Source organism: Heterodontus francisci, chromosome 23 (assembly GCF_036365525.1).
Source record: "Heterodontus francisci isolate sHetFra1 chromosome 23, sHetFra1.hap1, whole genome shotgun sequence".
Lineage (NCBI taxonomy): Eukaryota > Metazoa > Chordata > Chondrichthyes > Heterodontiformes > Heterodontidae > Heterodontus > Heterodontus francisci.
In genome coordinates this window covers 78,652,417-78,724,505 of record NC_090393.1, presented here as the reverse complement: position 1 = coordinate 78,724,505, position 72,089 = coordinate 78,652,417, and positions in this window count along the sequence as shown.

The following is a 72,089-nucleotide window of genomic DNA, read 5'->3' as shown; positions in this document are numbered from 1 at the left end:
CCCTCTCAGAACCTCTCTGACACTTTCTATCACTCTCTGACTCTCTCAGACACTCTCTGTCACTTTCTATCACTCTCTGACACTGTTTGACACTCTCTGACACTTTCAGAAACTCTCAGACAATTTATATCACTCGCTGACACTCTCTGACACTCTCGGAGACTCTCTGACACTCTCTATCTCTCTCTGACACTCTCTGAAACTCTCTATCACTCTCTGACACACACTGACACTCTCTGACACTCTCTTTTACTCTCTGACACTCTCTGACACTCTCTAACACACTCTGACACTCTCTGACACTCTCTGACACACTCAGACACTCTCCATCACTCTATGACACTCTCTATCACTCTCTGACACTCTCTATCACTCTCTGACTCTCTCTGACACTCCCTGACACTCTCTGTCGCTCTCGGACACTCTCAGACACTTTCCATCACTCTCTGACCCTCTCAGACCCTCTCTGAAACTCTCTTTCACACTCTAGCACTCTCTGACACACTCTCTCACTCTCTGACACACTCTGACACTCTCTATCACTCTTTGACAATCTCTGACACTCTCTGATACACACTGACACTCTCACACGCTATCACGCTCTGACACTCTCAATCACTCTCTGACACTCACTGACACTCTCTGACACTCTCAGACACTCTCAGACAGTCTCAGACAATCTCAATCACTCACTGAAACTCTCTACCACGCTTTGACTCTCTCTATCTCTCTCTATCACTCTCTGGCACTCTCTGACACTCCCGGATACACTCTGACACTCCATGACTCTCTCTGACACTCTCTTTCACTCTCTGACACTCTCTGACAATCTCAGACACACTCAGACACTCTCTGACACTCTCTGTCATTCTCTGACACTCTCTGACACATTCAGACACTCTCAGACACTCACTACCACTCTCTACCACACTCTGACACTCTCTGATACAAAATGACACACCCTGACACTCTCTGACACATTCTGTCACTCTCTGACACTCTGTGACAATCTCAGACACAATCAGAAACTCTCAGAAACTCTCAGACACTCTCTGTCACTCTCTGACACTCTCTGACATTTTCAGACACTATCAGACACACTCAGACACTCTCTGGCTCATTCTGGCGCTCTCTATCACTCTCTGGCACTCTCTATCACTCTCTCACACTCTTGACACTCTCTGACAATCTCTGAATGTTTATATCACTCTCTGACACACTCTATCACTGTCTGACACTGCCTGACACTCTCAGACTCTCCCTGACACTCTCAGACTCTCTCTGACACTCTCTGAAACTCTCTGTCACTCTCTGACACTCTCAGACACTCTCAGACACTCTCTGACACTCTCTGACACTCTCTGACGCTCTCAGACACTCTCTCTCATTCTCTCTCGCTCTCTATCACTCTCTGACACTCTCTATCACTTTCTGACACGCCCTGACACACACTTACACTCTCAGGCACTCTCTGAAAGTCTGTATCACTCTCTGAAACTCTCTGAAACTGGCAGACACTCTCTGACACATTCTATCAATTACTGACAATCTCAGACACTCTCAGACATTTTCAGACTCTCTCTGACACACCTTATCACTCTCCGACACTCTCTGAAACTCTCTGATACACTCTGACACTCTCAGACACTCTCTGACACTCTCTATCACACTCTGACACTCTCTGAAACTCTCTGATACACTCTGACACTCTCAGACACTCTCTGACACTCTGCACCACTGTCTGACACTCTCTGACACTCTCTATCACTCTCTGACACTCTCTGACACTCTCTGATACAATCTGACGCTCTCAGACAGTCTCTGACACTTCTATCACTCGCAGACACACTCTGACTCTCTCTATCACACTCTGACAATCTCTGACACTCTCTGATACACTCTGAAACTCTCAGACACTCTCTGACACTCTCTATCACTCTCTGACACTCTCTGATACACTGTGACACTCTCAGACACTCTCTGACACTCTGTATCACTCTCTGACACTCTCTGACACTCTCTATCACTCTCTGACACTCTCTATCACTCTCTGACACTCTATGACAGTCTCTGATACACTCTGAAACTCTCAGACACTCTCTGACACTTATATAACTCTCTGACACACTCTGAAACTCTCTATCACTCTCTGACAATCTCTCACACTCTGACACTCTCAGACACTCTCAGACAGTCTCAGACACTCTTTATCACTCTCTGAAACACTCTACCGCATTGACACTCTCTATCTCTCACTATCACTCTCTATCACTCTCTGACACTCTCTGACACTTTCCGACACTCTCTGGCAATCTCTACCACTCTCTATCACTCACTGACACTTTCTGATACACTCTGACACTCCCTGACACTCTCTGACACTCTCCATCACTCTCTGACACTCTCAGACACTCTCAGACACACTCTATCACCCTCTGACGCACTCTATCACTTTCTGACACTGCCTGACACTCACTGACACTCTCAGGCACTCACTGAAAGTCTCTATCACTCTCTGAAACTCTCTGACACTCGCAGACACTCTCTGACGCTTTATAACACTTTCTGACACTCTCAGACACTCTCAGACATTTTCAGACACTCTCTGGCACTCTCTGTCACTCTCTGACACTCTCTAACACTCTCTGATATACTCTGTCACTCTCTATCACTCTCAGACACTCTCTATCACTCTCAGTCTCTCTCAGACACTCCCTGACACTCTCAGACACTCTCAGACACACTCTATCACCCTCTGATGCACTCTATCACTCTCTGAAACTCACTGAAACTCTCTGACACACTCTGTCGCTCTCTGTAACTCTCTGACACTCTCTACCACTCTATACCACTCTCGACAACTCTCTGTCACTCTCTGACACTCTCTGACACTCTCTATCACTCTCTGACACTCTCTGAAACTTTCAGACACTCTCTGACACGCTCAGACCCTCTCAGACACTCTTGACACTTTCTATCACTGTATGACACTCTCAGACACTCTCTGTCACTTTCTCTCACTCTCTGACAATGTTTGACACTCTCTGACATTCTCTGACACTCTCAGACACCCTCTGACACTTTCTATCACTCTCTGACACTCTCAGAAACTCTCAGACAGTCTCAGACAATTTATATCACTCTCTGACATTGCCTGACACTCTCTGACACTCTCAGACACTCTCCTTCACTCTCTATCCCTCTATGACACTTTCTGACACTCTCAGACACTCTGTGACACTCTCAGACACTCTCTGACACTCTCAGACACAGTTTGACACTCTCTCACATTCTGAGACACTCTCTGACACAGTCTGACACTCTCAGACACTCTCTGACACTCTTTATCACTCTCTGACACTCTCCAACACTCTCTATAACACTCTGACACTCTCTGACACTCTCAGACACATTCTATCTCTCTTTGACACTCTCTGACACTCTCAGAGACTCTCAGGCAGTCTCAGACGCTCTCCATTACTCTCTGCCACTGTTTGACACTCTCTGACACTGTCAGACACTCCCTGACACGCTCAGACACTTTCTATCACTCTCTGACAGTGTCTGACTTGCTCTGACACTCTCTGACACTCTCACACACTCTCTGACACACTCTGACACTCTCAGGCACAATCAGACACTCTCTATCACTCTCCATCAATCTCCGACACTCTCTCATACTCTCTAACACTCTCTGAAACACTCAGGCACTCTCTGGGACTCTCTGACACTCTCTATCACTTTCTGACACTCTCTGACTCTGTCTGACTCTCTCTGACATTCTCAGACACTCTCAGACACTCTCAGACACTCTCTGACACACTCTGACACTCTCTGACACTCTCAGACACTCTCTTTCGCTCTCTATCACTCTGTGACACTCCCTATCACTCCCTGACACTCTCAGATTCTGTCTGACAATCTCTTTCACTCTCCATCACTCTCTGACACTCTCTGACACTCTCAGACACTCTCTGACACTCACTGACACCTCAGACATCTCTACCACTCTCTATCACTCTCTGATACTCTCTATCGCTCTCCGACACTCTCTGAAACTCTCTGATACACTCTGACACTCTCAGACACTCTCTGACACTCTGCACCACTCTCTGACACTCTCTGACACTCTCTGACACTCTCTATCACTCTCTGACACTCTCTGATACACTCTGACACTCTCAGACAGTCTCTGACACTTCTATCACTCGCTGACACACTCTGACTCTCTCTATCACACTCTGACAATCTCTGACACTCTCTGATACACTCTGAAACTCTCAGACACTCTCTGACACTCTCTATCACTCTCTGACACTCTCTGAAACTCTGTGTCACTCTCTGACACTCTCTGACACTCTCGATCACTCTCTGACACTCTCTGACACTCTCTGATACACTCTGACACTCTCAGACACTCTCTGACACTTATATAACTCTCTGACACACTCTGAAACTCTCTATCACTCTCTGGCAATCTCTCACACTCTCAGACACTCTCAGACAGTCTCAGACACTCTTTATCACTCTCTGAAACACTCTACCACGCATTGACACTCGCTATCTCTCTCTATCACTCTCTATCACTCTCTGACACTCTCTGACACTTTCCGACACTCTCAGGCAATCTCTACCACTTTCTATCACTCACTGACACTCTCTGATACACTCTGACACTCCCTGACAATCTCTGACACTCTCCATCACTCTCTGACACTCTCTGACAATCTCAGACACAATCTGACACTCTCTATGACTCTCTGACACTCTCTGACACTTTCAGACACTCTCAGACACACTCATACAATCTCTGGCACTCTCTGGCACTCTCTATCGCTCTCTGGCACTCTCTATCACTCTCTGACACTCTCTGACACACTCTGACACTTTCAGACACTCTCAGACACACTCATACAATCTCTGGCACTCTCTGGCACTCTCTATCGCTCTCTGGCACTCTCTATCACTCTCTATCAATCTCTGACACTCTATATCACTTTCTGACACTGCCTGACACAGACTGACACTCTCAGGCACTCTCTGAAACTCTCTATCACTCTCTGGAACTCTCAGACACTCGCAAACACTCTCTGACACTTTCTATCACTTTCTGACACTCTCAGACACTCTCAGACATTTTCAGACACTCTCTGGCACTCTCTGTCACTCTCTGACACTCTCAGATTCTGTCTGACAATCTCTTTCACTCTCCATCACTCTCTGACACTCTCTGACACTCTCTGACACTCTCTGACACTCTCAGACACTGTCTGACACTCTCTGACACTCTCTGACACCTCAGACATCTCTACCACTCTCTATCACTCTCTGATACTCTCTATCACTCTCTGACACTCTCTGATACACTCTGAAACTCTCACATACTCTCTGACACTCTCTATCACTCTCCAACACTCTCTGAAACTCTCTGATACACTCTGACACTCTCAGATTGTCTCTGACACTCTGCATCACTCTCTGACACTCTCTGACACTCTCTATCACTCTCTATCACTCTCTGCAACTCTCTGACACTCTCTGATACACTCTAACACTCTCAGACAGTCTCTGACACTTCTATCACTCTCTGACACCCTCTGACACTTTCTATCACTCTCTGACACTCTCAGAAACTCTCAGACAGTCTCAGACAATTTATATCACTCTCTGACACTGCCTGACACTCTCTGACACTCTCAGACACTCTCTTTCACTCTCTATCCATCTATGACACTCTCTGACACTTTCAGACACTCTGTGACACTCTCAGACACTCTCTGACACTCTCAGACACAGTTTGACACTCTCTCACATTCTGAGACACTGTCTGACACAGTCTGACACTCTCAGACACAGTCTGACACTCTCTATCACTCTCTGACACTCTCCATCACTCTCTATAACTCTCTGACACTCTCTGACACTCTCTGAAACTCTCGGACACTTTTTATCACTCTCCGACACACTCTGACACTTTCTGACACTTTCTATCACTCTCTGACACTCTCAGACACATTCTATCTCTCTTTGACACTCTCTGACACTCTCAGAGACTCTCAGGCAGTCTCAGACGCTCTCCATTACTCTCTGCCACTGTTTGACACTCTCTGACACTGTCAGACACTCCCTGACACGCTCAGACACTTTCTATCACTCTCTGACACTGTCTGACTTTCTCTGACACTCTCTGACTCTCTCACACCCTCTCTGACACACTCTGACACTCTCAGGCACAATCAGACACTCTCTATCACTCTCCATCACTCTCCGACACTCTCTCATACTCTCTAACACTCTCTGAAACACTCAGGCACTCTCTGGGACTCTCTGACGCTCTCTATCACTTTCTGACACTCTCTGACTCTGTCTGACTCTCTCTGACATTCTCAGACACTCTCAGACACTCTCAGACACTCTCTGACACACTCTGACACTCTCTGACACTCTCAGACACTCTCTTTCGCTCTCTATCACCCTATGACACTCCCTATCACTCCCTGACACTCTCAGATTCTGTCTGACAATCTATTTCACTCTCCATCACTCTCTGACACTCACTGACACCTCAGACATCTCTACCACTCTCTATCACTCTCTGATACTCTCTATCGCTCTCCGACACTCTCTGAAACTCTCTGATACACTCTGACACTCTCAGACACTCTCTGACACTCTGCACCACTGTCTGACACTCTCTGACACTCTCTATCACTCTCTGACACTCTCTGACACTCTCTGATACACTCTGACGCTCTCAAACAGTCTCTGACACTTCTATCACTCGCTGACACACTCTGACTCTCTCTATCACACTCTGACAATCTCTGACACTCTCTGATACACTCTGAAACTCTCAGACACTCTCTGACACTCTCTATCACTCTCTGACACTCTCTGATACACTGTGACACTCTCAGACACTCTCTGACACTCTGTATCACTCTCTGACACTCTCTGACACTCTCTATCACTCTCTGACACTCTATGACAGTCTCTGATACACTCTGAAACTCTCAGACACTCTCTGACACTTATATAACTCTCTGACACACTCTGAAACTCTCTATCACTCTCTGACAATCTCTCACACTCTGACACTCTCAGACAGTCTCAGACAGTCTCAGACACTCTTTATCACTCTCTGAAACACTCTACCACGCATTGACACTCTCTATCTCTCACTATCACTCTCTATCACTCTCTGACACTCTGCACCACTGTCTGACACTCTCTGACACTCTCTATCACTCTCTGACACTCTCTGACACTCTCTGATACACTCTGACGCTCTCAGACAGTCTCTGACACTTCTATCACTCGCTGACACACTCTGACTCTCTCTATCACACTCTGACAATCTCTGACACTCTCTGATACACTCTGAAACTCTCAGACACTCTCTGACACTCTCTATCACTCTCTGACACTCTCTGATACACTGTGACACTCTCAGACACTCTCTGACACTCTGTATCACTCTCTGACACTCTCTGACACTCTCTATCACTCTCTGACTCTCTATGACAGTCTCTGATACACTCTGAAACTCTCAGACACTCTCTGACACTTATATAACTCTCTGACACACTCTGAAACTCTCTATCACTCTCTGACAATCTCTCACACTCTGACACGCTCAGACACTCTCAGACAGTCTCAGACACTCTTTATCACTCTCTGAAACACTCTACCACGCATTGACACTCTCTGTCTCTCACTATCACTCTCTGACACTCTCTGACACTTTCCGACACTCTCAGGCAATCTCTACCACTCTCTATCACTCACTGACACTTTCTGATACACTCTGACACTCCCTGACACTCTCTGACACTCTCCATCACTCTCTGACACTCTCAGACACTCTCAGACACACTCTATCACCCTCTGACGCACTCTATCACTTTCTGACACTGCCTGACACTCACTGACACTCTCAGGCACTCACTGAAAGTCTCTATCACTCTCTGAAACTCTCTGACACTCGCAGACACTCTCTGACGCTTTATATCACTTTCTGACACTCTCAGACACTCTCAGACATTTTCAGACACTCTCTGGCACTCTCTGTCACTCTCTGACACTCTCTAACACTCTCTGATATACTCTGTCACTCTCTATCACTCTCAGACACTCTCTATCACTCTCAGTCTCTCTCAGACACTCCCTGACACTCTCAGACACTCTCAGACACACTCTATCACCCTCTGATGCACTCTATCACTCTCTGAAACTCACTGAAACTCTCTGACACACTCTGTCGCTCTCTGTAACTCTCTGACACTCTCTACCACTCTATACCACTCTCGACAACTCTCTGTCACTCTCTGACACTCTCTGACACTCTCTATCACTCTCTGACACTCTCTGAAACTTTCAGACACTCTCTGACACGCTCAGACCCTCTCAGACACTCTTGACACTTTCTATCACTGTATGACACTCTCAGACACTCTCTGTCACTTTCTCTCACTCTCTGACAATGTTTGACACTCTCTGACATTCTCTGACACTCTCAGACACCCTCTGACACTTTCTATCACTCTCTGACACTCTCAGAAACTCTCAGACAGTCTCAGACAATTTATATCACTCTCTGACATTGCCTGACACTCTCTGACACTCTCAGACACTCTCCTTCACTCTCTATCCCTCTATGACACTTTCTGACACTCTCAGACACTCTGTGACACTCTCAGACACTCTCTGACACTCTCAGACACAGTTTGACACTCTCTCACATTCTGAGACACTCTCTGACACAGTCTGACACTCTCAGACACTCTCTGACACTCTTTATCACTCTCTGACACTCTCCAACACTCTCTATAACACTCTGACACTCTCAGACACTCTCAGACACATTCTATCTCTCTTTGACACTCTCTGACACTCTCAGAGACTCTCAGGCAGTCTCAGACGCTCTCCATTACTCTCTGCCACTGTTTGACACTCTCTGACACTGTCAGACACTCCCTGACACGCTCAGACACTTTCTATCACTCTCTGACAGTGTCTGACTTGCTCTGACACTCTCTGACACTCTCACACCCTCTCTGACACACTCTGACACTCTCAGGCACAATCAGACACTCTCTATCACTCTCCATCACTCTCCGACACTCTCTCATACTCTCTAACACTCTCTGAAACACTCAGGCACTCTCTGGGACTCTCTGACGCTCTCTATCACTTTCTGACACTCTCTGACTCTGTCTGACTCTCTCTGACATTCTCAGACACTCTCAGACACTCTCAGACACTCTCTGCCACACTCTGACACTCTCTGACACTCTCAGACACTCTCTTTCGCTCTCTATCACTCTGTGACACTCCCTATCACTCCCTGACACTCTCAGATTCTGTCTGACAATCTCTTTCACTCTCCATCACTCTCTGACACTCTCTGACACTCTCAGACACTCTCTGACACTCACTGACACCTCAGACATCTCTACCACTCTCTATCACTCTCTGATACTCTCTATCGCTCTCCGACATTCTCTGAAACTCTCTGATACACTCTGACACTCTCAGACACTCTCTGACACTCTGCACCACTCTCTGACACTCTCTGACACTCTCTATCACTCTCTGACACTCTCTGATACACTCTGACACTCTCAGACAGTCTCTGACACTTCTATCACTCGCTGACACACTCTGACTCTCTCTATCACACTCTGACAATCTCTGACACTCTCTGATACACTCTGAAACTCTCAGACACTCTCTGACACTCTCTATCACTCTCTGACACTCTCTGAAACTCTGTGTCACTCTCTGACACTCTCTGACACTCTCTATCACTCTCTGACACTCTCTGATACACTCTGACACTCTCAGACACTCTCTGACACTTATATAACTCTCTGACACACTCTGAAACTCTCTATCACTCTCTGGCAATCTCTCACACTCTCAGACACTGTCAGACAGTCTCAGACACTCTTTATCACTCTCTGAAACACTCTACCACGCATTGACACTCGCTATCTCTCTCTATCACTCTCTATCACTCTCTGACACTCTCTGACACTTTCCGACACTCTCAGGCAATCTCTACCACTTTCTATCACTCACTGACACTCTCTGATACACTCTGACACTCCCTGACAATCTCTGACACTCTCCATCACTCTCTGACACTCTCTGACAATCTCAGACACAATCTGACACTCTCTATGACTCTCTGACACTCTCTGACACTTTCAGACACTCTCAGACACACTCATACAATCTCTGGCACTCTCTGGCACTCTCTATCGCTCTCTGGCACTCTCTATCACTCTCTGACACTCTCTGACACTCTCTGACACACTCTGACACTTTCAGACACTCTCAGACACACTCATACAATCTCTGGCACTCTCTGGCACTCTCTATCGCTCTCTGGCACTCTCTATCACTCTCTATCAATCTCTGACACTCTATATCACTTTCTGACACTGCCTGACACAGACTGACACTCTCAGGCACTCTCTGAAACTCTCTATCACTCTCTGAAACTCTCAGACACTCGCAAACACTCTCTGACACTTTCTATCACTTTCTGACACTCTCAGACACTCTCAGACACACTCTGTCAACCTCTGACTCACTCTATCACTCTCTTAAACTCACTGACACTCTCTGACACTCTCTTTCACTCTCTGACACTCTCTGACAATCTCAGACACACTCAAACACTCTTTGACAGTCTCTATCACTCTCTGACATTCTCTGACACATCCAGACACTCTCAGACAATCTCTGCCACTCTCTACCACTCTCTGACACTTTCTATCACTCTCTGACACTCTCTGACAATCTCAGACACAATCAGAAACTCTCAGACACTCGTTGTCACTCTCTGAGACTGTCTGACACTTTCAGACTCTCTCATACACACTCAGACAATCTCTGGCACTCTCTGGCACTCTCTCTCACTCTCTGACACTCTCTGACACTCTCTGAATGTTTATATCACTCTCTGACACACTCTATCACTGTCTGACACTCCCTGACACTCTCAGACTCTCTCTGACTCTCTCTATCACTCTCTGACTCTCTCTGACACTCTAGGACACTCTCAGACACTCTCTGACACTCTCTGACGCTCTCAGACACTCTCTATCACTCTCAGACACTCTCAGACACTCTCAGACATTTTCAGACACTCTCTGGCACTCTCTGTCACTCTCTGACACTCTCTAACACTCTCTGATACACTCTGTCACTCTCTATCACTCTCAGACACTCTCTATCACTCTCAGTCTCTCTCAGACACTCCCTGACACTCTCAGACACTCTCAGACACACTCTATCACCCTCTGACGCACTCTATCACTCTCTGAAACTCACTGAAACTCTCTGACACACTCTGTCACTCTCTGTAACTCTCTGACACTCTCTACCACTCTATAACACACTCTACAACTCTCTGTCACTCTCTGACACTCTCTGACACTCTCTATCACTCTCTGACACTCTCTGACACTTTCAGACACTCTCTGACACGCTCAGACCCTCTCAGACACTCTTGACACTTTCTATCACTGTATCGCACTCTCAGACACTCTCTGTCACTTTCTCTCACTCTCTGACACTGTTTGACACTCTCTGACATTCTCTGACACTCTCAGACACCCTCTGACACTTTCTATCACTCTCTGACACTCTCAGAAACTCTCAGACAGTCTCAGACAATTTATATCACTCTCTGACACTGCCTGACACTCTCTGACACTCTCAGACACTCTCCTTCACTCTCTATCCCTCTATGACACTCTCTGACACTCTCAGACACTCTGTGACACTCTCAGACACTCTCTGACACTCTCAGACACAGTTTGACACTCTCTCACATTCTGAGACACTCTCTGACACAGTCTGACACTCTCAGACACTCTCTGACACTCTCTATCACTCTGTATAACTCTCTGACACTCTGTGACACTCTCAGACACATTCTATCTCTCTTTGACACTCTCTGACACTCTCAGAGACTCTCAGGTAGTCTCAGACGCTCTCCATTACTCTCTGCCACTGTTTGACACTCTCTGACACTGTCAGACACTCCCTGACACGCTCAGACACTTTCTATCACTCTCTGACACTGTCTGACTTGCTCTGACACTCTCTGACACTCTCACACCCTCTCTGACACACTCTGACACTCTCAGGCACAATCAGACACTCTCTATCACTCTCCATCACTCTCCGACACTCTCTCAAACGCTCTAACACTCTCTGAAACACTCAGGCACTCTCTGGGACTCTCTGACACTCTCTATCACTTTCTGACACTCTCTGACTCTGTCTGACTCTCTCTGACATTCTCAGACACTCTCAGACACTCTCAGACACTCTCTGACACACTCTGACACTCTCTGACACTCTCAGACACTCTCTTTCGCTCTCTATCACTCTGTGACACTCCCTATCACTCCCTGACACTCTCAGATTCTGTCTGACAATCTCTTTCACTCTCCATCACTCTCTGACACTCTCTGACACTCTCAGACACTCTCTGACACTCACTGACACCTCCGACATCTCTACCACTCTCTATCACTCTCTGATACTCTCTATCGCTCTCCGACACTCTCTGACACTCTCAGACACTCTCTGACACTCTGCACCACTCTCTGACACTCTCTATCACTCTCTGACACTCTCTGACACTCTCTGATACACTCTGACACTCTCAGACAGTCTCTGACACTTCTATCACTCGCTGACACACTCTGACTCTCTCTATCACACTCTGACAATCTCGGACACTCTCTGATACACTCTGAAACTCTCAGACACTCTCTGACACTCTCTATCACTCTCTGACACTCTCTGAAACTCTGCATCACTCCCTGACACTCTCTGACACTCTCTATCACTCTCTGACACTCTCTGACACCCTCTGATACACTCTGACTATCTCAGACACTCTCTGACACTTATATAACTCTCTGACACACTCTGAAACTCTCTATCACTCTCTGACAATCTCTCACACTCTCAGACACTCTCAGACAGTCTCAGACACTCTTTATCACTCTCTGAAACACTCTACCACGCATTGACACTCTCTATCTCTCTCTATCACTCTCTATCACTCTCTGACACTCTCTGACACTTTCCGACACTCTCAGGCAATCTCTACCACTCTCCATCACTCACTGACACTTTCTGATACACTCTGACACTCCCTGACACTCTCTGACACTCTCCATCACTCTCTGACACTCTCTGACAATCTCAGACACAATCTGACACTCTCTATGACTCTCTGACACTTTCAGACAATCTCAGACACACTCAAACAATCTCTGGCACTCTCTATCGCTCTCTGGCACTCTCTATCACTCTCTGACACTCTCTGACACTTTCAGACTGTCCATGTCACTCTCAGACTCTCTCTGACTCTCTCTATCACTCTCTATCACTCTCTGACACTCTATATCACTTTCTGACACTGCCTGACACACACTGACACTCTCTGAAACTCTCTGAAACTCTCTATCACTCTCTGAAACTCTCTGACACTCGCAGACACTCTCTGACACTTTTTATCACTTTCAGACACTCTCAGACACTCTCAGACACTCTCAGACACTCTCAGACACTCTCTGGCACTCTCTATCACTCTCTGACACTCTCTATCACACTCTGACACTTTCTGTCACTCTCTGTCACTCTCTGTCACTCTCTATCACTCTCTGACACTCTCTGACACTCTCAGACCCTCTCAGAACCTCTCTGACACTTTCTATCACTCTCTGACTCTCTCAGACACTCTCTGTCACTTTCTAACACTCTCTGACACTGTTTGACACTCTCTGACACTCTCAGAAACTCTCAGACACTTTATATCACTCGCTGACACTCTCTGACACTCTCGGAGACTCTCAGATAGTCTCAGACACTTTCGATCACTTTCTGACACTGTCTGACAATCTCTGACACTCTCAGACAAAATCTTTCACTCTCTATCCCTCTATGACACTCCATATCACTCCCTAACACTGTCAGATACTCTATGGCACTCTCAGACTCTCTCAGACACTATCTATCACTCTTTCAAACTCTCCGACAATCTCTATCACACTCTATCACTCTCTGGCACAATCTGAATCTCTCTCTGACACTCTCTGACACTCTCTATCACTCTATGACACTCTCTGACACTTTCCGACACTCTCAGACACACTCTCCCACTTTCTATCACTCTCTGACACTCTCTGAGACTCTCTGATACACTCTGACACTCCCTGACACTCTCTGACACTCTCTGACACTCTCTGACAATCTCAGACACTCCCTGACACTTTCTATGACTCTCTGACACTCTCTGACACTTTAGACACTCTCAGACACACTCATACACTCTCTGGCGCTCTCTGGCACTCTCTATCACTCTCTGGCACTCTCTATCACTCTCTGACACTCTCTGACACTCTCAGATTCTCCCTGACGCTCTCAGACTCTCTCTGACTCTCTCTATCACTCTCTGATACTCTCTGACACTCTCAGACACTCTCAGACACTCTCTGACACTCTCAGACGCTCTCTGACACACTCTGACTCTGTCTGACTCTCTCTGACATTCTCAGACACTCTCAGACAGTCTCAGACACTCTCTGACACACTCTGACACTCTCTGACACTGTCAGACACTCTCTTTCGCTCTCTATTACTCGATGACACTCACTATCACTCCCTGACACTCTCAGATTCTGTCTGACAATCTCTTTCACTCTCCATCTCTCTCTGACACTCTCTGATACTCTCAGACATTCTCTGACACTCTCTGACACCTCAGACATCTCTACAACTCTCTATCACTCTCTGATACTCTCTATCACTCTCAGACACTCTCTGACACTCACTATCACTCTCCAACACTCTCTGAAAGTCTCTGATACACTCTGACACTCTCAGACACTCTCTGACACTCTGCATCACTCTCTGACACTCTCTGACACTCTCTATCACTCTCTGACACTCTCTATCACTCTCTGACACTCTCTGACACTCTCTGATACACTCTGACACTTCTATGACTCTCTGACACTCTCTATCACTCTCTGACAATCTCTGAAACTCTCTGATACACTCTGAAACTCTCAGACACTCTGACACTCTCTATCACTCTCTGACACTCTCTGAAAATCTCTGATACACTCTGACACACTCAGACACTCTCTGATACTCTGTATCACTCTCTGACACTCTCTGACACTCTATATCACTCTCTGACACTCTATATCACTTTCTGACACAGCCTGACACACACTGACACTCTCAGGCACTCTCTGAAACTCTCTATCACTCTCTGAAACTCTCTGACACTTGCAGACACTCTCTGACACTTTTTATCACTTTCTGGCACTCTCTATCACTCTCTGACACTCTCTATCACACTCTGACACTTTCTGTCACTCACTGACACTCTCTGTCACTCTCTTTCACTCCCAGGCACTCTCTATCACTCTCTGACACTCTCTGACACTCTCTGACACTCTCTGTCACTCTCTGACAAGCTCTACCACTCTCTACCACTCTCTGTCACTCTCTGTCACTCCCTGACTCTCTCTGACTCTCTCAGATACTCGCTGACGCTCTCAGACACTCTCAGACACTTTCTGTCACTCTCTGACACTCTCAGACACTCTCTGACACTTTCTATCACTCGCTGACACTCTCTGACACTCTCAGAGACTCTCAGACAGTCTCAGACTCTTTCTATCACTCTCTGACACTGTCTGACAATCTCTGACACTGTCAGACACTCACTTTCACTCTCTATCCCTCTATGACATTCCCTATCTCTCCCTTACAGTCTCAGATTCTCTATGACAATCTCTTTCACTCTCCATCACTCTCTATCACTCTCTGACACACTCTGACACTGTCTATCACTCTTTGACACTCTCTGACACTCACTATCACTCTCTGTCACTCTCTGGCACACTGTGAATCTCTCTGGCACTCTCAGACAGTCTCAGACACTCTCTATCACTCTCAGACACTCTCTATCACTCTCTGACACTCTGTGACACTCTCTGACACTCTCTATCACTCTCTGACACTCTCAGACACTCTCTATCACTCACTGACACTCTCTATCACTCTCTGACACTCTCTGACACAATCTGACACACTCAGACACTCTATCACTCTCTGTTACTCTCTGACACACTCTGACACACTCTGAAACAATCTGACAATCTCTGACACTCTCTATCACACTCTGAAACACTCCGTCACTCACAGACACTCTCAGACACTCTCGATCACTCTCTGACATTCTCTATCACTCTCTGACACTCAAAGACACTCTCTATCACTCTCTGACACTCTCTGACACTCTCTGACACTCTCAGACACTCCCTGACACTCTCTGAGACTCTCTGACACTCTCACACCCTCTCTGACACACTCCGACACCCTCAGGCACTCTCAGACACTCTCTATCACTCTCCATCACTCTCCGACACTCTCTCACACTCTCTGTCACTTTCTATCACTCTCTGACACTGTTTGACACTCTCTGACACTCTCAGAAACTCTCAGACACTTTATATCACTCACTGACACTCTCTGACACTCTCGGAGACTCTCAGATAGTCTCAGACACTTTCGATCACTCTCTGACACTGTCTGACAATCTCTGACACTCTCTGACAATCTCTGACACTCTCTGATACACTCTGAAACTCTCAGACACTCTCTGTCACTCTCTATCACTCTCTGACACTCTCTGACACTCTCTGACACTCTCTGTCGCTCTCGGATACACTCTGACACTCGCTGACACTCTCAGACTCTCTCTGACACTCTCTTGCACACGCTATCACTCTCTGACACACTCTGTCACACACTGACACTCGCTGACACTCTCTTACACCCTCTGACACTCTCTGGCACTCTCTGTCACTCTCCGGCACTCTATATCACTCTCTGACACTCTCTGACACTCTCTATCACTCTCTGACACTCTCTGACACTCTCGATCACTCTCTGTCACTCTTTATCACTCTCTGACACACTCTGACACTCTCTGACGCTCTCTGACACTCTCAGACACTCTCCATCACTCTATGACACTCTCTATCACTCTCTAACACTCGATCACTCTCTGACACTCTGTGACACTCCCTGACACTCTCTGTCGCCTTCGGACACTCTCAGACACTCTCCATCACTCGATGACACTCTCTGTCACTCTCTGACACTCTATCACTCTCTGACACTCTCTGATACTCTCGATCACTCTCCATCACTCTTTATCACTCTCTGACACACTCCGACACTCTCTGACGCTCTCTGACACTCTCAGACACTCTCCATCACTCTATGACACTCTCTATCACTCTCTGACACTCTATCACTCTCTGACACTCTCTGACACTCCCTGACACTCTCTGTCGCTCTCGAACACTCTCAGACACTTTCCATCACTCTCTGACACTCTCAGACTCTCTCTGAAACTCTCTTTCACACTCTATCACTCTCTGACACACTCTCTCACTCTCTGACACACTTTGACACTCTCTATCACTCTCTGACAATCTCTGACACTCTCTGATAAACTCTGACACTCTCACACAATATCACTCTCTGACACTCTCTATCACTCTCTGACACTCACTGACACACTCTGACTCTCTCAGACACTCTCAGACACTTTCCATCACTCTCTGACACTCTCTGACACTCCCTGACACTCTCTGTCGCTCTCGGACACTCTCAGACACTTTCCATCACTCTCTGACACTCTCAGACTCTCTCTGAAACTCTCTTTCACACTCTATCACTCTCTGACACACTCTCTCACTCTCTGACACACTCTGACACTCTGTATCACTCTTTGACAATCTCTGACACTCTCTGATACACTCTGACACACTCACACACTATCACTCTCTGACACTCTCTATCACTCTCTGACACTCACTGACACTCTCTGACACTCTCAGACACTCTCAGACAGTCTCAGACACTCTCTATCACTCTCTGAAACTCTCTACCACCCTTTGACTCTCTCTGACTCTCTCTATCACTCTCTGACACTCTCTGACACATTCAGACACTCTCAGACACTCACTACCACTCTCTACCACTCTCTGACACTCTCTGATACACCCTGACACTCTCTGACACATTCTCTCACTCTCTGACACTCTCTGACAATCTCAGACACAATCAGAAACTCTCAGACACTCTCTGTCACTCTCTGACACTCTCTGACTCTTTCAGACACTCTCAGACACACTCAGACACTCTCTGCCACTCTCTGGCACTCTCTATCACTCTCTGACACTCTCTGACTATCTCAGACACAATCAGACACTCTCTGGCACTCTCTTGGCGCTCTCTATCACTCTCTGGCACTCTCTGTCACTCTCTCACACTCTCTGACACTCTCTGACTATCTCAGACACAATCAGACACTCTCTGGCACTCTCTTGGCGCTCTCTATCACTCTCTGGCACTCTCTATCACTCTCTCACACTCTCTGACACTCTCTGACACTCTCTGACACTCTCTGAATGTTTATATCACTCTCTGACACACTCTATCACTGTCTGACACTGCCTGACACTCTCAGACTCACCCTGACAATCTCAGACTCTCTCTGACTCTCTCTATCACTCTCTGACACTCTCTGTCACTCTCTGATACTCTCAGACACTCTCAGACACTCTCTGACACTCTCTGACACTCTCTGACGCTCTCAGACACTCTCTCTCACTCTCCATCACTCTCTATCACTCTCTGACACTCTCTGTCACTTTCTGACACTGCCTGACACACACTGACACTCTCAGGCACTCTCTGAAAGTCTCTATCACCCTCTGAAACTCTCTGACACTCGCAGACACTCTCTGACACATTCTGTCAATTACTGACACTCTCAGACACACTCAGACATTTTCAGACACTCTCTGACACACTCTATGACACTCTCTGACACTTTCTATCACTCTCTGACAATCTCTGACACTCTCTGATACTCTCTGACACTCTCTGACACTCTCTGACACTCTCTGATACACTCTGACACTCTTAGACAGTCTCTGACACTTCTATCATTCTCTGACACTCTCTATCACTCTCTGACAATCTCTGACAATCTCTGATACACTCTGAAACTCTCAGACACTCTCTGACACTCTCTATCACTCTCTGACACTCTCTGAAAATCTCTGATACACTCTGACACTCTCAGACACTCTCTGACACTCTGTATCACTCTCTGACACTCTCTGACACTCTCCATCGCTCTCTGACAATCTCTGACACTCTCTGATACACTCTGAAACTGTCACACACTCTCTGACACTCTCTATCACTCTCTGACACTCTCTGAAAATCTCTGATACACTCTGACACTCACAGACACTCTCAGACACTCACTGACATGCTCTGATACCCTCTATCAATCTCTGATACTCTCTGGCACTCTCTGTCGCTCTCGGATACACTCTGACACTCGCTGACACTCTCAGACTCTCTCTGACTCTCTCTTACACACGCTATCACTCTCTGACACACTCTGTCACACACTGACACTCGCTGAAACTCCCTTACACCCTCTGACACTCTCTGACACTCTCTGGCACTCTCCGGCACTCTATATCACTCTCTGACACTCTCTGACACTCTCTGACACTCGCAGACACTCTCTGACACATTCTATCAATTACTGACACTCTCAGATATTCTCAGACATTTTCAGACACTCTCTGATACACTCTATCACTCTATGACACTCTCTGACACTCTCTATCACTCTCTGACAATCTCTGACACTCTCTGATACTCTCTGACACTCTCTGACTCTCTCTATCACTCTCTGACACTCTCTGACACTCTCTGATACACTCTGACACTCTCAGACAGTCGCAGACACTTCTATCACTCTCTGACACTATCTATCACTCTCTGACAATCTCTGACACTCTCTGATACACTCTGAAACTCTCAGACACTCTCTGACACTCGCTGACACTCTCAGACTCTCTCTGACACGCTCTTACACACGCTATCACTCTCTGACACACTCTGTCACACACTGACACTCGCTGAAACTCCCTTACACCCTCTGACACTCTCTGACACTCCCTAGCACTCTCCGGCACTCTATATCACTCTCTGACACTCTCTGACACTCTCTATCACTCTCTGACACTCTCTGACACTCTCGATCAGTCTCTATCACTCTCTATCACTCTCTGACACTCTCTGACACTCTCAGACAGTCTCAGACACTCTCTATCACTCTCTGAAACTCTCTACCACGCTTTGACTCTCTCTAACTCTCTCTATCACTCTCTGGCACTCTCTGACACTCTCTGATACACTCTGACACTCCCTGACTCTCTCTGACACTCTCTTTCACTCTCTGACACTCTCTGACAATCTCAGACACACTCAGACACTCTCTGACACTCTCTATCACTCTCTGACACTCTCTGACACATTCAGACACTCTCAGACACTCACTACCACTCTCTACCACTCTCTGACATTCTCTGATACACCGTGACACTCTCTGACACATTCTCTCACTCTCTGACACTCTCTGACAATCTCAGACACAATCAGAAACTCTCAGACACTCTCTGTCACTCTCTGACACTCTCTGACTGTTTCAGACACTCTCAGACACACTCAGACACTCTCTGGCACTCTCTGGCACTCTCTATCACTCTCTGACACTCTCTGACTATCTCAGACACAATCAGACACTCTCTGGCACTCTCTGGCGCTCTCGATCACTCTCTGGCACTCTCTATCACTCTCTCACACTCTCTGACACTCTCTGACACTCTCTGAATGTTTATGTCACTCTCTGACACACTCTATCACTGTCTGACACTGCCTGACACTCTCAGACTCTCCCTGACAATCTCAGACTCTCTCTGACTCTCTCTATCACTCTCTATCACTCTCTGACACTCTCTGTCACTCTCTGACGCTCTCAGACACTCTCAGACACTCTCTGAAACTCTCTGACACTCTCTGACGCTCTCTGACGCTCTCAGACACTCTCTCTCACTCTCCATCACTCTCTATCACTCTCTGACACTCTCTATCACTTTCTGACACTGCCTGACAAACACTGACACTCTCAGGCACTCTCTGAAAGTATCTATCACTCTCTGAAACTCGCAGACACTCTCTGACACATTCTATCAATTACTGACACTCTCAGACACACTCAGACATTTTCAGACACTCTCTGACACACACTATCACTCTCTGACACTCTCTGAAACTCTCTATCACTCTCAGACACTCTCTGACACTCTCTGACACTCTCCGACGTTCTCAGACATTCTCTATCACTCTCAATCAAACTCTGACCCTCTCTCACACTCTCTGACACAGTCAGACACTCTCTATCACTCTCTATCACTCTCTGACATTCTCAGACACTCTCAGACACTCTCTATCACTCTCTGGCACTCTCTGACACTCTCTGACACTCTCAGACACACTCAATCACTCTCTGTCACTCTCTGACACTCTCAGACACTCTCTATCACTCTCTGACACTCTCTGACACTCTCAGACACTCTCTGACACTCTCAGACTCTCTCAAACACTCTCTATCACTCTCTGACACGCTCTGTCACTCTCAGACACTGTCTGACACTCTCTGACACTCTCAGACACTCTCAGACACTCTCAATCACTCTCTGACTCTCTCTGACACTCTCTGACACTCTCAGAGAATCTCTATCACTCTCTGTCACTCTCTGTCACTCTCTCTCACTCTCTGACACTCTATATCACTCTCTGAAACTCTCAGAAACTCTCTGTCACTCTCAGACACTTTCAGACACTCTCAGAAACTCTCTATCACACTCTGAAATTCTCTATCACACCCTGACTCTCCCTTTCGCTCTCTGACACTCTCTGACACTCTCTGACACTCTCAGACACTCTCAGACACTCTCTATCACTCTCTCTCACTCTCTGAAACTCTCAGACTCTATCTATCACTCTCTGACACTCTCTATGACACTCTGACATTCTCAGACACTCTCTATCACTCTCTGAAACTCACTATCACTCTCTGACACTCTTTGACAGTCTCTATCACTCTCTGACACTCACTGACACTCTCAGACACTCTCTGTCACTCTCAGACACTCTCTATCACACTCTGAAGCTCTCTGACACTCTCAGACACTCTCTATCACTCTCTGACACTCTCTGACACTCACTGACACTCTCAGACACACTCAATCACACTCAATCACACTCTATCACGCTCTGACACTCTCTGAAACTCTCAGACACTCTCTATCACTCTCTGACACTCTCTATCACTCTCTGACATTCTCAGACACTCTCTAACACTCTCTGACACTCTCTGACACTCTCCGACGTTCTCAGACACTCTCTATCACTCTCAATCAAACTCTGACCATCTCTGACACTCTCTGACACACTCAGACACTCTCTATCACTCTCTGACATTCTCAGACACTCTCAGACACTCTCTATCACTCTCCGGCACTCTCTGACACTCTCTGACACTCTCAGACACACTCAATCACTCTCTATCACTCTCTGACACTCTTTGACACTCTCTATCACTCTATGACACTCTCTGACACACTCAATCACTCTCTAATACTCTCTGACACACTCTGAAACTCTCTGACACTCTCAGACACTCTCTATCACTCTCTGACACTCTCTGACACTCTCAGACACTCTCTGACACTCTCAGACTCTCTCTATCACTCTCTATCACTCTCTGACACTCTCTATCATTTTCTGACACTCTCTATCACTCTCAAACACTCTCTATCACTCTCTGACACGCTCTGACACTCCCAGACACTCTCTGACACTCTCTGACACTCTCAGACACTCTCAGACACTCTCAATCACTCTCTGACTCTCTCTGACACTCTCTGACACTCTCAGAGAATCACTATCACTCTCTATCACTCTCTATCACTCTCTATCACTCTCTCTCACTCTCTGACACTCTATATCACTCTCTGAAACTCTCAGAAACTCTCTGTCACTCTCAGACTCTCTCAGACACTCTCAGAAACTCTCTATCACACTCTGACACTCTCTATCACACCCTGTCTCTCCCTTTCGCTCTCTGACACTCTCTGACACTCTCTGACACTCTCAGATACTCTCTAGCACTCTCTATCACTCTCTGACACTCTCAGAATCTCTCTCTCACTCTCTGAAACTCTCAGACTCTATCTATCACTCTCTGACACTCTCTATGACACTCTGACATTCTCAGACACTCTCTATCACTCTCTGAAACTCACTATCAATCTCTGACACTCTCTGACACTCTCAGACACTCTCTATCACTCTCTGACACTCTCTGACACACTCAGACACTCTCTGACACTCTCAGACTCTCTCAAACACTCTCTATCACTCTCTGACACGCTCTGTCACTCTCAGACGCTGTCTGACACTCTCTGACACTCTCAGACACTCTCAGACACTCTCAATCACTCTCTGACTCTCTCTGACACTCTCTGACACTCTCAGAGAATCTCTATCACTCTCTGTCACTCTCTGTCACTCTCTCTCACTCTCTGACACTCTCAGAAACTCTCAGACACTCTCAGAAACTCTCTATCACACTCTGAAATTCTCTATCACACCCTGACTCTCCCTTTCGCTCTCTGACAATCTCTGACACTCTCTGACACTCTCAGACACTCTCAGACACTCTCTATCACTCTCTGACACTCTCTATGATTCTCTGACATTCTCAGACACTCTCTATCACTCTCTGAAACTCACTATCAATCTATGACACTCTCTGACACTCTCAGACACTCTCTATCACTCTCTGACACTCTCTGACACTCTCAGACACTCTCTGACACTCTCAGACTCTCTCAAACACCCTCTATCACTCTCTGACACGCTCTGACACTCTCAGACACTCTCTGACACTCTCTGACACTCTCAGACACTCTCAGACACTCTCAATCACTCTCTGACTCTCTCTGACACTCTCTGACACTCTCAGAGAATCACTATCACTCTCTATCACTCTCTATCACTCTCTATCACTCTCTCTCACTCTCTGACACTCTATATCACTCTCTGAAACTCTCAGAAACTCTCTGTCACTCTCAGACACTCTCAGACACTCTCAGAAACTCTCTATCACACTCTGACACTCTCCATCACACCCTGTCTCTCCCTTTCGCTCTCTGACACTCTCTGACACTCTCTGACACTCTCAGACACTCTCTAGCACTCTGTATCACTCTCTGACACTCTCAGAATCTCTCTCTCTCACTCTCTGAAACTCTCGGACTCTATCTATCACTCTCTGACACTCTCTATGACACTCTGACATTCTCAGACACTCTCTATCACTCTCTGAAACTCACTATCAATCTCTGACACTCTCTGACACTCTCAGACACTCTCTATCACTCTCTGACACTCTCTGACACTCTCAGACACTCTCTGACACTCTCAGACTCTCTCAAACACTCTCTATCACTCTCTGACACGCTCTGTCACTCTCAGACACTGTCTGACACTCTCTGACACTCTCAGACACTCAGACACTCTCAATCTCTCTCTGACACTCTCTGACACTCTCAGAGAATCTCTATCACTCTCTGTCACTCTCTGTCACTCTATCTCACTCTCTGACACTCTATATCACTCTCTGAAACTCTCAGAAACTCTCAGACACTCTCAGAAACTCTCTATCACACTCTGAAATTCTCTATCACACCCTGACTCTCCCTTTCGCTCTCTGACACTCTCTGACACTCTCAGACACTCTCAGACACTCTCTATCACTCTCTCTCACTCTCTGAAACTCTCAGACTCTATCTATCACTCTCTGACACTCTCTATGACACTCTGACATTCTCAGACACTCTCTATCACTCTCTGAAACTCACTATCACTCTCTGACACTCTTTGACAGTCTCTATCACTCTCTGACACTCTCTGACACTCTCAGACACTCTCAGACACTCTCTATCACTCTCTCTCACTCTCTGAAACTCTCAGACTCTATCTATCACTCTCTGACACTCTCTATGACACTCTGACATTCTCAGACACTCTCTATCACTCTCTGAAACTCACTATCACTCTCTGACACTCTTTGACAGTCTCTATCACTCTCTGACACTCACTGACACTCTCAGACACTCTCTGTCACTCTCAGACACTCTCTATCACACTCTGAAGCTCTCTGACACTCTCAGACACTCTCTATCACTCTCTGACACTCTCTGACACTCACTGACACTCTCAGACACACTCAATCACACTCAATCACACTCTATCACGCTCTGACACTCTCTGAAACTCTCAGACACTCTCTATCACTCTCTGACACTCTCTATCACTCTCTGACATTCTCAGACACTCTCTAACACTCTCTGACACTCTCCGACGTTCTCAGACACTCTCTATCACTCTCAATCAAACTCTGACCCTCTCTGACACTCTCTGACACACTCAGACACTCTCTATCACTCTCTATCACTCTCTGACATTCTCAGACACTCTCAGACACTCTCTATCACTCTCCGGCACTCTCTGACACTCTCTGACACTCTCAGACACACTCAATCACTCTCTGTCACTCTCTGACACTCTTTGACACTCTCTATCACTCTATGACACTCTCTGACACACTCAATCACTCTCTAATACTCTCTGACACACTCTGAAACTCTCTGACACTCTCAGACACTCTCTATCACTCTCTGACACTCTCTGACACTCTCAGACACTCTCTGACACTCTCAGACTCTCTCTATCACTCTCTGACACTCTCTATCATTTTCTGACACTCTCTATCACTCTCAAACACTCTCTATCACTCTCTGACACGCTCTGACACTCACAGACACTCTCTGACACTCTCAGACACTCTCAGACACTCTCAATCACTCTCTGACTCTCTCTGACACTCTCTGACACTCTCAGAAACTCTCTATCACACTCTGAAACTATCTATCACACCCTGTCTCTCCCTTTCGCTCTCTGACACTCTCTGACACTCTCAGACACTCTCTAGCACTCTCTATCACTCTCTGACACTCTCTGACACTCTCAGAATCTCTCTCTCACTCTCTGAAACTCTCAGACTCTATCTATCACTCTCTGACACTCTCTATGACACTCTGACATTCTCAGACACTCTCTGTCACTCTCTGAAACTCACTATCACTCTCTGACACTCTCTGACAGTCTCTATCACTCTCTGACACTCACTGACACTCTCAGACACTCTCTGTCACTCTCAGACAATCTCTATCACACTCTGAAGCTCTCTGACACTCTCAGACACTCTCTATCTCTCTCTGACACTCTCTGACACTCTCTGACACTCTCTATCACTCTCTGACACTCTCTGACACTCTCTGACACTCACTGACACACTCAGACACACTCAATCACACTCTTTCACGCTGTGACAGTCTCTATCAATCTCTGACATTCTCAGACACTCTCTATCACTCTCTGAAACTCTCTGACACTGTCTGACACTCTCTGTCACTCGATGATGCTCCCAGACACTCTCTATCACTCTCTATCACTCTCTGACACTCTCTGACACTCTCCGACGCTCTCATACACTCTCTATCACACTCAATCAAACTCTGACCCTCTCTGACACTCTCTGACACTCTCTGACACACTCAGACACTCTCTATCACTCTCCGGCACTCTCTGACACTCTCTGACACTCTCAGACACACTCAATCACTCTCTGTCACTCTCTGACACTCTTTGACACTCTCTATCACTCTATGACACTCTCTGACACTCTCTATCACTCTCTATTACTCTCTGACACACTCTGGCACACTCTGAAACTCTCTCTCACTCTCTGACGCTCTCTGACACTCTCAGACACTCTCTGACATTCTCAGACTCTCTCTATCACTCTCTATCACTCTCAAACACTCTCTATCACTCCCTGACACTCTCTGACACTCTCAGACACTCTCTGACACTCTCAGACACTCTCAGACAATCTCAATCACTCTCTGACTCTTTCTGACACTCTCTGACACTCTCTGACACTCTCAGAGAATCACTATGACTCTCTATCACTCTCTATCACTCTCTCTCACTCTCTGACACTCTATATCACTCTCTGAAACTCTCTGACACTCTCTGACACTCAATGACACTCTCTACCAATCTCTATCACTCTCTGACACACTCTGACACTCTCTGACAGTCTCAGACACTCTCTATCACTCTCAGACACTCTCTATCACTCTCAGACACTCCCTATCACTCTCTATGACTCTCTGACACTCTCTGACACTCTCAGACACTCTCTGGCACTCTCAGACACTCTCTATCACTCTCTGACTCTCTCAGATACTCTCTGACACTCTCATACACTCTCTATCAATCTCTATCACTCTCTGACACACTCTGACACACTCTGACAAACTCTGACACTCTCTGACAGTCTCAGACACTCTCTATCACTCTCTGACACACTCTGACAATCTCTGACACTCTCAGACACTCTCAGTCACTCTATATCACTCTCTGACACTCACTGACACTCGCAGACACTCTCTGTCACTCTCAGACACCTCAGAAACTCTCTATCTCTCTCTGACACTCTCTGACACTCTCTATCACTCTTTGACACTCTCTGACACTCTCTATCACTCTCTATCACTGTCTGACACTGTCTGACGCTCTCTGACACTCTCTATCACTCTCTGACACTCTCTGACATTCTCTATCACTCTCTGACACTCTCTGACACTCTCTATCACTCTCTGACACTCTCTGACACTCTCAGACACTCTCTGACACTCTCAGACACTCTCTATCACTCTCTATCACTCTCTGACACTCTCCATCACTCTCTGACACTGTCTGACACTCTCAGACACTCTCTGACACTCTCAGACACTCTCAATCACTCTCTGACTCTCTCTGACACACTCTGACACTATCTGACACTCTCAGACACTCTCTATCACTCTCAGACACTCTCTGTCACTCTCAGACACTCTCTGACCACTCTCAGACACTCTCTGACACTCTCAGACACACTCTATCACTCTCTGACACTCTCTGACACTCTCAGACACTCTCTGACAATCTCTATCAATCTCTATCACTCCCTGACACTCTCAGACACACTCTATCACTCTCTGACACTCTCTGACACTCGCAGACACTCTCTGTCACTCTCAGACACCTCAGTAACTCTCTATCACTCTCTGACACTCTCTGACACTCTCTGACGCTCTCTGACACTCTCTGACACTCTCTATCTCTCTATGACACTCTCTGACACTCTCTATCACTCACTGACACTGTCTGACACACTCAGACACTCTCCATCACTCTCTATCAATCTCTGACACACTCTGACAGTCTCTGACACTCTCAGACTCTCTCAGACACACTCTGACACTCTCTGACACTCTCAGACTATCACTATCACTCTCTATCACTCTCTGACACTCTCTATCACTCTCAAACACTCAATATCACTCTCCATCACTCTCTGACACTCTATATCACTCTCTGAAACTCTCTGAAACTCTCTGACACTCAATGACACTCTCTGACACTCCCTATCACTCTCTATCACTCTCTGACACTCTCTGACACTCTCAGACACTCTCTATCACTCTCTGACACTCTCTATCAATCTTGATCACTCTCTGACACTCTCAGACACTCTCTATCACTCTCTCACTCTCTGACGCTCTCTGACACTCTCTGACAATCTCAGAGACTCTCAGACACTCTCTATCAGACTCTGACACTCACTGACACTCTCAGACATTCTCTGTCACTCTCAGGCACTCTCTGTCACTCTCTATCACTCTCTGATACTCTGACACTGTCAGACACTCTCCGTCACTCTCAGAAACTCTCTGTCACTCTCAGACACTCTCAGACATTCTCAGAAACTCTCTTTCACACTCTGAAACTCTCTATCACACCCTGACTTTCCCTTTCGCTCTCTGACACTCTCTGACACTCTCAGACACTCTCTATCACTCTCTATCACTCTCTGACACTCTCTGGCACTCTCAGAATCTCTCTCTCACTCTCTGAAACTCTCAGACTCTATCTATCACTCTCTGATACTCTCTATGACACTCTGACATTCTCAGACACTCTCTATCACTCTCTTAAACTCACTATCACTCTCTGACACTCTCTGACAGTCTCTATCACTCTCTGACACTCACTGTCACTCTCAGACACTCTCTATCACACTCTGGATCTCTCTGACACTCTCAGACACTCTCTATCACTCTCTGACACTCTCTGACACTCTCCGACACTCTCTGACACTCACTGACACTCTCTGACACTGTCTGACACTCTCTGTCACTCTATGATTCTCCCTGACACACTCAATCACACTCTATCACGCTCTCACACTCTCTGAAACTCTCAGACACTCTCTGACACTGTCTGACACTCTCTGTCACTCTATGATTCTCTCTGACACTCTCTATCACTCTCTATCACTCTCTGACACTCTCCGACGTTCTCAGACACTCTCTATCACTCTCAATCAAACTCTGACCCTCTCTGACACTCTCTGACACAGTCAGACACTCTCTATCACTCTCTATCACTCTCTGACATTCTCAGACACTCTCAGACACTCTCTATCACTCTCTGGCACTCTCTGACACTCTCTGACACTCTCAGACACACTCAATCACTCTCTGACACTCTCAGACACTCTCTATCACTCTCTGACACTCTCAGACACTGTCTGACACTCTCTGACACTCTCAGACACTCTCAGACACTCTCAATCACTCTCTGACTCTCTCTGACACTCTCTGACACTCTCAGAGAATCACTATCACTCTCTATCACTCTCTGTCACTCTCTCTCTCACTCTCTGACACTCTATATCACTCTCTGAAACGCTCTGTCACTCTCAGACACTCTCAGACACTCTCAGACACTCTCAGAAACTCTCTATCACACTCTGAAACTCTCTATCACACCCTGACTCTCCCTTTCGCTCTCTGACACTCTCTGACACTCTCTGACACTCTCAGAAACTCTCTATCACTCTCTGACACTCTCAGAATCTCTCTCTCACTCTCTGAAACTCTCAGACTCTATCTATCACTCTCTGACACTCTCTATGACACTCTGACATTCTCAGACACTCTCTATCACTCTCTGAAACTCACTATCACTCTCTGACACTCTTTGACAGTCTCTATCACTCTCTGACACTCACTGACACTCTCAGACACTCTCTGTCACTCTCAGACACTCTCTATCACTCTCTGGCACTCTCTGACACTCTCTGACACTCTCAGACACACTCAATCACTCTCTGACACTCTCAGACACTCTCTATCACTCTCTGACACTCTCAGACACTGTCTGACACTCTCTGACACTCTCAGACACTCTCAGACACTCTCAATCACTCTCTGACTCTCTCTGACACTCTCTGACACTCTCAGAGAATCACTATCACTCTCTATCACTCTCTGTCACTCTCTCTCACTCTCTGACACTCTATATCACTCTCTGAAACGCTCTGTCACACTCAGACACTCTCAGACACTCTCAGACACTCTCAGAAACTCTCTATCACACTCTGAAACTCTCTATCACACCCTGACTCTCCCTTTCGCTCTCTGACACTCTCTGACACTCTCTGACACTCTCAGAAACTCTCTATCACTCTCTGACACTCTCAGAATCTCTCTCTCACTCTCTGAAACTCTCAGACTCTATCTATCACTCTTTGACACTCTCTATGACACTCTGACATTCTCAGACACTCTCTATCACTCTCTGAAACTCACTATCACTCTCTGACACTCTTTGACAGTCTCTATCACTCTCTGACACTCACTGACACTCTCAGACACTCTCTGTCACTCTCAGACACTCTCTATCACACTCTGAAGCTCTCTGACACTCTCAGACACTCTCTATCACTCTCTGACACTCTCTGACACTCTCTGACACTCACTGACACTCTCAGACACACTCAATCACACTCAATCACACTCTATCACGCTCTGACACTCTCTGAAACTCTCGGACACGCTCTATCACTCTCTGACACTCTATCACTCTCTGACATTCTCAGACACTCTCTATCACTCTCTGACACTCTCTGACACTGTCTGACACTCTCTGTCACTCTATGATGCTCTCTGACACTCTCTATCACTCTCTATCACTCTCTGACACTCTCTGACACTCTCCGACGTTCTCAGACACTCTCAATCACTCCCAACCAAACTCTGACCCTCTCTGACACTCTCTGACACACTCAGACACACTCAATCACTCTCTGTCACTCTCTGACACTCTTTGACACTCTCTATCACTCTATGACACTCTCTGACACTCTCAATCACTCTCTAATACTCTCTGGCACACTCTGACACACTCCGAAACTCTCTGACACTCTCTGACACTCTCTATCATTTTCTGACACTCTCTATCACTCTCAAACACTCTCTATCACTCTCTGACACGCTCTGACACTCTCTGACACTCTCTGACGCTCTCTGACACTCTCAGACACTCTCAGACACTCTCAATCACTCTCTGACTCTCTCTGACACTCTCTGACACTCTCAGAGAATCACTATCACTCTCTATCACTCTCTATCACTCTCTCTCACTCTCTGACACTCTATATCACTCTCTGAAACTCTCAGAAACTCTCTGTCACTCTCAGACACTCTCAGACACTCTCAGAAACTCTCTATCACACTCTGAAACTCTCTATCACACCCTGACTCTCCCTTTCGCTCTCTGACACTCTCTGACACTCTCTATCACACTCTCAGACACTCTCAGACACTCTCTATCACTCTCTATCACTCTCTGACACTCTCTGACACTCTCAGAATCTCTCTCTCACTCTCTGAAACTCTCAGACTCTATCTATCACTCTCTGACACTCTCTATGACACTCTGACATTCTCAGACACTCTCTATCACTCTCTGAAACTCACTATCACTCTCTGACACTCTCTGACAGTCTCTATCACACTCTGACACTCACTGACACTCTCAGGCACTCTCTGTCACTCTCAGACACTCCCCATCACACTCTGAAGCTCTCTGACACTCTCAGACACTCTCTATCACTCTCTGACACTCTCTGACACTCTCTATCACTCTCTGACACTCTCTGACACTCTCTGACACTCTCTGACACTCTCTGACACTCTCAGACACACTCAATCACACTCTATCACGCTCTGACACTCTCTATCAATCTCTGACATTCTCAGACACTCTCTATCACTCTCTGACACTCTCTGAAACTGTCTGACACTCTCTGTCACTCTATGATGCTCCCAGACACTCTCTATCACTCTCTATCACTCTCTGACACTCTCTGACACTCTCCGACGCTCTCAGACACTCTCTATCACTCTCAATCAAACTCTGACCCTCTCTGACACTCTCTGACACACTCAGACAATCTCTATCACTCTCCGGCACTCTGTGACACTCTCTGACACTCTCAGACACACTCAATCACTCTCTGTCACTCTCTGACACTCTTTGACACTCTCTATCACTCGATGACACTCTCTGACACTCTCTATCGCTCTCTATTACTCTCTGACACACTCTGACACACTCTGAAACTCTCTGACACTCTCAGACACTCTCTGTCACTCTCTGACACTCTCTGACGCTCTCAGACACTCTAGACACTCTCAGACTCTATCTATCACTCTCTATCACTCTCTGACACTCTCTAAAATTTTCTGACACTCTCTATCACTCTCAAACACTCTCTATCACTCTCTGTCATGCTCTGACACTCTCTGACACTCTCAAACACTCTCAGACAATCTCAATCACTCTCTGACTCTCTCTGACACTCTCTGACACTCTCAGAGAATCACTATCACTCTCTATCACTCTCTATCACTCTCTCTCACTCTCTGACACTCTATATCACTCTCTGAAACTCTCTGACACTCTCTGACACTCAATGACTCTCTCTACCAATCTCTATCACTCTCTGACACACTCTGACACTCTCTGACAGTCTCAGACACTCTCTATCACTCTCAGACACTCTCTGTCACTCTCAGACACTCTCTATCACTCTCTATCACTCTCTGACACTCTCTGACACTCTCAGACACTCTCTGGCACTCTCAGACACTCTCTATCACTCTCTGACACTCTCTGACACTCTCAGATACTCTCTGACACTCTCATACACTCTCTATCAATCTCTATCACTCTCTGACACACTCTGACACACTCTGACACACTCTGACACTCTCTGACAGTCTCAGACACTCTCTATCACTCTCTGACACACTCTGACAATCTCTGACACTCTCAGACACTCTCAGACACTCTATATCACTCTCTGACACTCACTGACACTCGCAGACACTCTCTGTCACTCTCAGACACCTCAGAAACTCTCTATCACTCTCTGACACTCTCTGACACTCTCTATCACTCTATGACACTCTCTGACACTCTCAGACACTCTCTATCACTCTCTGTCACTCTCTGACACTCTCTATCACTCTATGACACTCTCTGACACTCTCTGTCACTCTCTATCACTCTCTGACACTCTGACACTGTCAGACACTCTCCGTCACTCTCAGAAACTCTCTGTCACTCTCAGACACTCTCAGAAACTCTCTATCACACTCTGAAACTCTCTATCAGACCCTGACTCTCCCTTTCGCTCTCTGACACTCTCTGACACTCTCTGACACTCTCAGACACTCTATATCACTCTCTGACACTCACTGACACTCGCAGACACTCTCTGTCACTCTCAGACACCTCAGAAACTCTCTATCACTCTCTGACACTCTCTGACACTCTCTCACTCTCTGACACTCTCTGACACTCTCAGAATCTCTCTCGCACTCTCTGAAACTCTCAGACTCTATCTATCACTCTCTGACACTCTCTATGACACTCTGACATTCTCAGACACTCTCTATCACTCTCTGAAACTCACTATCACTCTCTGACACTCACTGACACTCTCAGACACTCTCTGTCACTCTCAGACATTCTCTATCACACTCTGAAGCTCTCTGACACTCTCAGACACTCTCTATCACTCTCTGACACTCTCTGACACTCTCTATCACTCTCTGACGCTCTCTGACACTCTCTGACACTCACTGACACTCTCAGACACACTCAATCACACTCTATCACGCTCTGACACTCTCTATCAATCTCTGACACTCTCTGACACTGTCTGACACTCTCTGTCACTCTATGATGCTCTGTGACACTCTCTATCACTCTCTATCACTCTCTATCACTCTCTGACACTCTCTGAAACTCTCCGACGATCTCAGACACTCTCTGACACTCTCATTCAAACTCTGACCCTCTCTGACACTCTCTGACACACTCAGACACTCTCTATCACTCTCTATCACTCTCTGACATTCTCAGACACTCTCAGACACTCTCTATTACTCTCGATCACTCTCTGACACTCTCAGACACTCTCAGACACTCTCAGACACACTCAATCATTTTCTATGTCACTCTCTGACACTCTTTGACACTCTCTATCACTCTATGACACTCTCTGACACTCTCTATCACTCTCTATTACTCTCTGACACACTCTGACACACTCTGAAACTCTCTGACACTCTCAGACACTCTCTATCACTCTCTGACACTCTCTGACACTCTCAGAAACTCTCTGACACTCTCAGACTCTCTCCATCACTCTCTATCACTCTCTGACACTCTCAGACTCTCTCAGACAATCTCAATCACTCTCTGACTCTCTCGGACACTCTCTGACACTCTCTGACACTCTCAGAGAATCACTATCACTCTCTATCACTCTCTATCACTCTCTCTCACTCTCTGACACTCTATATCACTCTCTGAAACTCTCTGACACTCTCTGACACTCAATGACACTCTCTATCAATCTCTATCACTCTCTGACACACTCTGACACTCTCTGACAGTCTCAGACACTCTCTATCACTCTCAGACACTCTCTATCAATCTCAGACACTCTCTATCACTCTCTATCACTCTCTGACACTCTCTGACACTCTCAGACACTCTCTGGCACTCTCAGACACACTCTATCACTCTCTGACACTCTCTGACACGCTCAGATACTCTCTGACGCTCTCATCCACTCTCTTTCAATCTCTATCACTCTCTGACACACTCTGACACACTCTGACACACTCTGACACTCTCTGACAGTCTCAGACACTCTCTATCACTCTCTGACACACTCTGACAATCTCTGACACTCTCAGACACTCTCAGACACTCTATATCACTCTCTGACACTCACTGACACTCACAGACACTCTCGGTCACTCTCAGACACCTCAGAATCTCTCTATCACTCTCTGACACTCTCTATCACACTATGACACTCTCTGACACTCTTTATCACTCTCTATCACTCTCTGACACTGTCTGACACTCTCAGACACTCTCTGGCACTCTCAGACACACTCTATCACTCTCTGACACTCTCTGACACGCTCAGATACTCTCTGACGCTCTCATCCACTCTCTTTCAATCTCTATCACTCTCTGACACACTCTGACACACTCTGACACACTCTGACACTCTCTGACAGTCTCAGACACTCTCTATCACTCTCTGACACACTCTGACAATCTCTGACACTCTCAGACACTCTCAGACACTCGATATCACTCTCTGACACTCACTGACACTCGCAGACACTCTCGGTCACTCTCAGACACCTCAGAATCTCTCTATCACTCTCTGACACTCTCTATCACACTATGACACTCTCTGACACTCTTTATCACTCTCTATCACTCTCAGACACCTCAGAAACTCTCTATCACTCTCTGACACTCTCTGACACTCTCTATCAATCTATGACACTCTCTGACACTCTCTATCACTCTCTATCACTCTCTGACACTGTCTGACACACTCAGACACTCTCTATCACTCTCTGTCACTCTCAGACACCACAGAAACTCTCTATCACTCTCTGACACTCTCTGACTCTCTCTGACACTCTCTGACACTCTCAGACAATCACTATCACTCTCTATCACTCTCTATCACTGTCTGACACTCTATATCACTCTCTGAAACTCTCTGACACTCTCTGACACTCAATGACACTCTCTGACACTCCCTATCACTCTCTATCATTCTCTGACACTCTCTGACACACTCAGACACTCTCTATCAATCTCTATCACTCTCTGACACTCTCTATCAATCTTTATCACTCTCTGACACTCTCAGACACTCTCTATCACTCTCTCTCACTCTCTGACGTTCTCTGACTCTCTCTGACAATCTCAGACACTCTCAGACACTCTCTATCACACTCTGACACTCACTGACACTCTCAGACATTCTCTGTCACTCTCAGACACTCTCTGTCACTCTCTATCACTCTCTGACATTCTGACACTCTCCGTCACTCTCAGACACTCTCACACACTCTGATACTCTCAGACACTCTCTATCACTCTCTATCACTCTTTGACACTCTCAGACACTCTCAGACACTCTCAGAAACTCTCTGTCACACTCTGAAACTCTCTATCACTCCCTGACACTCTCTTTCGATCTCTGACACTCTCTGACACTCTCAGAATCTCTCTCTCTCTCTCTGAAACTCTCAGACACTCTCTATCACTCTCTGACACTCTCTATCACTCTGTGACATTCTCAGACACTCTCTATCACTCTCTGAAACTCTCTGTCACTCTCTGACACTCTCTGACACACTCTATCACTCTCTGACATTCACTGACACTCTCAGACACTCTCTGTCACTCTCAGACACTCTCTATCACACTCTGAAGCTCTCTGACAATCTCTGACACTCTCAGACACTCTCAGACACTCTATATCACTCTCTGACACTCACTGACACTCGCAGACACTCTCTGTCACTCTCAGACACCTCAGAAACTCTCTATCACTCTCTGACACTCTCTGACACTCTCTATCACTCTATGACACTCTCTGACACACTCAGACACTCTCTATCACTCTCTGTCACTCTCTGACACTCTCTATCACTCTATGACACTCTCTGACACTCTCTGTCACTCTCTATCACTCTCTGACACTCTGACACTGTCAGACACTCTCCGTCACTCTCAGAAACTCTCTGTCACTCTCAGACACTCTCAGACACTCTCAGAAACTCTCTATCACACTCTGAAACTCTCTATCAGACCCTGACTCTCCCTTTCGCTCTCTGACACTCTCTGACACTCTCTGACACACTCAGACACTCTCTATCACTCTCTATCACTCTCTGACACTCTCTGACACTCTCAGAATCTCTCTCGCACTCTCTGAAACTCTCAGACTCTATCTATCACTCTCTGACACTCTCTATGACACTCTGACATTCTCAGACACTCTCTATCACTCTCTGAAACTCACTATCACTCTCTGACACTCACTGACACTCTCAGACACTCTCTGTCACTCTCAGACATTCTCTATCACACTCTGAAGCTCTCTGACACTCTCAGACACTCTCTATCACTCTCTGACACTCTCTGACACTCTCTATCACTCTCTGACGCTCTCTGACACTCTCTGACACTCACTGACACTCTCAGACACACTCAATCACACTCAATCACACTCTATCACGCTCTGACACTCTCTATCAATCTCTGACATTCTCAGACACTCTCTATCATTCTCTGACACTCTCTGACACTGTCTGACACTCTCTGTCACTCTATGATGCTCTGTGACACTCTCTATCAAACTCTGACCCTCTCTGACACTCTCTGACACACTCAGACACTCTCTATCACTCTCTATCACTCTCTGACATTCTCAGACACTCTCAGACACTCTCTATTACTCTCGATCACTCTCTGACATTCTCAGACACTCTCTATCACTCTCTGAAACTCACTATCACTCTCTGACACTCACTGACACTCTCAGACACTCTCTGTCACTCTCAGACATTCTCTATCACACTCTGAAGCTCTCTGACACTCTCAGACACTCTCTATCACTCTCTGACACTCTCTGACACTCTCTATCACTCTCTGACGCTCTCTGACACTCTCTGACACTCACTGACACTCTCAGACACACTCAATCACACTCAATCACACTCTATCACGCTCTGACACTCTCTATCAATCTCTGACATTCTCAGACACTCTCTATCACTCTCTATCACTCTCTGACACTCTCTGAAACTCTCCGACGATCTCAGACACTCTCTGACACTCTCAATCAAACTCTGACCCTCTCTGACACTCTCTGACACACTCAGACACTCTCTATCACTCTCTATCACTCTCTGACATTCTCAGACACTCTCAGACACTCTCTATTACTCTCGATCACTCTCTGACACTCTCAGACACTCTCAGACACTCTCAGACACACTCAATCATTTTCTATGTCACTCTCTGACACTCTTTGACACTCTCTATCACTCTATGACACTCTCTGACACTCTCTATCACTCTCTATTACTCTCTGACACACTCTGACACACTCTGAAACTCTCTGACACTCTCAGACACTCTCTATCACTCTCTGACACTCTCTGACACTCTCAGAAACTCTCTGACACTCTCAGACTCTCTCCATCACTCTCTATCACTCTCTGACACTCTCAGACTCTCTCAGACAATCTCAATCACTCTCTGACTCTCTCGGACACTCTCTGACACTCTCTGACACTCTCAGAGAATCACTATCACTCTCTATCACTCTCTATCACTCTCTATCACTCTCTCTCACTCTCTGACACTCTATATCACTCTCTGAAACTCTCTGACACTCTCTGACACTCAATGACACTCTCTATCAATCTCTATCACTCTCTGACACACTCTGACACTCTCTGACAGTCTCAGACACTCTCTATCACTCTCAGACACTCTCTATCAATCTCAGACACTCTCTATCACTCTCTATCACTCTCTGACACTCTCTGACACTCTCAGACACTCTCTGGCACTCTCAGACACACTCTATCACTCTCTGACACTCTCTGACACGCTCAGATACTCTCTGACGCTCTCATCCACTCTCTTTCAATCTCTATCACTCTCTGACACACTCTGACACACTCTGACACACTCTGACACTCTCTGACAGTCTCAGACACTCTATATCACTCTCTGACACTCACTGACACTCGCAGACACTCTCGGTCACTCACTGACACCTCAGAATCTCTCTATCACTCTCTGACACTCTCTATCACACTATGACACTCTCTGACACTCTTTATCACTCTCTATCACTCTCTGACACTGTCTGACACTCTCAGACACTCTCTGGCACTCTCAGACACACTCTATCACTCTCTGACACTCTCTGACACGCTCAGATACTCTCTGACGCTCTCATCCACTCTCTTTCAATCTCTATCACTCTCTGACACACTCTGACACACTCTGACACACTCTGACACTTTCTGACAGTCTCAGACACTCTCTATCACTCTCTGACACACTCTGACAATCTCTGACACTCTCAGACACTCTCAGACACTCGATATCACTCTCTGACACTCACTGACACTCGCAGACACTCTCGGTCACTCTCAGACACCTCAGAATCTCTCTATCACTCTCTGACACTCTCTATCACACTATGACACTCTCTGACACTCTTTATCACTCTCTGTCACTCTCAGACACCTCAGAAACTCTCTATCACTCTCTGACACTCTCTATCAATCTATGACACTCTCTGACACTCTCTATCACTCTCTATCACTCTCTGACACTGTCTGACACACTCAGACACTCTCTATCACTCTCTGTCACTCTCAGACACCACAGAAACTCTCTATCACTCTCTGACACTCTCTGACTCTCTCTGACACTCTCTGACACTCTCAGACAATCACTATCACTCTCTATCACTCTCTATCACTCTCTGACACTCTATATCACTCTCTGAAACTCTCTGACACTCTCTGACACTCTCTGACACACTCTATCACTCTCTGACATTCACTGACACTCTCAGACACTCTCTGTCACTCTCAGACACTCTCTATCACACTCTGAAGCTCTCTGACAATCTCTGACACTCTCAGACACTCTCAGACACTCTATATCACTCTCTGACACTCACTGACACTCGCAGACACTCTCTGTCACTCTCTGACACTCTCTGACACTCTCTGACACTCTCTGACACTCTCTGACACTCTCTATCACTCTATGACACTCTCTGACACACTCAGACACTCTCTATCACTCTCTGTCACTCTCTGACACTCTCTATCACTCTATGACACTCTCTGACACTCTCTGTCACTCTCTATCACTCTCTGACACTCTGACACTGTCAGACACTCTCCGTCACTCTCAGAAACTCTCTGTCACTCTCAGACACTCTCAGACACTCTCAGAAACTCTCTATCACACTCTGAAACTCTCTATCAGACCCTGACTCTCCCTTTCGCTCTCTGACACTCTCTGACACTCTCTGACACACTCAGACACTCTCTATCACTCTCTATCACTCTCTGACACTCTCTGACACTCTCAGAATCTCTCTCGCACTCTCTGAAACTCTCAGACTCTATCTATCACTCTCTGACACTCTCTATGACACTCTGACATTCTCAGACACTCTCTATCACTCTCTGAAACTCACTATCACTCTCTGACACTCACTGACACTCTCAGACACTCTCTGTCACTCTCAGACATTCTCTATCACACTCTGAAGCTCTCTGACACTCTCAGACACTCTCTATCACTCTCTGACACTCTCTGACACTCTCTATCACTCTCTGACGCTCTCTGACACTCTCTGACACTCACTGACACTCTCAGACACACTCAATCACACTCAATCACACTCTATCACGCTCTGACACTCTCTATCAATCTCTGACATTCTCAGACACTCTCTATCATTCTCTGACACTCTCTGACACTGTCTGACACTCTCTGTCACTCTATGATGCTCTGTGACACTCTCTATCAAACTCTGACCCTCTCTGACACTCTCTGACACACTCAGACACTCTCTATCACTCTCTATCACTCTCTGACATTCTCAGACACTCTCAGACACTCTCTATTACTCTCGATCACTCTCTGACATTCTCAGACACTCTCTATCACTCTCTGAAACTCACTATCACTCTCTGACACTCACTGACACTCTCAGACACTCTCTGTCACTCTCAGACATTCTCTATCACACTCTGAAGCTCTCTGACACTCTCAGACACTCTCTATCACTCTCTGACACTCTCTGACACTCTCTATCACTCTCTGACGCTCTCTGACACTCTCTGACACTCACTGACACTCTCAGACACACTCAATCACACTCAATCACACTCTATCACGCTCTGACACTCTCTATCAATCTCTGACATTCTCAGACACTCTCTATCACTCTCTATCACTCTCTGACACTCTCTGAAACTCTCCGACGATCTCAGACACTCTCTGACACTCTCAATCAAACTCTGACCCTCTCTGACACTCTCTGACACACTCAGACACTCTCTATCACTCTCTATCACTCTCTGACATTCTCAGACACTCTCAGACACTCTCTATTACTCTCGATCACTCTCTGACACTCTCAGACACTCTCAGACACTCTCAGACACACTCAATCATTTTCTATGTCACTCTCTGACACTCTTTGACACTCTCTATCACTCTATGACACTCTCTGACACTCTCTATCACTCTCTATTACTCTCTGACACACTCTGACACACTCTGAAACTCTCTGACACTCTCAGACACTCTCTATCACTCTCTGACACTCTCTGACACTCTCAGAAACTCTCTGACACTCTCAGACTCTCTCCATCACTCTCTATCACTCTCTGACACTCTCAGACTCTCTCAGACAATCTCAATCACTCTCTGACTCTCTCGGACACTCTCTGACACTCTCTGACACTCTCAGAGAATCACTATCACTCTCTATCACTCTCTATCACTCTCTATCACTCTCTCTCACTCTCTGACACTCTATATCACTCTCTGAAACTCTCTGACACTCTCTGACACTCAATGACACTCTCTATCAATCTCTATCACTCTCTGACACACTCTGACACTCTCTGACAGTCTCAGACACTCTCTATCACTCTCAGACACTCTCTATCAATCTCAGACACTCTCTATCACTCTCTATCACTCTCTGACACTCTCTGACACTCTCAGACACTCTCTGGCACTCTCAGACACACTCTATCACTCTCTGACACTCTCTGACACGCTCAGATACTCTCTGACGCTCTCATCCACTCTCTTTCAATCTCTATCACTCTCTGACACACTCTGACACACTCTGACACACTCTGACACTCTCTGACAGTCTCAGACACTCTATATCACTCTCTGACACTCACTGACACTCGCAGACACTCTCGGTCACTCACTGACACCTCAGAATCTCTCTATCACTCTCTGACACTCTCTATCACACTATGACACTCTCTGACACTCTTTATCACTCTCTATCACTCTCTGACACTGTCTGACACTCTCAGACACTCTCTGGCACTCTCAGACACACTCTATCACTCTCTGACACTCTCTGACACGCTCAGATACTCTCTGACGCTCTCATCCACTCTCTTTCAATCTCTATCACTCTCTGACACACTCTGACACACTCTGACACACTCTGACACTTTCTGACAGTCTCAGACACTCTCTATCACTCTCTGACACACTCTGACAATCTCTGACACTCTCAGACACTCTCAGACACTCGATATCACTCTCTGACACTCACTGACACTCGCAGACACTCTCGGTCACTCTCAGACACCTCAGAATCTCTCTATCACTCTCTGACACTCTCTATCACACTATGACACTCTCTGACACTCTTTATCACTCTCTGTCACTCTCAGACACCTCAGAAACTCTCTATCACTCTCTGACACTCTCTATCAATCTATGACACTCTCTGACACTCTCTATCACTCTCTATCACTCTCTGACACTGTCTGACACACTCAGACACTCTCTATCACTCTCTGTCACTCTCAGACACCACAGAAACTCTCTATCACTCTCTGACACTCTCTGACTCTCTCTGACACTCTCTGACACTCTCAGACAATCACTATCACTCTCTATCACTCTCTATCACTCTCTGACACTCTATATCACTCTCTGAAACTCTCTGACACTCTCTGACACTCAATGACACTCTCTGACACTCCCTATCACTCTCTATCATTCTCTGACACTCTCTGACACACTCAGACACTCTCTATCAATCTCTATCACTCTCTGACACTCTCTATCAATCTTTATCACTCTCTGACACTCTCAGACACTCTCTATCACTCTCTCTCACTCTCTGACGTTCTCTGACTCTCTCTGACAATCTCAGACACTCTCAGACACTCTCTATCACACTCTGACACTCACTGACACTCTCAGACATTCTCTGTCACTCTCAGACACTCTCTGTCACTCTCTATCACTCTCTGACATTCTGACACTCTCCGTCACTCTCAGACACTCTCACACACTCTGATACTCTCAGACACTCTCTATCACTCTCTATCACTCTTTGACACTCTCAGACACTCTCAGACACTCTCAGAAACTCTCTGTCACACTCTGAAACTCTCTATCACTCCCTGACACTCTCTTTCGATCTCTGACACTCTCTGACACTCTCTGACACTCTCAGAATCTCTCTCTCACTCTCTGAAACTCTCAGACACTCTCTATCACTCTCTGACACTCTCTATCACTCTGTGACATTCTCAGACACTCTCTATCACTCTCTGAAACTCTCTGTCACTCTCTGACACTCTCTGACACACTCTATCACTCTCTGACATTCACTGACACTCTCAGACACTCTCTGTCACTCTCAGACACTCTCTATCACACTCTGAAGCTCTCTGACAATCTCTGACACTCTCAGACACTCTCAGACACTCTATATCACTCTCTGACACTCACTGACACTCGCAGACACTCTCTGTCACTCTCAGACACCTCAGAAACTCTCTATCACTCTCTGACACTCTCTGACACTCTCTATCACTCTATGACACTCTCTGACACACTCAGACACTCTCTATCACTCTCTGTCACTCTCTGACACTCTCTATCACTCTATGACACTCTCTGACACTCTCTGTCACTCTCTATCACTCTCTGACACTCTGACACTGTCAGACACTCTCCGTCACTCTCAGAAACTCTCTGTCACTCTCAGACACTCTCAGACACTCTCAGAAACTCTCTATCACACTCTGAAACTCTCTATCAGACCCTGACTCTCCCTTTCGCTCTCTGACACTCTCTGACACACTCAGACACTCTCTATCACTCTCTATCACTCTCTGACACTCTCTGACACTCTCAGAATCTCTCTCGCACTCTCTGAAACTCTCAGACTCTATCTATCACTCTCTGACACTCTCTATGACACTCTGACATTCTCAGACACTCTCTATCACTCTCTGAAACTCACTATCACTCTCTGACACTCACTGACACTCTCAGACACTCTCTGTCACTCTCAGACATTCTCTATCACACTCTGAAGCTCTCTGACACTCTCAGACACTCTCTATCACTCTCTGACACTCTCTGACACTCTCTATCACTCTCTGACGCTCTCTGACACTCTCTGACACTCACTGACACTCTCAGACACACTCAATCACACTCAATCACACTCTATCACGCTCTGACACTCTCTATCAATCTCTGACATTCTCAGACACTCTCTATCATTCTCTGACACTCTCTGACACTGTCTGACACTCTCTGTCACTCTATGATGCTCTGTGACACTCTCTATCACTCTCTATCACTCTCTATCACTCTCTGACACTCTCTGAAACTCTCCGACGATCTCAGACACTCTCTGACACTCTCAATCAAACTCTGACCCTCTCTGACACTCTCTGACACACTCAGACACTCTCTATCACTCTCTATCACTCTCTGACATTCTCAGACACTCTCAGACACTCTCTATTACTCTCGATCACTCTCTGACACTCTCAGACACTCTCAGACACTCTCAGACACACTCAATCATTTTCTATGTCACTCTCTGACACTCTTTGACACTCTCTATCACTCTATGACACTCTCTGACACTCTCTATCACTCTCTATTACTCTCTGACACACTCTGACACACTCTGAAACTCTCTGACACTCTCAGACACTCTCTATCACTCTCTGACACTCTCTGACACTCTCAGAAACTCTCTGACACTCTCAGACTCTCTCCATCACTCTCTATCACTCTCTGACACTCTCAGACTCTCTCAGACAATCTCAATCACTCTCTGACTCTCTCGGACACTCTCTGACACTCTCTGACACTCTCAGAGAATCACTATCACTCTCTATCACTCTCTATCACTCTCTATCACTCTCTCTCACCCTCTGACACTCTATATCACTCTCTGAAACTCTCTGACACTCTCTGACACTCAATGACACTCTCTATCAATCTCTATCACTCTCTGACACACTCTGACACTCTCTGACAGTCTCAGACACTCTCTATCACTCTCAGACACTCTCTATCAATCTCAGACACTCTCTATCACTCTCTATCACTCTCTGACACTCTCTGACACTCTCAGACACTCTCTGGTACTCTCAGACACACTCTATCACTCTCTGACACTCTCTGACACGCTCAGATACTCTCTGACGCTCTCATCCACTCTCTTTCAATCTCTATCACTCTCTGACACACTCTGACACACTCTGACACACTCTGACACTCTCTGACAGTCTCAGACACTCTATATCACTCTCTGACACTCACTGACACTCGCAGACACTCTCGGTCACTCTCTGACACCTCAGAATCTCTCTATCACTCTCTGACACTCTCTATCACACTATGACACTCTCTGACACTCTTTATCACTCTCTATCACTCTCTGACACTGTCTGACACTCTCAGACACTCTCTGGCACTCTCAGACACACTCTATCACTCTCTGACACTCTCTGACACGCTCAGATACTCTCTGACGCTCTCATCCACTCTCTTTCAATCTCTATCACTCTCTGACACACTCTGACACACTCTGACACACTCTGACACTCTCTGACAGTCTCAGACACTCTCTATCACTCTCTGACACGCTCAGATACTCTCTGACGCTCTCATCCACTCTCTTTCAATCTCTATCACTCTCTGACACACTCTGACACACTCTGACACACTCTGACACTCTCTGACACTCTCAGACACTCTCAGACACTCGATATCACTCTCTGACACTCACTGACACTCGCAGACACTCTCGGTCACTCTCAGACACCTCAGAATCTCTCTATCACTCTCTGACACTCTCTATCACACTATGACACTCTCTGACACTCTTTATCACTCTCTGTCACTCTCAGACACCTCAGAAACTCTCTATCACTCTCTGACACTCTCTGACACTCTCTATCAATCTATGACACTCTCTGACACTCTCTATCACTCTCTATCACTCTCTGACACTGTCTGACACACTCAGACACTCTCTATCACTCTCTGTCACTCTCAGACACCACAGAAACTCTCTATCACTCTCTGACACTCTCTGACTCTCTCTGACACTCTCTGACACTCTCAGACAATCACTATCACTCTCTATCACTCTCTATCACTCTCTGACACTCTATATCACTCTCTGAAACTCTCTGACACTCTCTGACACTCAATGACACTCTCTGACACTCCCTATCACTCTCTATCATTCTCTGACACTCTCTGACACACTCAGACACTCACTATCAATCTCTATCACTCTCTGACACTCTCTATCAATCTTTATCACTCTCTGACACTCTCAGACACTCTCTATCACTCTCTCTCACTCTCTGACGTTCTCTGACTCTCTCTGACAATCTCAGACACTCTCAGACACTCTCTATCACACTCTGACACTCACTGACACTCTCAGACATTCTCTGTCACTCTCAGACACTCTCTGTCACTCTCTATCACTCTCTGACATTCTGACACTCTCCGTCACTCTCAGACACTCTCACACACTCTGATACTCTCAGACACTCTCTATCACTCTCTATCACTCTTTGACACTCTCAGACACTCTCAGACACTCTCAGAAACTCTCTGTCACACTCTGAAACTCTCTATCACTCCCTGACACTCTCTTTCGATCTCTGACACTCTCTGACACTCTCTGACACTCTCAGAATCTCTCTCTCACTCTCTGAAACTCTCAGACACTCTCTATCACTCTCTGACACTCTCTATCACTCTGTGACATTCTCAGACACTCTCTATCACTCTCTGAAACTCTCTGTCACTCTCTGACACTCTCTGACACACTCTATCACTCTCTGACATTCACTGACACTCTCAGACACTCTCTGTCACTCTCAGACACTCTCTATCACACTCTGAAGCTCTCTGACACTCTCAGACACTCTCTACCACTCTCTGAATCTCTCTGACGCACTCTGACACTCTCTGACAATCTCTGACACTCTCTGACACTCACTGACACTCTCAGGCACACTCAATCACTCTCTATCACGCTCTGACACTCTCTGAGACTCTCAGACACTCTCTATCACTCTCTGACACTCTCTATCACTCTCTGAATCTCTCTGATGCGCTCTGACACTCTCTGACAAACTCTGACACTCTCAGACACTCTCTGACACTCTCTGACACTCTCAGACAATCACTATCACTCTCTTTCACTCTCTGACACTCAATATCACTCTCTATCACTCTCTATCACTCTCTGACACTCGCTGACATTCTCTGACACTCGCTATCACTCTATGACTCTCTCTGACACTCTCTATCACCGTCTATCACTCTCTGACACTCTCTGACACTCTCTGGCACAATCTATCACTCTCTATCACTCTCTGACACTGTCTGACACACTCAGACACTCTCTATCACTCTCTGTCACTCTCAGACACCTCAGAAACTCTCTATCACTCTCTGACACTCTCTGACTCTCTCTGACACTCTCTGACACTCTCAGACAATCACTATCACTCTCTATCACTCTCTATCACTCTCTATCACTCTCTGACACTCTATATCACTCTCTGAAACTCTCTGACTCTCTCTGACACTCAATGACACTCTCTGACACTCCCTATCACTCTCTATCATTCTCTGACACTCTCTGACACACTCAGACACTCTCTATCAATCCCTATCACTCTCTGACACTCTCTATCAATCTTTATCACTCTCTGACACACTCTGACACTCTCAGACACTCTCTATCACTCTCTCTCACTCTCTGACGTTCTCTGACTCTCTCTGACAATCTCAGACACTCTCAGACACTCTCTATCACACTCTGACACTCACTGACACTCTCAGACATTCTCTGTCACTCTCAGACACTCTCTGTCACTCTCTATCACTCTCTGACATTCTGACACTCTCCGTCACTCTGAGACACTCTCACACACTCTGATACTCTCAGACACTCTCTATCACTCTCTATCACTCTTTGACACTCTCAGACACTCTCAGAAACTCTCTGTCACACTCTGAAACTCTCTATCACTCCCTGACAACCTCTTTCGATCTCTGACACTCTCTGACAATCTCTAACACTCTCAGAAAATCTCTATCACTCTCTATCACTCTCTGACACTCTCTGACACTCTCAGAATCTCTCTCTCACTCTCTGAAACTATCAGACACTCTCTATCACTCTCTGACACTCTCTATCACTCTGTGACATTCTCAGACACTCTCTATCACTCTCTGAAACTCTCTGTCACTCTCTGACACTCTCTGACACTCTCTATCACTCTCTGACATTCACTGACACTCTCAGACACTCTCTGTCACTCTCAGACACTCTCCATCACACTCTGAAGCTGTCTGACACTCTCAGACACTCTCTATCACTCTCTGAATCTCTCTGACGCACTCTGACACTCTCTGACAATCTCTGACACTCTCTGACACTCACTGACACTCTCAGACACACTCAATCACTCTCGATCACGCTCTGACACTCTCTGAGACTCTCAGACACTCTCTATCACTCTCTGACACTCTCTATCACTCTCTGAATCTCTCTGACGCGCTCTGACACTCTCTGACAATCTCTGACACTCTCAGACACTCTCTGACACTCTCTGACACTCTCAGACAATCACTATCACTCTCTTCCACTCTCTGACACTCAATATCACTCTCTATCACTCTCTGACACTCGCTGACATTCTCTGACACTCGCTATCACTCTATGACTCTCTCTGACACTCTCTATCACCGTCTATCACTCTCTGACACTCTCTGACACTCTCTGGCACAATCTATCACTCTCTATCACTCTTTGACACTCTCCAACACTCTCAGAAACTCTCTATCACTCTCTGACACTCTCTGACACATGCTATCACTCCATGACTCTCTCTGACACTCTTTATCACTCTCTAAAACTCTCTGACACTCTCTGACACTCTTTGACACAATCTATCACTCTCCATCACTCTTTGACACTCTCTAACAATCTCAGAAACTCTCTATCACTCTCTCTCACTCTCTGACACTCTCAGACACTCTCTATCACTCTCTGACACTGACTGACACTCTCAGACACTCTCTGTCACTCTCTGTCACTCTCTGTCACTCTCAGACACTCTCAGACACTCTCAGACACTCTCTGACACTCTCTCTCTCACTCTCTGACACTCTCTATCACTCTCTGACACTCTCTATCGCTCTCTGACACTCTCACACACTCTGATACTCTCAGACACTCTCTATCACTCTCTATCACTCTCTGACACTCTCTGACACTCTCTGAAACTCTCTGTCACTCTCTGACACTCTCAGAAACTCTCTACAAAACGCTGACACTCTCTATCACTCTCTATCACTCTCTGACACTCGCTGACATTCTCTGACACTCGCTATCACTCTATGACTCTCTCTGACACTCTCTATCACCGTCTATCACTCTCTGACACTCTCTGACACTCTCTGACACTCTCTGACACACTCTATCACTCTCTATCACACTCTGATAATCTCTGACACACTCAGACACTCTGTGACTCACTCTGACACTCTATATTACTCGATGACACTCTCTGAAGCTCTCTATCACTCTCTGACACGCTCTATCACCCTCTGACACTCTCAATCACTCTCTATCACTCTCTGACACTCTCTGACACTCTCTATCACACTCTTTCACACTCTGACACTCTCTATCACTCAATGGCACTCTGTGACTCTCTCTATCACTCTCCATCACTCTCCATCACTCTCTGACACACTCTGACACACTCTGACACTCTCAGACAATCTCTATCACACTCCGTATCACTCTCTGACACCCAATGACACTCTCTATCACTCTCTGACACTCTCTGACACTCTCTATCACTCTCTATCACTCTCTGACACTCTCTGACACTCTCAGAAACTCTCTGTCACTCTCTGACACTATCAGAAACTCTCTATCACTCTCTGAAACTCTCTATCACTCTCTGACATTCTCAGACACTCTCTATCACTCTCTGACACTCTCTATCACTCTCTGACGCTCTCTGACACTCTCTATCACTCTCTGACTCTCACTGACACTCTCAGACACTCTCTGTCACTCTCAGACACTCTCAGACACTCTCTATCACCCTCCATCACACTCGAACGCTCTTTGACGCTCTCAGACACTATCTGACGCTGTCAGACACTCTCTGACACTCTCTGACGCTCTCAGACACTCTCTGACACTCTTTGACGCTCTCAGACACTCTCAGACACTCTCTATCACTCTCAGAAACTCTCTATCACTCTCTGACACTTTCTGACACACTCAGACACACTCAATCACTCTCTATCACTCTCTGAAACTTTCTGACACTCTCTAACACTCTCTATCACTCTCTGACACTCTCTGTCACTCTATGACACTCTCTGACGCCCTCTATCACTCTCTATCACTCTCTGACACTCTCTGACACACTCTGACGCACACTGAAAGTCTCTGACACTCTCAGACACTCACTATCACTCTCTATCACTCTCTGACACACTCTGATAGTCTCTGACACTCTCAGAATCTCTCAGACAGTCTCTGACACTCTCTGACAATCTCTGACACTCTCTATCACTCTCTATCACTCTCTGACACTCTCTGACACTCTCAGACACTCACTATCACTCTCTAGCACTCTCTGACACTCTCTTTCACTCTCTATCACTCTCTGACACTCTATATCACTCTCTGAAACTCTCTGACACTCTCTGACACTCAATGACACTCTCTGACACTCCCTATCACTCTCTGACACTCTCTGACACTCTCTATCACTCTCTGACAATCTCTATCACTCTTTATCACTCTCTGACACTCTCAGACACTCTCTATCACTCTCTCTCACTCTCTGACATTCTCTGAAACTCTCTGACACTCTCAGACACTCCTTATCACTCTCTATCACTCTCTGACACTCTCTGACACTCTCAGAGACTCACTATCACTCTCTATCACTCTCTGACACCCTCTATCACTCTCTATCACTCTCTATCTCTCTCTGACACTCTCAGAGACTCACTATCGCTCTCTATAACTCTCTGACACTCCCTATCACTCTCTATCAGTCTCTGACACTCTCTATCACTCTCTATCACTCTCTGACACTCTCTATCAATCTCTATCACTCTCTGACACTCTCTGACACTCTCTATCACTCTCTATCACTCTCTGACACTCTCTGACACTCTCTGACACTCAATGACAATCTCTGACACTCCCTATCACTCTCTATCCCTCTCTGACACTCGCTGACACTCTCTGACACTCTCAGACACTCTCTAACGCTCTCTATCACTCTCTGACACTCTCTATCACACTCTATCTCTTTCTGTCACTCTCTATCACTCTCTGAAACTCGCTGGCACTCTCTATCACTTAATGACACTCTCTGACACTCTCTATCAATCTCTATCACTCTCTGACACTCTCTGACACTCTCTATCACTCTCTGACACTCTTAGTCACTCTCTGACTCTCACCATCACTCTCTATCACTCTCTATCACTCTCTGACACTCAGTGACAATCTCTGACACTCCCTATCACTCTCTATCATTCTATGACTCTCTCTGACACTCTCTGACACTCTCAGACACTCTCTATCACTATCTGTCACTCTCTGACACTCTCTAAGATTCTCTATCACTTTCTGACACTCTCTATCACTCTCTGACACTCTCTATCACTCTCTGAAACTCTCTGACACTCTCTATCACTCAATGCCACTTTCTGACACACTCTCTCACTCTCTATCACTCTCTGACACTCTCTGACACACTCTGACACACTCTGACACTCTCAGACACTCTCTGACACTCTCAGACAAGCTCAGACACTCTCTAACACTCTCTATTACTCTCTGACACTCTCTGACACTCTCTATCACTCTTTATCACTCTCTGACACTCTCTGACACTCTCAGACACTCTCTATCACTCTCTCTCAATCTCTGACACTCTCTGAAGCTCTCTGACACTCTCAGACACTCCCTATCACTCACTATCACTCTCTGACACTCTCTGACACTCTCAGAGACTCACTATCACTCTCTATCACTCTCTATCACTCTCTATCACTCTCTATCACTCTCTATCACTCTCTGACACTCTCTGACACTCTCTGACACTCTCAGACACTCTCTAACGCTCTCTATCACTCTCTGACACTCTCTATCACACTTTATCTCTTTCTGTCACTCTCTATCACTCTCTGAAACTCTCTGACACTCTCTATCACTTAATGACACTCTCTGACAGTCTCTATCAATCTCTATCACTCTCTGACACTCTCTGACACATTCTGACACTCTCTGACACTCTAACACACTCTCTATCACTGTTTATCACTCTCTGACACTCTCTGACACTCCCTGACACTTTCAGACACTCTCTGACACTCTCAGACATTCTCAGCCACTCTCTATCACTCTCTGACACTCTTAGTCACTCTCTGACTCTCACCATCACTCTCTATCTCTCTCTATCACTCTCTGACACTCAGTGACAATCTCTGACACTCCCTATCACTCTCTATCACTCTCTGACTCTCTCTGACACTCTCTGACACTCTCAGACACTCTCTATCACTCTCTGTCACTCTCTGACACTCTCTAAGATTCTCTATCACTTTCTGACACTCTCTATCACTCTCAGAAACTCTCTATCACTCTCTGACACTCTCTGACACATGCTATCACTCCATGACTCTCTCTGACACTCTTTATCACTCTCTACAACTCTCTGACACTCTCTGACTCTCTTTGACACAATCTATCACTCTCTACCACTCTTTGACACTCTCTAACACTCTCAGAAACTCTCTATCACTCTCTCTCACTCTCTGACACTCTCAGACACTCTCTATCACTCTCTGACACTGACTGACACTCTCAGACACTCTCTGTCACTCTCTGTCACTCTCTGTCACTCTCTGTCACTCTCAGACACTCTCAGACACTCTCTATCACTCTCTGACACTCTCTCTCTCACTCTCTGACACTCTCTATCACTCTCTGACACTCTCTATCGCTCTCTGACACTCTCACACAGTCTGATACTCTCAGACACTCTGTATCACTCTCTATCACTCTCTGACACTCTCTGACACTCTCTGAAACTCTCTGTCACTCTCTGACACTCTCAGAAACTCTCTAGAAAACGCTGACACTCTCTATCACTCTCTTTCACTCTCTGACACTCGCTGACATTCTCTGACACTCGCTATCACTCTATGACTCTCTCTGACACTCTCTATCACCGTCTATCACTCTCTGACACTCTCTGACACTCTCTGACACACTCTATCACTCTCTATCACTCTCTGATAATCTCTGACACACTCAGACACTCTGTGACTCACTCTGACACTCTATATTACTCGATGACACTCTCTGACGCTCTCTATCACTCTCTGACACGCTCTATCACCCTCTGACACTCTCAATCACTCTCTATCACTCTCTGACACTCTCTGACACTCTCTATCACACTCTTTCACACTCTGACACTCTCTATCACTCAATGGCACTCTGTGACTCTCTCTATCACTCTCCATCGCTCTCCATCACTCTCTGACACACTCTGACACACTCTGACACTCTCAGACAATCTCTATCACACTCCGTATCACTCTCTGACACCCAATGACACTCTCTATCACTCTCTGACACTCTCTGACACTCTCTATCACTCTCTATCACTCTCTGACACTCTCTGACACTCTCAGAAACTCTCTGTCACTCTCTGACACTATCAGAAACTCTCTATCACTCTCTGAAACTCTCTATCACTCTCTGACATTCTCACACACTCTCTATCACTCTCTGACACTCTCTATCACTCTCTGACGCTCTCTGACACTCTCTATCACTCTCTGACTCTCACTGACACTCTCAGACACTCTCTGTCACTCTCAGACACTCTCAGACACTCTCTATCACCCTCTATCACACTCGAACGCTCTTTGACGCTCTCAGACACTATCTGACGCTCTCAGACACTCTCTGACACTCTCTGACGCTCTCAGACACTCTCTGACACTCTTTGAAGCTCTCAGACACTCTCAGACACTCTCTATCACTCTCAGAAACTCTCTATCACTCTCTGACACTTTCTGACACACTCAGACACACTCAATCACTCTCTATCACTCTCTGAAACTTTCTGACACTCTCTAACACTCTCTATCACTCTCTGACACTCTCTGTCACTCTATGACACTCTCTGACGCCCTCTATCACTCTCTATCACTCTCTGACACTCTCTGACACACTCTGACGCACACTGAAAGTCTCTGACACTCTCAGACACTCACTATCACTCTCTATCACTCTCTGACACACTCTGATAGTCTCTGACACTCTCAGAATCTCTCAGACAGTCTCTGACAATCTCTGACACTCTCTGACACTCCCTATCACTCTCTATCACTCTCTGACACTCTCTGACACTCTCAGACACTCACTATCACTCTCTATCACTCTCTGACACTCTCTTTCACTCTCTATCACTCTCTGACACTCTATATCACTCTCTGAAACTCTCTGACACTCTCTGACACTCAATGACACTCTCTGACACTCCCTATCACTCTCTGACACTCTCTGACACTCTCTATCACTCTCTGACAATCTCTATCACTCTTTATCACTCTCTGACACTCTCAGACACTCTCTATCACTCTCTCTCTCACTCTCTGACATTCTCTGAAACTCTCTGACACTCTCAGACACTCCCTATCACTCTCTATCACTCTCTGACACTCTCTGACACTCTCAGAGACTCACTATCACTCTCTGTCACTCTCTGACACCCTCTATCACTCTCTATCACTCTCTATCTCTCTCTGACACTCTCAGAGACTCACTATCGCTCTCTATAACTCTCTGACACTCCCTATCACTCTCTATCAGTCTCTGACACTCTCTATCACTCTCTATCACTCTCTGACACTCTCTATCAATCTCTGACACTCAATGACAATCTCTGACACTCCCTATCACTCTCTATCACTCTCTGACACTCGCTGACACTCTCTGACACTCTCAGACACTCTCTAACGCTCTCTATCACTCTCTGACACTCTCTATCACACTCTATCTCTTTCTGTCACTCTCTATCACTCTCTGAAACTCTCTGACACTCTCTATCACTTAATGACACTCTCTGACACTCTCTATCAATCTCTATCACTCTCTGACACTCTCTGACACACTCTGACACGCTCTGACACTCTCACACACTCTCTGACACTCTCTGACACTCTCTATCGCTCTCTGACACTCTCTATCTCTCTCTGACACTCTCTGACACTCTTAATCACTCTCTGACACTCACTTTCACTCTCTATCACTCTCTGACACACTCTGACAGTCTCTGACACTCTCAGACTCTCTCTGACACTCTCTGACACTCTCTGACACTCTCTGACACTCTCTATCACACTCTATCACTCTCTGACACTCTCTGACACTCTCTATCACTCTCTATCACTCACTGACACTCTCTGACACTCTCTGACACTCAATGACAATCTCTGACACTCCCTATCACTCTCTATCCCTCTCTGACACTCGCTGACACTCTCTGACACTCTCAGACACTCTCTAACGCTCTCTATCACTCTCTGACACTCTCTATCACACTCTATCTCTTTCTGTCACTCTCTATCACTCTCTGAAACTCTCTGACACTCTCTATCACTTAATGACACTCTCTGACACTCTCTATCAATCTCTATCACTCTCTGACACTCTCTGACACTCTCTATCACTCTCTGACACTCTTAGTCACTCTCTGACTCTCACCATCACTCTCTATCACTCTCTATCACTCTCTGACACTCAGTGACAATCTCTGACACTCCCTATCACTCTCTATCATTCTATGACTCTCTCTGACACTCTCTGACACTCTCAGACACTCTCTATCACTATCTGTCACTCTCTGACACTCTCTAAGATTCTCTATCACTTTCTGACACTCTCTATCACTCTCTGACACTCTCTATCACTCTCTGAAACTCTCTGACACTCTCTATCACTCAATGCCACTTTCTGACACTCTCTCTCACTCTCTATCACTCTCTGACACTCTCTGACACTCTCAGACAAGCTCAGACACTCTCTAACACTCTCTATTACTCTCTGACACTCTCTGACACTCTCTATCACTCTTTATCACTCTCTGACACTCTCTGACACTCTCAGACACTCTCTATCACTCTCTCTCAATCTCTGACACTCTCTGAAGCTCTCTGACACTCTCAGACACTCCCTATCACTCACTATCACTCTCTGACACTCTCTGACACTCTCAGAGACTCACTATCACTCTCTATCACTCTCTATCACACTCTATCACTCTCTATCACTCTCTATCACTCTCTATCACTCTCTATCACTCTCTATCACTCTCTGACACTCTCTGACACTCAATGACAATCTCTGAAACTCCCTATCACTCTCTGACACTCGCTGACACTCTCTGACACTCTCAGACACTCTCTAACGCTCTCTATCACTCTCTGACACTCTCTATCACACTCTATCTCTTTCTGTCACTCTCTATCACTCTCTGAAACTCTCTGACACTCTCTATCACTTAATGACACTCTCTGACAGTCTCTATCAATCTCTATCACTCTCTGACACTCTCTGACACATTCTGACACTCTCTGACGCTCTAACACACTCTCTATCACTGTTTATCACTCTCTGACACTCTCTGACACTCCCTGACACTTTCAGACACTCTCTGACACTCTCAGACATTCTCAGCCACTCTCTATCACTCTCTGACACTCTTAGTCACTCTCTGACTCTCACCATCACTCTCTATCTCTCTCTATCACTCTCTGACACTCAGTGACAATCTCTGACACTCCCTATCACTCTCTATCACTCTCTGACTCTCTCTGACACTCTCTGACACTCTCAGACACTCTCTATCACTCTCTGTCACTCTCTGACACTCTCTAAGATTCTCTATCACTTTCTGACACTCTCTATCACTCTCAGAAACTCTCTATCACTCTCTGACACTCTCTGACACATGCTATCACTCCATGACTCTCTCTGACACTCTTTATCACTCTCTACAACTCTCTGACACTCTCTGACTCTCTTTGACACAATCTATCACTCTCTACCACTCTTTGACACTCTCTAACACTCTCAGAAACTCTCTATCACTCTCTCTCACTCTCTGACACTCTCAGACACTCTCTATCACTCTCTGACACTGACTGACACTCTCAGACACTCTCTGTCACTCTCTGTCACTCTCTGTCACTCTCTGTCACTCTCAGACACTCTCAGACACTCTCTATCACTCTCTGACACTCTCTCTCTTACTCTCTGACACTCTCTATCACTCTCTGACACTCTCTATCGCTCTCTGACACTCTCACACAGTCTGATACTCTCAGACACTCTGTATCACTCTCTATCACTCTCTGACACTCTCTGACGCTCTCTGAAACTCTCTGTCACTCTCTGACACTCTCAGAAACTCTCTAGAAAACGCTGACACTCTCTATCACTCTCTATCACTCTCTGACACTCGCTGACATTCTCTGACACTCGCTATCACTCTATGACTCTCTCTGACACTCTCTATCACCGTCTATCACTCTCTGACACTCTCTGACACTCTCTGACACACTCTATCACTCTCTATCACTCTCTGATAATCTCTGACACACTCAGACACTCTGTGACTCACTCTGACACTCTATATTACTCGATGACACTCTCTGACGCTCTCTATCACTCTCTGACACGCTCTATCACCCTCCGACACTCTCAATCACTCTCTATCACTCTCTGACACTCTCTGACACTCTCTATCACACTCTTTCACACTCTGACACTCTCTATCACTCAATGGCACTCTGTGACTCTCTCTATCACTCTCCATCGCTCTCCATCACTCTCTGACACACTCTGACACACTCTGACACACTCAGACAATCTCTATCACACTCCGTATCACTCTCTGACACCCAATGACACTCTCTATCACTCTCTGACACTCTCTGACACTCACTATCACTCTCTGTCACTCTCTGACACCCTCTATCACTCTCTATCACTCTCTATCTCTCTCTGACACTCTCAGAGACTCACTATCGCTCTCTATAACTCTCTGACACTCCCTATCACTCTCTATCACTCTCTGACACTCTCTATCACTCTCTATCACTCTCTGACACTCTCTATCAATCTCTGACACTCAATGACAATCTCTGACACTCCCTATCACTCTCTATCACTCTCTGACACTCGCTGACACTCTCTGACACTCTAAGACACTCTCTAACGCTCTCTATCACTCTCTGACACTCTCTATCACACTCTATCTCTTTCTGTCACTCTCTATCACTCTCTGAAACTCTCTGACACTCTCTATCACTTAATGACACTCTCTGACACTCTCTATCAATCTCTATCACTCTCTGACACTCTCTGACACACTCTGACACGCTCGGACACTCTCACACACTCTCTGACACTCTCTGACACTCTCTATCGCTCTCTGACACTCTCTATCTCTCTCTGACACTCTCTGACACTCTTAATCACTCTCTGACACTCACTTTCACTCTCTATCACTCTCTGACACACTCTGACAGTCTCTGACACTCTCAGACTCTCTCTGACACTCTCTGACACTCTCTGACACTCTCTGACACTCTCTATCACACTCTATCACTCTCTGACACTCTCTGACACTCTCTATCACTCTCTATCACTCTCTATCACTCACTGACACTCTCTGACACTCTCTGACACTCAATGACAATCTCTGACACTCCCTATCACTCTCTATCCCTCTCTGACACTCGCTGACACTCTCTGACACTCTCAGACATTCTCTAACGCTCTCTATCACTCTCTGACACTCTCTATCACACTCTATCTCTTTCTGTCACTCTCTATCACTCTCTGAAACTCTCTGACACTCTCTATCACTTAATGACACTCTCTGACACTCTCTATCAATCTCTATCACTCTCTGACACTCTCTGACACTCTCTATCACTCTCTGACACTCTTAGTCACTCTCTGACTCTCACCATCACTCTCTATCACTCTCTATCACTCTCTGACACTCAGTGACAATCTCTGACACTCCCTATCACTCTCTATCATTCTATGACTCTCTCTGACACTCTCTGACACTCTCAGACACTCTCTATCACTATCTGTCACTCTCTGACACTCTCTAAGATTCTCTATCACTTTCTGACACTCTCTATCACTCTCTGACACTCTCTATCACTCTCTGAAACTCTCTGACACTCTCTATCACTCAATGCCACTTTCTGACACTCTCTCTCACTCTCTATCACTCTCTGACACTCTCTGACACACTCTGACACACTCTGACACTCTCAGACACTCTCTGACACTCTCAGACAAGCTCAGACACTCTCTAACACTCTCTATTACTCTCTGACACTCTCTGACACTCTCTATCACTCTTTATCACTCTCTGACACTCTCTGACACTCTCAGACACTCTCTATCACTCTCTCTCAATCTCTGACACTCTCTGAAGCTCTCTGACACTCTCAGACACTCCCTATCACTCACTATCACTCTCTGACACTCTCTGACACTCTCAGAGACTCACTATCACTCTCTATCACTCTCTATCACTCTCTATCACTCTCTATCACTCTCTATCACTCTCTGACACTCTCTGACACTCAATGACAATCTCTGAAACTCCCTATCACTCTCTGACACTCGCTGACACTCTCTGACACTCTCAGACACTCTCTAACGCTCTCTATCACTCTCTGACACTCTCTAACACACTCTGTCTCTTTCTGTCACTCTCTATCACTCTCTGAAACTCTCTGACACTCTCTATCACTTAATGACACTCTCTGACAGTCTCTATCAATCTCTATCACTCTCTGACACTCTCTGACACATTCTGACACTCTCTGACACTCTAACACACTCTCTATCACTGTTTATCACTCTCTGACACTCTCTGACACTCCCTGACACTTTCAGACACTCTCTGACACTCTCAGACATTCTCAGCCACTCTCTATCACTCTCTGACACTCTTAGTCACTCTCTGACTCTCACCATCACTCTCTATCTCTCTCTATCACTCTCTGACACTCAGTGACAATCTCTGACACTCCCTATCACTCTCTATCACTCTCTGACTCTCTCTGACACTCTCTGACACTCTCAGACACTCTCTATCACTCTCTGTCACTCTCTGACACTCTCTAAGATTCTCTATCACTTTCTGACACTCTCTATCACTCTCAGAAACTCTCTATCACTCTCTGACACTCTCTGACACATGCTATCACTCCATGACTCTCTCTGACACTCTTTATCACTCTCTACAACTCTCTGACACTCTCTGACTCTCTTTGACACAATCTATCACTCTCTACCACTCTTTGACACTCTCTAACACTCTCAGAAACTCTCTATCACTCTCTCTCACTCTCTGACTCTCAGACACTCTCTATCACTCTCTGACACTGACTGACACTCTCAGACACTCTCTGTCACTCTCTGTCACTCTCTGTCACTCTCTGTCACTCTCAGACACTCTCAGACACTCTCTATCACTCTCTGACACTCTCTCTCTCACTCTCTGACACTCTCTATCACTCTCTGACACTCTCTATCGCTCTCTGACACTCTCACACAGTCTGATACTCTCAGACACTCTGTATCACTCTCTATCACTCTCTGACACTCTCTGACACTCTCTGAAACTCTCTGTCACTCTCTGACACTCTCAGAAACTCTCTAGAAAACGCTGACACTCTCTATCACTCTCTATCACTCTCTGACACTCGCTGACATTCTCTGACACTCGCTATCACTCTATGACTCTCTCTGACACTCTCTGTCACCGTCTATCACTCTCTGACACTCTCTGACACTCTCTGACACACTCTATCACTCTCTATCACTCTCTGATAATCTCTGACACACTCAGACACTCTGTGACTCACTCTGACACTCTATATTACTCGATGACACTCTCTGACGCTCTCTATCACTCTCTGACACGCTCTATCACCCTCCGACACTCTCAATCACTCTCTATCACTCTCTGACACTCTCTGACACTCTCTATCACACTCTTTCACACTCTGACACTCTCTATCACTCAATGGCACTCTGTGACTCTCTCTATCACTCTCCATCGCTCTCCATCACTCTCTGACACACTCTGACACACTCTGACACTCTCAGACAATCTCTATCACACTCCGTATCACTCTCTGACACCCAATGACACTCTCTATCACTCTCTGACACTCTCTGACACTCTCTATCACTCTCTATCACTCTCTGACACTCTCTGACACTCTCAGAAACTCTCTGTCACTCTCTGACACTATCAGAAACTCTCTATCACTCTCTGAAACTCTCTATCACTCTCTGACATTCTCAGACACTCTCTATCACTCTCTGACACTCTCTATCACTCTCTGACGCTCTCTGACACTCTCTATCACTCTCTGACTCTCACTGACACTCTCAGACACTCTCTGTCACTCTCAGACACTCTCAGACACTCTCTATCACCCTCTATCACACTCGAACGCTCTTTGACGCTCTCAGACACTATCTGACGCTCTCAGACACTCTCTGACACTCTCTGACGCTCTCAGACACTCTCTGACACTCTTTGAAGCTCTCAGACACTCTCAGACACTCTCTATCACTCTCAGAAACTCTCTATCACTCTCTGACACTTTCTGACACACTCAGACACACTCACTCACTCTCTATCACTCTCTGAAACTTTCTGACACTCTCTAACACTCTCTATCACTCTCTGACACTCTCTGTCACTCTATGACACTCTCTGACGCCCTCTATCACTCTCTATCACTCTCTGACACTCTCTGACACACTCTGACGCACACTGAAAGTCTCTGACACTCTCAGACACTCACTATCACTCTCTATCACTCTCTGACACACTCTGATAGTCTCTGACACTCTCAGAATCTCTCAGACAGTCTCTGACAATCTCTGACACTCTCTGACACTCCCTATCACTCTCTATCACTCTCTGACACTCTCTGACACTCTCAGACACTCACTATCACTCTCTATCACTCTCTGACACTCTCTTTCACTCTCTATCACTCTCTGACACTCTATATCACTCTCTGAAACTCTCTGACACTCTCTGACACTCAATGACACTCTCTGACACTCCCTATCACTCTCTGACACTCTCTGACACTCTCTATCACTCTCTGACAATCTCTATCACTCTTTATCACTCTCTGACACTCTCAGACACTCTCTGAAACTCTCTGACACTCTCAGACACTCCCTATCACTCTCTATCACTCTCTGACACTCTCTGACACTCTCAGAGACTCACTATCACTCTCTATCACTCTCTGACACCCTCTATCACTCTCTATCACTCTCTATCTCTCTCTGACACTCTCAGAGACTCACTATCGCTCTCTATAACTCTCTGACACTCCCTATCACTCTCTATCAGTCTCTGACACTCTCTATCACTCTCTATCACTCTCTGACACTCTCTATCAATCTCTGACACTCAATGACAATCTCTGACACTCCCTATCACTCTCTATCACTCTCTGACACTCGCTGACACTCTCTGACACTCTCAGACACTCTCTAACGCTCTCTATCACTCTCTGACACTCTCTATCACACTCTATCTCTTTCTGTCACTCTCTATCACTCTCTGAAACTCTCTGACACTCTCTATCACTTAATGACACTCTCTGACACTCTCTATCAATCTCTATCACTCTCTGACACTCTCTGACACACTCTGACACGCTCTGACACTCTCACACACTCTCTGACACTCTCTGACACTCTCTATCGCTCTCTGACACTCTCTATCTCTCTCTGACACTCTCTGACACTCTTAATCACTCTCTGACACTCACTTTCACTCTCTATCACTCTCTGACACACTCTGACAGTCTCTGACACTCTCAGACTCTCTCTGACACTCTCTGACACTCTCTGACACTCTCTATCACACTCTATCACTCTCTGACACTCTCTGACACTCACTATCACTCTCTATCACTCTCTGACACTCTCTTTCACTCTCTATCACTCTCTGACACTCTCTATCACTCTCTGACACTCTCTATCACTCTCTGAAACTCAATGACATTCTCTGACACTCCCTATCACTCTCTGACACTCTCTGACACTCTCTATCACTCTCTATCACTCTCTGACAATCTCTATCACTCTTTATCACTCTCTGACACTCTCTGACACTCTCGGACACTCTCTATCACTCTCTCTCACTCTCTGACACTCTCTGAAACTCTCTGACACTCTCAGACACTCCCTATCACTCTCTATCACTCTCTGACACTCTCTGACACTCTCAGAGACTCACTATCACTCTCTATCACTCTCTGACACCCTCTATCACTCTCTATCACTCTCTATCTCTCTCTGACACTCTCAGAGACTCACTATCGCTCTCTTTCACTCTGCGACACTCCCTATCACTCTCTATCACTCTCTGACACTCTCTATCACTCTCTATCACTCTCTGACACACTCTATCACTCTCTATCACTCTCTATCTCTCTCTGACACTCTCAGAGACTCACTATCGCTCTCTTTCACTCTCCGACACTCCCTATCACTCTCTATCACTCTCTGACACTCTCTATCACTCTCTATCACTCTCTGACACTCTCTATCAATCTCTAAAAGTCTCTGACAATCTCTATCACTCTCTATCACTCTCTGACACTCTCTGACACTCTCTGACACTCAATGACAATCTCTGAAACTCCCTATCACTCTCTATCACTCTCTGACACTCGCTGACACTCTCTGACACTCTCAGACACTCTCTAACGCTCTCTATCACTCTCTGACACTCTCTATCACACTCTATCTCTTTCTGTCACTCTCTATCACTCTCTGAAACTCTCTGACACTCTCTATCACTTAATGACACTCTCTGACAGTCTCTATCAATCTCTATCACTCTCTGACACTCTCTGACACACTCTGACACTCTCTGACACTCTCACACACTCTCTATCACTCTTTATCACTCTCTGACACTCTCTGACACTCCCTGACACTTTCAGACACTCTCAGACACTCTCTGACACTCTCTGACACTCTCTGACACTCTCAGACACTCTCTATCACTCTCTGACACTCTTAGTCACTCTCTGTCTCTCACCATCACTCTCTATCACTCTCTATCACTCTCTGACACTCAGTGACAATCTCTGACACTCCCTATCACTCTCTATCATTCTCTGACTCTCTCTGACACTCTCTGACACTCTCAGACACTCTCTATCACTATCTGTCACTCTCTGACACTCTCTAAGATTCTCTATCACTTTCTGACACTCTCTATCACTCTCTGACACTCTCTATCACTCTCTGAAACTCTCTGACACTCTCTATCACTCAATGCCACTTTCTGACACTCTCTCTCACTCTCTATCACTCTCTGACACTCTCTGACACTCTCTGACACACTCTGACACACTCTGACACTCTCAGACACTCTCTGACACTCTCAGACAAGCTCAGACACTCTCTAACACTCTCTATTACTCTCTGACACTCTCTGACACTCTCTATCACTCTTTATCACTCTCTGACACTCTCTGACACTCTCAGACACTCTCTATCACTCTCTCTCAATCTCTGACACTCTCTGAAGCTCTCTGACACTCTCAGACACTCCCTATCACTCACTATCACTCTCTGACACTCTCTGACACTCTCAGAGACTCACTATCACTCTCTATCACTCTCTATCACTCTCTATCACTCTCTATCACTCTCTATCACTCTCTGACACTCTCTGACACTCAATGACAATCTCTGAAACTCCCTATCACTCTCTGACACTCGCTGACACCCTCTGACACTCTCAGACACTCTCTAACGCTCTCTATCACTCTCTGACACTCTCTATCACACTCTGTCTCTTTCTGTCACTCTCTATCACTCTCTGAAACTCTCTGACACTCTCGATCACTTAATGACACTCTCTGACAGTCTCTATCAATCTCTATCACTCTCTGACACTCTCTGACACATTCTGACACTCTCTGACACTCTCACACACTCTCTATCACTCTTTATCTCTCTCTGACACTCTCTGACTCTCCCTGACACTTTCAGACACTCTCTGACACTCTCAGACATTCTCAGCCACTCTCTATCACTCTCTGACACTCTTAGTCACTCTCTGACTCTCATCATCACTCTCTATCTCTCTCTATCACTCTCTGACACTCAGTGACAATCTCTGACACTCCCTATCACTCTCTATCACTCTCTGACTCTCTCTGACACTCTCTGACACTCTCAGACACTCTCTATCACTCTCTGTCACTCTCTGACACTCTCTAAGATTCTCTATCACTTTCTGACACTCTCTATCACTCTCTGACACTCTCTATCACTCTCTGAAACTCTCTGAGACTCTCTATCACTCAATGCCACTTTCTGACACTCTCTCTCACTCTCTATCACTCTCTGACACTCTCTGACACACTATGACACACTCTGACACTCTCAGACACTCTCTGACACTCTCAGACAAGCTCAGACACTCTCTATCACTCTCTATTGCTCTCTGACACTCTCAGACACTCTCTATCACTCTCTCTCAATCTCTGACACTCTCTGAAGCTCTCTGACACTCTCAGACACTCCCTATCACTCTCTATCACTCTCTGACACTCTCAGAGACTCACTATCACACTCTATCACTCTCTATCACTCTCTACCACTCTCTATCACTCTCTGACACTCTCAGAGACTCACGATCACTCTCTATCACTCTCTGACACTCTCTATCACTCTCTGACACTCTCTATCACTCTCTATCACTCTCTGACACTCTCTATCAATCTCTATCACTCTCTGACACTCTCTATCACTCTCTGTCACTCTCTGACACTCTCTATCACTCTCTGAAAATCTCTGACACTCTCTGACACTCAATGACATTCTCTGACACTCCCTATCACTCTCTATCACTCTCTGACTCTCTCTGACACTCTCTGACACTCTCAGACACTCTCTATCACTCTCTGACACTCTCTGAGACTCTCTATCACTTTCTGACACTCTCTATCACTCTCTGACACTCTCTATCACTCTCTGAAACTCTCTGACACTCTCTATCACTCAATGCCACTCTCTGACACTCTCTATCACTCTATATCACTCTCTGACACTCTCTGATACACTCTGACTCTCTCTGACACTCTCAGACACTCTCTGACACTCTCAGACACTCTCAGACAATCTCTATCACTCTCTATCACTCTCTGACACTCTCTAAGATTCTCTATCACTTTCTGACACTCTCTATCACTCTCTGACACTCTCTATCACTCTCTGAAACTCTCTGACACTCTCTATCACTGAATGCCACTCTCTGACACTCTCTCTCACTCTCTATCACTCTCTGACACTCTCTGACACACTCCGACACACTCTGACACTCTCAGACACTCTCTGACACTCTCAGACAAGCTCAGACACTCTCTATCACTCTCTATTACTCTCTGACACTCTCTGACACTCTCAGACACTCTCTATCACTCTCTCTCAATCTCTGACACTCTCTGAAGCTCTCTGACACTCTCAGACACTCCCTATCACTCGCTATCACTCTCTGACACTCTCTGACACTCTCAGAGACTCCCTACCACTCTCTATCACTCTCTATCACTCTCTATCACTGTCTGACACTCTCAGAGACTCGCGATCACTCTCTATCACTCTCTGACACTCTCTATCACTCAATATCACTCTCTGACACTCTCTATCACTCTCTATCACTCTCTGACACTCTCTATCAATCTCTATCACTCTCTGACACTCTCTATCACTCTCTATCACTCTCTGACACACTCAATCACTCTCTGAAAATCTCTGACACTCTCTGACACTCAATGACATTCTCTGACACTCCCTATCACTCTCTATCACTCTCTGACTCTCTCTGACACTCTCTGACACTCTCAGACACTCTCTATCACTCTCTGACACTCTCTAAGACTCTCTATCACTTTCTGACACTCTCTATCACTCTCTGACACTCTCTATCACTCTCTGAAACTCTCTGACACTCTCTATCACTCAATGCCACTCTCTGACACTCTCTATCACTCTCTATCACTCTCTGACACTCTCTGGCACACTCTGACTCTCTCTGACACTCTCAGACACTCTCTGACACTCTCAGACACGCTCAGACACTCTCTATCACTCTCTGACACTCTCTGACACTCTCTATCACTCGTTATCATTCGTTATCTCTCTCTGACACTCTCTGACACTCTCAGACACTCTCAGATACTCTCTATCACTCTCTCTCACTCTCTGACAGTCTCTGTAACTCTCTGACACTCTCAGACACTCCCTATCACTCTCTATCACTCTCTGACACTCTCTGACACTCTCAGAGACTCACTATCACTCTCTATCACTCTCTGACACTCTCTATCACTCTCTATCAATCTCTGACACTCTCAGAGACTCACTATCACTCTCTATCACTCTCTATCACTCTCTATCACTCTCTATCACTCTCTGACACTCTCTGACACTCAATGACAATCTCTGAAACTCCCTATCACTCTCTGACACTCGCTGACACTCTCTGACACTCTCAGACACTCTCTAACGCTCTCTATCACTCTCTGACACTCTCTATCACACTCTATCTCTTTCTGTCACTCTCTATCACTCTCTGAAACTCTCTGACACTCTCTATCACTTAATGACACTCTCTGACAGTCTCTATCAATCTCTATCACTCTCTGACACTCTCTGACACATTCTAACACTCTCTGACACTCTCACACACTCTCTATCACTCTTTATCACTCTCTGACACTCTCTGACACTCCCTGACACTTTCAGACACTCTCTGACACTCTCAGACATTCTCAGCCACTCTCTATCACTCTCTGACACCCTTAGTCACTCTCTGACTCTCACCATCACTCTCTATCTCTCTCTATCACTCTCTGACACTCAGTGACAATCTCTGACACTCCCTATCACTCTCTATCACTCTCTGACTCTCTCTGACACTCTCTGACACTCTCAGACACTCTCTATCACTCTCTGTCACTCTCTGACACTCTCTAAGATTCTCTATCACTTTCTGACACTCTCTACCACTCTCTGACACTCTCCATCACTCTCTGAAACTCTCTGAGACTCTCTATCACTCAATGCCACTTTCTGACACTCTCTCTCACTCTCTATCACTCTCTGACACTCTCTGACACACTATGACACACTCTGACACTCTCAGACACTCTCTGACACTGTCAGACAAGCTCAGACACTATCTATCACTCTCTATTACTCTCTGACACTCTCAGACACTCTCTATGACTCTCTCTCAATCTCTGACACTCTCTGAAGCTCTCTGACACTCTCAGACACTCCCTATCACTCTCTATCACTCTCTGACACTCTCTGACACTCTCAGAGACTCACTATCACTCTCTATCACTCTCTATCACTCTCTATCACTCTCTGACACTCTCAGAGACTCACGATCACTCTCTATCACTCTCTGACACTCTCTATCACTCTCTATCACTCTCTGACACTCTCTATCACTCTCTATCACTCTCTGACACTCTCTATCAATCTCTATCACTCTCTGACACTCTCTATCACTCTCTGTCACTCTCTGACACACTCTATCACTCTCTGAAAATCTCTGACACTCTCTGACACTCAATGACATTCTCTGACACTCCCTATCACTCTCTATCACTCTCTGACTCTCTCTGACACTCTCTGACACTCTCAGACACTCTCTATCACTCTCTGACACTCTCTGAGACTCTCTATCACTTTCTGACACTCTCTATCACTCTCTGACACTCTCTATCACTCTCTGAAACTCTCTGACACTCTCTATCACTCAATGCCACTCTCTGACACTCTCTATCACTCTATATCACTCTCTGACACTCTCTGATACACTCTGACTCTCTCTGACACTCTCAGACACTCTCTGACACTCTCAGACACTCTCAGACAATCTCTATCACTCTCTATCACTCTCTGACACTCTCTAAGATTCTCTATCACTTTCTGACACTCTCTATCACTCTCTGACACTCTCTATCACTCTCTGAAACTCTCTGACACTCTCTATCACTGAATGCCACTCTCTGACACTCTCTCTCACTCTCTATCACTCTCTGACACTCTCTGACACACTCCGACACACTCTGACACTCTCAGACACTCTCTGACACTCTCAGACAAGCTCAGATACTCTCTATCACTCTCTATTACTCTCTGACACTCTCTGACACTCTCAGACACTCTCTATCACTCTCTCTCAATCTCTGACACTCTCTGAAGCTCTCTGACACTCTCAGACACTCCCTATCACTCGCTATCACTCTCTGACACTCTCTGACACTCTCAGAGACTCACTATCACTCTCTATCACTCTCTATCACTCTCTATCATTCTCTGACACTCTCAGAGACTCACGATCACTCTCTATCACTCTCTGACACTCTCTATCACTCTCTATCACTCTCTGACACTCTCTATCACTCTCTATCACTCTCTGACACTCTCTATCAATCTCTATCACTCTCTGACACTCTCTATCACTCTCTATCACTCTCTGACACACTCAATCACTCTCTGAAAATCTCTGACACTCTCTGACACTCAATGACATTCTCTGACACTCCCTATCACTCTCTATCACTCTCTGACTCTCTCTGACACTCTCTGACACTCTCAGACACTCTCTATCACTCTCTGACACTCTCTAAGACTCTCTATCACTTTCTGACACTCTCTATCACTCTCTGACACTCTCTATCACTCTCTGAAACTCTCTGACACTCTCTATCACTCAATGCCACTCTCTGACACTCTCTATCACTCTCTATCACTCTCTGACACTCTCTGGCACACTCTGACTCTCTCTGACACTCTCAGACACTCTCTGACACTCTCAGACACGCTCAGACACTCTCTATCACTCTCTGACACTCTCTGACACTCTCTATCACTCAATGCCACTCTCTGACACTCTCTATCACTCTCTATCACTCTCTGACACTCTCTGGCACACTCTGACTCTCTCTGACACTCTCAGACACTCTCTGAAACTCTCAGACACGCTCAGACACTCTCTATCTCTCTCTGACACTCTCTGACACTCTCAGACACTCTCAGATACTCTCTATCACTCTCTCTCACTCTCTGACAGTCTCTGAAACTCTCTGACACTCTCAGACACTCCCTATCACTCTCTATCACTCTCTGACACTCTCTGACACTCTCAGAGACTCACTATCACTCTCTATCACTCTCTGACACTCTCTATCACTCTGTATCAATCTCTGACACTCTCAGACACTCACTATCACTCTCTATCACTCTCTGACACTCTCTGACACTCTCTATCACTCTCTATCACTCTCTGACACTCTCTATCAATCTCTGTCACTCTCTGACACTCTCTATCACTCTCTATCACTCTCTGACACTCTCTATCACTCTCTGAAACTCTCTGACGCTCTCTGAGACTCAATGACAATCTCTGACACTCTCAGACACTCTCTTTCACTCTCTGACACTCACTGACACTCTCTGACACTCTCAGAGACTCACTATCACTCTCTGACACCCTCTATCACTCTCTATCACTCTCTATCACTCTCTGACACTCTCAGAGACTCACTATCGCTCTCTATCTCTCTCTGACACTCCCTATCACTCTCTATCACTCTCTGACACTCTCTATCACTCTCTATCACTCTCTGACACTCTCTATCAATCTCTATCACTCTCTGACACTCTCTATCACTCTCTATCACTCTCTGACACTCTCTGACACTCTCTGACACTCAATGACAATCTCTGACACTCCCTATCACTCTCTATCACTCTCTGACACTCGCTGACACTCTCTGACACTCTCAGACACTCTCTAACGCTCTCTATCGCTCTCTGACACTCTCTATCACACTCTATGTCTTTCTGACACTCTCTATCACTCTCTGACACTCTCTGACACTCTCTATCACTCAATGCCACTCTCTGACACTCTCTATCACTCTCTATCACTCTCTGACACTCTCTGGCACACTCTGACTCTCTCTGACACTCTCAGACACTCTCTGACACTCTCAGACACGCTCAGACACTCTCTATCACTCTCTGACACTCTCTGACACTCTCTATCACTCAATGCCACTCTCTGACACTCTCTATCACTCTCTATCACTCTCTGACACTCTCTGGCACACTCTGACTCTCTCTGACACTCTCAGACACTCTCTGAAACTCTCAGACACGCTCAGACACTCTCTATCTCTCTCTGACACTCTCTGACACTCTCAGACACTCTCAGATACTCTCTATCACTCTCTCTCACTCTCTGACAGTCTCTGAAACTCTCTGACACTCTCAGACACTCCCTATCACTCTCTATCACTCTCTGACACTCTCTGAC